Raw genomic sequence first — 72,089 nt, 5'->3', positions numbered from 1 at the left:
TTCCCCATAATTACGTTCACTACTGACACAAACATACCTCACTGCTAATTATGTAAGCAAGAGCGAAATGATCATAATTAGCTTATTTTCATGCTTGACATCAATATAAATGACCCCTTTTATACAGAACATAGCACATAATTATAAAAAAATTATTTTAAAAAATTGCATCTGTTTTAATATTTGCTTTAAGGTGCCACTCTACATTTTAATAAATTTGAATAAGGTTAGGATTTTAAAGAAAAGGAATCTTCCCGGCTTTCCTCACTGGTTTCACTGGCTATTTAAAAAAAGACCTTATATATCTTAGGTATAATTCAAAGAACCTTAATTCCCTATATTTTAGTGTATGATTGATGGTTGTAATATGGGATATAGAGTATACAGCTTGGCTTTACTCCAGATGTGCAGCTTTCAAAAACGTGCCAACTCCACTTGGTTATTTTCACTTCCTGAACATCAGAGGTAAATTGTATAAAAAAAAAACAGCCGATACATTGTTTTACATTTTATATATTTGGTGATTCATTCATTGCACTTTCAGACGCTTTTATTGTCTACTCTGGCAAAATTCATTTTCTTTATTTTGATTCCTGCTATAGATAGTGTACTTTAGACTAATTCAGGCTGATTTTTAGCACAAAGAAGCAGTCATTTCAGTTATCAGTGTGTTTAAATCATATATAATTTCGTAAAGTACAATATCCAAAAAACTATCATCCACATTACATTAATGTAGCATAGATGTATGCCGACATTCTCTCCACTGTGCACGTTTCAAATGCAATCATCTTCACCTTACAAATGTCACTCTATCAAAAGTACATAATAACTGGTGAGCACTCCCTTAAGGAGCATACAGGTATTATTATTGTATGATATAATTATGATTTTAGGTCGCAAGCTTCAAAAGAATCTTTCTGAATAATCCTCTTGCATTTCCCTCCACTGAACAGTATTTATGAGTGTCAGAGTTTCTAACAAGTCCAGCCCGCCCCCCCTCCATGATAAATAGTAAGCTATTTTAAGAATGCACATTACATTTTGTAAATTTACCAACCAAAGTTATGCTGAATGACAGGAACATGGATCTAGCCATAATTATTTCTGAGATATCAACAATGAATTTTACAGTTTGAAAAGTGTAAAATATATGCTTATTGTTTAATATGGAAGAATTCACTTTCTCGTCATTTAATTTTGATATCATTGCAAATAAATGAAAAGAAACATTTCCACTATATAGTTGTTCTACTTATTGCAATAGTCTGAAAGTTAAGATAACTATGTTCCTATATTGTAAGACTTCTATTTTCCCCATAATTAACTTCACTACTCACACAAATATACCTCATGGCAAATTATGTAAGCAAGAGGAAAATTATCATAATTAGCTTATTTTCATGCGTAACATCAAAATGAAAGTATTCTTTTACACAGAACATAATACACAAGGATAAGAAAATTTAAAACAAAAAATTGCATAGGTTTTTATATTTGCTTTAAGGTGGTGGTCTACAGTTTCATGATTTTAAATAGGGTTAGAATTTTAAAGAAAAAGAAATTACCCCGGCTTTCCTCACTTGTTGTACCGGTTATTTAAAAAAGACCTTGTATATTTTAGGTATAATTCAAAGAACCGTTAATTCCCTATATGTTGGTGTATGATTGATGGTTGTAATATGGGTTATAGAGTATACAGATTGGCCTTACTCCAGATATGCACCTAGCTCCACTTGGTCATTTTTACTTCCTGAACATCAGAAGTAAATTTTATAAAAGGAGCCCACAATTTTTGACATTTTATTTTGTTTGGTAATTCATTCATTGCACTTACAGAACCTTGTATTGTCTAGTCTGGCAAAATTCATTTTCCCTATTTTAATTCCTGCTATAGATAATGTACTTTAGACTAATTCAGGCTAATTTTTTAGCACAAGGGCGCAGTCATTTTAGTTAGCAGTGTGTTTAAATCATGTAAAATTTCCAAAAGTACAATATCCAAAGAAACAGCATCCACATTACATTAATGAAGCATAGAGGTATGTCAACATTATCTCCTTTGTGCATGTTTTAAATGCAAACAACGTCACCTTACATACGTCACTCTCAAAAGTACATACTAACTGATGACCGCTCCCTTAAAGAGAATATAGGTATTATTATTGTATGATTTAATTTCTGATCTTATGGCTGAAACATTTATGTCGCAAGCATCAAAACAATCATTTTGAATAATTCTCCTGCATTTCCACCCACAGAACAGTATTTATGAGTGTCAGAGTCTCTAACAAGGCCAGCCCCCCCCCCCCATGATAAAAAGTGAGCTATTTAAGATTGCACATTACATTTTGTAAACATAGCAACCAATGTTATGCTGAATGACAAGGAACATAAAACTAGCACGAATTATTTCTGATATATCAGCAATGAATTTGTGAGTTTGAAAAGGGAGTGAACACATCAGGTTCATAAAGGTCATAGGTCAAAGTGTAAAATATTTGCCTATTGTTTAATTTGTAAGAAACGAATTCACTTTCTCATCATTTAATTTTGTTTTTCATTGCAAATAAAAGAAAAGTAATATTTCCACTATATATTCTTTAACTTATAGCAATAGCTATTAAGTTAAGTTGACTCTATTCCTATATTCTAAGACTTCTAATTTCCCCATAATTAAGTTCACTACTCACACAAACATGCCATATGGCAAATTATGCAAGCAAGAGCAAATGATCATAATTTGCTTATTTTCATGCTTAACATCAATATGATTGGATTATTTTATTCAGAACATAATATATAATTATATGAAAATAAATGAAAGAAATTGCATACATTTTTATATTTGCTTTAATTTGGCCCTCTACAGTTTCATAATTTTGCAAAGGGTTAGGATTTTAAAGAAAAATACTTTATCCGCTTTTCCAAACTGGTTTATTGGCTATTTAAAAAAGACCTTGTATATCTTAGTTATAATTCAAAGAACCTTTAATTCCCTACAGTTTGGTTTATGATTGATGGTTGTAAAATGGGTTATAGAGTATACAGCTTGGATTTACTCCAGAGGTGAACCTTTAAAAAAAAATTGCTGGCTCAACTTCGTCAGTTTCACTTCCTGAACATCAGAGGAAAATTGTATAAAAAAGAGTCGATTACTTTTTTACATTTTCTATATTTGATAACTCATTCATTGCACTTTCAGAAGATTGTATTGTCTAGTTTGGCATAATTTATTCTCCCTATTTTAATTGCTGCTATAGATAGTGTACTTTAGACTAATTTAGGCTAGTGTAAGAATACACATTACATTTTGTAAATATACCAACCAAAGTTATGCTGAATGACAGGAACATGAAACTAGCCATAATTATTTCTGAGATATCAACGATGAATGTTACAGTTTGTAAAGGGAGGGAACACATCAGGTTCATAAAGTTCAAAGATCAAAATGTAAAATATTTGCATATTGTTTAATATGGAAGAAATGAATTCACTTTCTCATCATTTTTTAAATATTTATTTCATTGCAAATTAATGAAAAGAACCATATCTTTGTTTTACTTATTGCAACAGTTTTAAAGTCAAATTGACTTTATTACTATATTCTAAGACTTCTTATTTCCCCATAATTAAGGTCACTACTCACACAAACTTTCCTCAGTGCTAATTATGTGAGCAAGAGCAAAATGAACATAATTAGCTTATTTTCATGCTTAATATCAATATGAATGTACCATTTTATTTAGAAACATAATACTTAATTATATAAAAAATTAAAAATAATAATTCCATACATTTTTATATTTGCTTTAAGGTGCCGGTCTACAGTTTCATAGTTTTGCATACGGTTATGATTTTAAAAATAATTTCCCTGGCTTTCCTCACTGGTTATACTGGTTATTTAAGAAAGACCTTGTATATCTTAGGTATAATTCAAAGACCCTTTAATTCCCAATATTTTGGTGTATGATTGAGGATTGTAATATGGGTTATATAGAGTGTACAGCTTGGCCTCACTACATATGTGCACGTTTCAAAAAAGTGCTAGCTCCACTTGGTGGTTTTCATTTCCTGAACTTCAGAGGTAAATTGTATTTTAAAAAAGCCAATAACTTTTTTATATTTGATACATTTGGTAATTCATTCATTGCACTTTCAGAAGCCTGCATTGCCTAGTTTGGCAAAATTCATTTTCCCTATTCTAAGTCCTGATATAGATAGTGTGATTTCGACTTATTCAGGCTGACGTTTTAGCACACGGGAGCAGTCATTTTAGTTAGCAGTGTGTTTAAATCATGTATAATTTCCAAAAGTACAATATCCAAAGAAATATCATCCACATTACATTAATGTTGCATAGAGGTATGCCAACATTCTCTCCATTGTGCATGTTTTAAATGCAAACAACTTCACCTTAGATACGTCACTCTCTCAAAAGCACATAATAACTGGTGAGTGACCCCTTAAAGAGAATATAGGTATTATTATTGTGTGATTTAATTATGATTTTATTGCTAACAAGTCCAGCACACACACACACCATTGATAAAAAGTGATTGATGACTGGTATTGTCTAGACTGGGATGATTCATATTCCCTATTTTAATTGCTGCTAAATATAGTGTACTTTAGATTAATTTACGCTGATATTTTAGCACAAGGGAGCTGTCATTTTAGTTAATAGTGTGTTTAAATAATGTAAAATTTCCAAAAGTACAATATCCAAAGAAATATTTTCCACAATACATTAATGAGCATAGAGGTATGCCAACATTCTCTCAACTGCGTATGTTTTAAATGCAACCCACTTCACCTTACATACGCCTCTCCTTCAAAAGTACATATTAAGTGGTGAGCGTCCCTTCGTCTAAAGTATAGATTATGTTATTAAAATCACGATGGCCTGTGGACAGGTTATACATATAAGGAAAACTAAATTCCTATATAAACATTCCAATACTCTATGAAATCTTCGTGTAGCTTTTCTCGTTAATCTGTACTATGGCCCCGGGGGATATGGGGGAAGGAGATCATGTTTACCTCCCCCATAAAGGAGTGTACCGTTAAGCACGGGCTAGATCTTTGACCTGATCTCTCACTTCATGGACGAAGAAAAAGATCAGAGAGTCAGTTAAGCAAATTACCCACGCACATGGAATCATTAACAAACAATCCCACTCTCCTCTTTTTCTATAAAGAGGGAACAGGGAACCTGCATGTTAGGAAAGTATGGGGCACATACATCCTGGGTCTATGTCAGAAGGCGCTATGCGAAGTGAACAGGTCTGGGAAAGTTTCCAGAAAAACACATGCAGAATATGAACAGATAATACATAAACACGGGGATAAGAATCTAATATTCTCAACCATCCCTTCAATAATAGAAAATTACCCTTTCACTTCCGTCTACCCTTTTTTCTTCTTTCTTTTTTCTTATTCTTTTTAAATAAACCCATCTGGAACATTTATCTTTGGCGATAATAAAAACAAGGGTAGATGGTCCTGACTAGGAATAAAACCTAGCTCAGAGGAATTACCCTTTAAATAACACTAGGGCATAAATACCCTACATAATTCTCTCCAAAAATATTATGCGAAATTATTTTTATAAACATTACAGAAATACACACATACATAGATATTTGACCTGATCTCTCACCTCATGGAGGAAACAAAAAAGATCAGAGAGAGAGTTAAGTAAACCTCTCGAAATTACTGGGATACAACTTAATAAAAACACTTTACTTCTTTTGGCAAAGTTGGGGGGTATCTGTCTGGTGCCCGACTCCCCCCTCCCCGAAAATGTAAAAGATAGTTGATAAGTTGGCTATAATGTACCATTTATCAAAACACATCAGATGAAAATTTCCTGAGAGTTTGAAAAAATTAAATGATGTGGTTTTTTATTGTTGTTGTTGTTGTTGTTGTTGTAGGGTTTAACGCCATTTTTCAGCACACAGCTATACATGGCGGCCAGTATTAAATTGGAGGAAGAACCCAGGAAAACCCCCAAAAGAACCACCGACCCGCGAGGAGCTACTGGCAAGCTTTCTCACATACCCACACTGGCCGAATCCGAGACTCGAACCCACGCAGACAGAGGTGAGATGGCAGTGATCCGTAACGGAGAGCGCTTTAGACCACTCGATCACTCATGGCCCCCTGGCTTTTTTAAGAATAAAAGTTATGTTTCTCACTTGGCTTTCATTGAGACCAAAAAGACTCACATTAATTTGTTTATTATGTCATGATAAATATTTCGTTCAATTCATCGTTTAAAATGTTAACGGTACATTTTCTCGAGATGTAAACATGTGTTTCTATCTGATTGCTATGGAACTTGAATGGTTGCAATGGAAGCCACCAAAAACAAAATTTTCCTAAATATAATCCTGGAAAGTTTTACCAAATATGGCTTAATTTTAGATTTTAAAATATATTTTTGATCTGGTTGTTATGGGAATTAAGTTTATGTCACTCCTTCTGTTCATGCAGGTCAGATAATAAATAAATATCATATAATATTGTTTGTGTTATGTATCACTTTCTATGAAGTTACTAGAAGCTAAAACAACCCTCGTATTCTTGACCTAAATATGTTCATGTGAGGAATAAATATTTCATACTGCATGCATTATAGACCATCTAAGGTATCATAATATCACATCGTCAGAAACGTTCTATCTAAGTGAATGGCAGATGTGCGCGCTATGCGCGTTGCATAGTGCAATCATTACGGTGACCTTGAGCATTAATGTTGGATAGAATATTTGGTAATTTTTATCTGCTATGCGGAGAACAATTCAGCTGCGCGGAGATGTCTGAGCAGCTGCCCGGCCACGCGTGCGCCCAGCTTAGAGGGAATGTTGGTCGTTAGTAGTCTTAACTTTATATAAATGCACTGTAGATGTGGGCAGAAAACTAATATATATCATCTTTGTGGGAAGAACGCTATGTATAGTATTTCGTATTCAGTATTCAAAGGTCAAATCTGCCTACAATATGTATATATCTGCCCACTAAGTAAAATATTAATAGTGTTACCAAATAAGCATATATCCTGAATTTGAACATATATATAGTTATTATATGAGGAAAGACACTTATATATATATATATATATATATATATATATATATATATATATATATATATATATATATATATATATATAACTTTCGATTTGAAATGTATGTTAGTGACCAAGAGGAGAAACGTCCTAGCATATCTAAATGAATCACTTCATTTAGCAACAAAACTTTCACAAATTTCATTCTTAACTAATAAATCAACACATGAAAGGCTTGTACAACGATATGCGTGCATGTTTTGGTATTCAGTTGTAATGTGTCTGCTGTTACATGCAGTTCTAATGCATATCACACGGATCGTCCTATCGAAATGGAAGTGGAAGGGGCAGATTACTCACACACAACACAGTACCACTGAATGACGTGAGCTCATATTTCAATTACTCACGATGTGGCAGTTGAGAATTTTGTAATGCAAACAGGGAAGTAGGTAAGTGGCAGATTACTCACACACTACATAATACCATTGAATGAAGTGAGCTCATATTTCAATTACTGACGATGTGACAGTTAAGAATTTTGTAAAGTAAACAGGGGAGTAGGTAAGGTTATACGTTGTAAACATATGGAGTGCTTCACACATGAGAATGTTTCATAAATGTCAGGCTTTGACAAAGAGAATGAAAATCTCCTGATATTTTAACAGAGAAGTTTCATGTTCATAGTCATCATTGGAGCACTTGGTTTTAAACAGCAAATGCAAAATACTTACCTACATTAAGAGAACTTTCATGCTGTGTTTAAAGGAATTTTATGGCTATATTCTTTATCCTTTTCTGTGAGTTTAATCCGAATAGTGGATTTTGGGTCATTGAAACATTTAGGTAAGTCTCCATAGTTCTGATAAAAGAAAGAAGACGAAAAGCAATTTTGTATTTCGTGTTTTTATATCGATTGATTGATTGAGTGGTTGAATGTTAGTAAATGGCACATCAGAATATCAAATGATATTTAATTTCTTGACGACGGTAATAAAGTGCTTTGCCAGTCGATCTGCGCTTGGCTAAGCAGGATTCGGAAATGGACCCACTCAGTAATGGGTCGGTTGCTAGGCATTGCTAACTACAGTTTAAAGGCGTATTGTTAGAAAAGTTATATACAAATTATGATTTTCCGTCAAACAGATTGAACTAAAACTTCTGGCTGCTGCGCAGTCGGTATGCTTAGATATGTCGTATTGTAGACAAAGTTTCATTTATTTGTCATCAATGTAGCACTTGACACAAAAGTATTGTTTACTATGTATAATGTTGTACACTACCTGTAACTGTTAAAAGGGTATTTGTAAGAGAGCTCATGTAACGTGATGTGCGGATTGTGTTGAGGGTCATTATGTGCCAATCATATCGCACAGAGGCATGATTGTAATTATAAATACGGTCACCTCTAGCAAGTATATAGTACCACAACTAAATGGAAACCAATACGAATGATTGATATATGACCCCATAATGATATGGTGTGCATTTTCCGCACTTATTAGTACAATTTCAAACGTGTGTGTAGTACATCATTTGCTAATGGTTGTGATTCAACTATAGTTAGTGAAATGTATACAGGATCAGAGGAACTGTTATTTTCGTGATCCAGTGGATCCAAGAAAAGCAAAATAAAATCATTGTTTCAAACTGTGTAGACCCTGCATGAAAGAATAATCTAAGAAGCAATTCCTGTCATTGACACATTTATAATTTTACTATCTTGTAAGGCAGGCATAATTATTCATGTTAATGCCTCCAGAAAATATTCCTTTATGCAGAGAACATGATATTGTGATTATTATCCACTGACAAGAGTTTCCCTTATCTCGAAAGGATTTCTGGTTTGAAGTAAGCAGCGTATGAAGAAACTTTTTCAGATCTTATTGAGTCCAGAGCACCATACACATTTGGCTGCAAGACATACTACAAATTATTATGCAATTGAACTCTAATTACCAGTAAAGGACTATTAACTATCCCTCCAGAACAATTTGCTGGCTCAGTAAGACTAAAATAAACTGGTAAAATTTATGTAACAGTGGCATAGCTAAAGACACCGAAATACAAATAGAATGATCTTATCAATATACTTGAATAAATGAAACTAATATATACTGAATTTCCTATTTATAGAACTCATTTGAGGGACAGAAACTACTTGTTCGTCTACATGAAGGGGAGCAGCATACATAATTTCTTTAAAAACCAGAAATAAAAATATTTCTAAATATCATACAAGCTAACAATATGTAATGGTACATTGTATAGTGTTTCAAAAACTTGCATGTCAGAAACAAGACACAAGCAAACGTGAGTTTATCATAATGGGTTTTACAAATGAAGCTGGCTAAGTTACGCTTACAGCTCTGCACATAGCATAGTGCCCGATTTAGAAAGATAACATATTTCAAAGGTTATCCTTACTGGTTACTCTGATCATTTAAACAGACATTGCACATATCAGGTATTGTTAAAATAATTCTTAATTCCCTTTATTGGGTGAATATTTGATGGATGGAACTTGGGTTGTAGAGTATACGGCTTGGCATTACTTCCGATCTTCACCTATCAAAATGCTGATATCTAAACTTTGTCATTTTCGCTTTCTGCAATTAAATGAAACATTTCCAGTTTGGTGTAATACATTTTCACCCTCTTTATTACATAACTACTGCTTGGCTCTAAATTAACATAATCCGAGAGAGAGAGAGAGAGATATAGAGAGAGATAGATGGTGAGAGAGATAGAGAGAGAGAGAGATAGAGAGATAGAAAGAGAGATAGAGAGAGATAGAGAGATAGATTGATAGAGATAGATAGATAGAGAGGGATATAGATAGAGAGAAAGAGACAGAGAGATAGAAAGAGAGATAGTTAGATAGATAGAGAGATAGAGAGATATATATTATGTGCAACCTTACCAATTCATGCTACTATGACTTTAGCTGTATTATATATTATACTGTGAAATCAATCACACCAGGTAATAGCAGGTGAGATGGAGATCATAGAATATAAACCGAGTGGGTTTTGGACCAAATGAATAATGCAAACACAATGTGTGAAAGATGGAAATTTATGAAATGAATAAATAAATAGAAATATATGGCATATAAATACAATGATTCTCGCACGTTCTCAACATACGATTGATCCAATCACTCTACACAAACATTCACACATTGAAAATAAACCAAAAATATGAATTCAATATGAAATACAGATTCAAGAAACATCATGGACTGCAGGTATGTTTTAAATAATATTATGCACTATAAGAGAGAGTCACATAATCTTACGTATGGTACTTCGAATAGGATTCAAATAATCTCAAGGTATTCAAATGTGTTTCAAATAATGTTATACACTGTAAGTGAAATTCACATAATCTCCTGGAATACAACTAAGATTCAAAATAACCTCGTGTAAATAAAAATGTACCCAATTGAAACAACAATTGGTACACACATATGCTTCTTGACCCTTGTACAGTCGTACGATTCATAAAGTGATGAACCGCATAGTTTCACAGAGTCCTTGGGTTGGCCCACACTTTTATCGGCCGCTCGCACCCTTTACGGATCCACCACATGTACAGTCATACGTATACACACGTACAGACAGCATACAACCCCCTTGAATTAGCTACGTATACTTCCGTGGCTCCACCACATGTACAGACATACGTACATACATATCGACAGCACGCAGCCCTAAATACTCTGGAAACTCCAGACAGCTCTAAACAGCCTTAGACAGCTTCAGACAGCTCTAGTCTGCTCTATTCAGCTCTAATCAGCCCTAGTCAGCTATAATAAAACCAAACTGGTCATAATAATTGGTTCTGAAAAATCTGTAGATTTATGCTAATACATTAAACTCTATTAGTAACTTATAATTCAAAGTTCACAATTACACAATTATCTGCGTTGTAATAAATGCATCATTACACGATATGATATTACAAACTGATTAAGCTTCGCATATCAAATGAAATATAAATTTAACACTTATCCCTATGGTTAGAGAACAATGGAAGCGTACACTCCTTGACGAGATCCAAAACGACCAGTGTGTCGGTTAGGAATTGATCTTCCTTAAATCAAATGGAGAGTGTGTAATAGTCAAGGTAAAATACCTGTGCATATCAGGTTTGTAATGTCCCTCGTCGCAAGTAATTTCCGGCGAGGTACATGTTAGTACAGTCGCTTACCTTGAAAAAGCACTTATTCACCTTTGATAACGTTGTACGCATGTATAACGAAAAATAGTCAAATAGTTCTAAGGCAAAACCAATTTATTTTTGCCTAATTATGTGACAGTAATGGGGTGCCAAGGTCAACAGCAACAACAAAATATGGGTGTGTTTCCACTTTGTTTGTTTTAATCACACTACGTTTAAATTTATCATGGCCTTTTTAAAGCAACTTGCCAAGTTTTTCACCTCTGAACTATTTCCCAAAGATGACATTTTTGTTGGATTTTAGTTTTGGTATATGACTCTTTTTGAGCAATAATGAAAACAATTAATAAGAAAAAAATTACTACTGATCCTCATAATCCTGATCCATTTCATCCTATTATGAAGCTTAACCCTTGGTGGAGCATGAATATGCCTGAGTGACGTAGATGAACTGTTAATTGTTACTATTCTAAACATAGACAGAGTGAAAATCTTATATTTGCATTTGTGTTGTGTGTGCATTCAAAGGCACACATCTGAACGTTTCCGCACCATTTAGAAAGAAGAACATTTTGATTTAAGGTTTTGAATGAGCTATGGCGTGGTCTATTTGATGTTTGCGAATAAGATGTTATGAGGTAGCGGAAAAAAATTACATTTGACTCATTCAAGTAGATTTAACATGGCTTTGTGATATCTTTCTTGCTCCAAATTAGCATTGCACCTATCAGATTGATACAATGTTTAGTGTACCAAAATCAGGGACATTCTGATACCCTCAATCTGTTTTTTTCCCAATTACTCTGTCTCTTACACTACTTGCTAGCAATTCAGCAAACATTGTATACAAGTCCCTTATATCTTAACTTCCTATGACCGTAATTCAATTGTGTACCCTCTCATCTGGGGCTCCTAAGAGGGGTGAAGTAAAAGACACAACCACTGATAATACGTATATAATGTTATACGTGCAACCATGCAATGAGGATGCATAATCTATCAAGTTTAAGCAATGACCCCTGGGTCATAGTTTGTAAAGGAGTATGGTATCGGACTCAACGGGGCCGATACCTTTTTAAAAGATCTGCCTTATCAAATATTGGCCTTATCAATTGAAGTTTTCACTTAAAGGCTTCTTGAGAAGAATAGTTAGTTCTCAATGAAAATGGTGATTTGTTTTCAGTATAGGGATATTGATAATGCCCCATGAACCTTATTCTTCAATCATCGTAATAATTAATTGGTGGATTGACAATGTCTTGACAATCGCATGACAGCTGGATCAAAAATGTCGATTTTACAAAATTTTAAAATAAATATTTTTTATGCATTGCATGCTACTTCAGGGATACCCATGGCACTAGTCCATCCACTTGTCCAATATTGCCACCGTGACAGACATCTTAAAAATGTTATCACTGCTCCTCTTGACAGAAGGCGGGTTTCCATAAAAAACATTATCATGTCTAGTTTGTCATAAATGTGGGAGCAATCGTAGTTCCGTGGTTAGCCTACCAAACATGTCGACTCTCACAATATCATAAAGGAAAACAGGATCATATGAAAGGATGAATTTAATGAGTGAGTAGTTTAACCATTTAGAAGCCATTGAAAGTTAAAATCGTTACTTTGATTATAGTATACCTTTAGATTCAAACTACATCACTATCTCATGTTAGCATGCTCAGAAAACTTGCAAGTCCGTCTATAATGTTGAGTTACATGTACGTCTCACACTTTATGGATCGATAGTTCTCCATTGGCTATCTGTTCATCCACTATGTGTTGTTTCATACTGTCCTTAAACTTTTCGGAGGATTGCTATGAATCTATACACACACATTCACCCCGAGGTCTATTTGGGTCTAATGAAATGGTCCTCTTTGGATATCTAATATGGTTGCCGAGTGACCATCTTGTAAATCTTATCAATACTCTTCCTGTATGGATTGGCGTATCAGTATGGAATTTTCACTAAGAGATGACATTCGATATTTTAGTTTTCCCAAATGAAAATAGTGTTGATCTGATATCTAGAAAATAGTGTTATATTGAAATGAAGATTTCACCATCAGAATTCTTTGTGTTCAGTGGGTCCTAAATGAAAATGACGTCAACCCGGCTATCATGGTGACCATCTCAACTACCTTTTATCACTGCTCTTGAACGTATATACATATCAGCATGGGGTTTTCACCACAAGACTGCTTAAAATAATGTATATAATTGGTCGTAAATGAAAATAATTGCCCACGCCACACATGATATGACCACCCAACCAGTCATTTTGAGAATCTTTTAATTGATACTCCTTCTGAATGTAATATGATCTCGGTTCCTAAACATTCTTCGCCGCCAGTAAAATGATAGCCCATTTGTGGGTCTCTCAACTGGTTATAGACCAGAAGCATTTAGGGGATGGCTTGTATTTTATCTGTTGTCATCCATGCATTGTCTGAGTTATGGTAATGACCTGTTGTTTATCGTCTGTTGTCATCCATCCATCATGTATTATCAAAAGTTATCAGACGTTATCTAACAATGTTTAGTCCTAAATTAAAAGAAGCCCCACATGGTCTAATGCGCTCACCATTACACATCATTTACATATCTCACCTCTCTTCACATGGGTTCAGGTCTTGTCTTGACCAATGTGAGTACGTGCGAACACTTTCTAGTAGGCTTTCGTGCTCAATAAGACCGGTTACTTCCAACAAGTATACTTCCTGTCATGTATGTAAATCATCTGCTGAAAACCTGATTTAACACACCAAATTTAATCTAAGTTATAATGAAAAGGTGTCTTATAGGTCCATGGTGCATGAATTTACAGAATACTGATATCTCATATTTCCATGTGGGTTTTATCAAATATCATAACCAGTCTAATATAATATGGATGAGAGTTTTTGGAAGAAGCTCTCTGCATATAAAAGAAGTGATCTTGCAACTGAATATTTCCCATTTCATCGCTTTAAAAGTTGTTTAATATTATTTAGTTCTTAAATGAGTTTGATTATTAGCGAGATAAATTCATATTAGTGTATGCCTTTATTTGTAGAAACGAATTCGTTATCATAATATATTGAAATTTATACAATTCATCTGATATAAAGTTAGGAAGATAATTTAACTACGGTTGTGTTATTACAATTGTACATAAGCATTCATAGTCAGATGGGCAATACCTCCGCCTGTTCTTAAAGTGTAAAGTCACATTAGTACCCGCTTTTTTACCTTGAGGATTTTACTTGGGTAAGCGACATCATATATGGGCACCATCTTAACAGTCTTGCTACTCCTCCTGAATAACGGTCTTATCACTATGGTGTTTTCACTACGAAACGTTTGATCGTGTATAGTTGATCCTACAAAAATGGCTCTGATACAATATCCCTTATGGCTCTCATGGCAGCCAAGTTGAAAGGCTTATCATTATTCGAATGTCCATTTTGGCAACTATGGCAACTATCTTGAGCATCTTGCTAGTACTACTCCTCTTGAACTGAAAGTATATCAAAATGGATAGTTATAATTTATCTTCTTATGTCTATTTATTCTTAAATAATCAAGCTGATGATTTGACATTTAGTATGGCCATGCAAGTCATCTTGGCAATCGTGTTATGTCTATTCGTTCTAATTTGAAATTCAAACTGCCATGGGGTTTAACGGAATATTTATTACGACGAAGGCCTCAAACAAAAAGTGCTTTAATCTGATCTAAATTATGGCCACTGTAACATAAAAATATTTTTATTGCTACTCTTTTGTTGATGTATGGTGATATTAAAATGAGATTTGAAGTTGCAAAGACTTATTGTGATATCTGGTATAACCCTAATGATAATGGATCTGATGTGATCTGATATATAATATTTCCAACATGACAGCTGTCTTGAAAATAGTTTCACTAACTAGAAAGTCATATTGAATTTGGGGTTGTAATTAAGTGACTTCTTACGATGTTAAGTTGGTCCTAATCAAATATGGCACAAAATCTTGAAAATAAATTTCAAAATTTGTTTTTAATTTTATCAGCAAAGGTATGCTACTTCTACAGCTCCGTCAAGCAAAGTCAAAAGGCAGTGGCATACAAACCCCAACTTTGAGGAGTTTCAAAGTTTTGAAGGTCTCAGCAACATCAGAAGCACTACCATGGGCACTCTTTTATTATGGATTAGTATTAAATGTCCGGACAATGTTAGAAGGGTAAGGACCATGCAGTTTGATCCAGCCACAATTGTGTTTGAGGCTTGTCGTTTGATCCGGAACAGATTCAATCACGATGGTATCCCAACACCTCAGGGGAATTGTAAGTATCCTTTGTTTGGTTTCAAAGGTTTCATGTTCCACAGCTACCATTGCAGGTCTGAAGAAGTATCTCATTCAGCAGTTCAACAGCTTCAAGCAAATGAGATATTTCTATTATGCCGGATGTTTTTTTTTTTTGTTTTTTTTTTTGGTAATAATCTGAGAGTGGTTCATTGAATATCAAGGAAACATTTCGGGTTCCTTTTATATTTTTTGAACTTTCTAACTTCGACATTGAGATAATTTCCCTGCTGTTCTTCTGGAATATCAAAAGACAATGATATATGCCAAAGTCTTTCATTGTTTAAAAATATAAGTCTTTAACTACTTGCATCCATTATACACGCATATGAAATTGGCATCATGGGTACAAATTGTAGAAGGATTATTGGTCTGGTCTGTTCATATTTCAGTTTTTCATACATTCCTTTGTCTATCTATACACATTCCGCCACTCCCGTGTAGTCCTAAGCCTAAGATGTATGTTATATTTATTAACTTCATAAGGTGTCTACTCCACTACCTGTGCCTCTTCTTTTACATACAGTTTTGTAGAATATACAGATGTGTATGCATTGGTATCACTGGTGACCATGCCACTGTTGATATTTTCTTCGTATAGTTTAATTTATGTAGGTCTTAAAATCATATTGAACGCATTGGCTGTGTCATGCTGAGGAAATAGGAGCTAAGGTCTTTTTTCCATGAATGAATCTGAGGCAGTCGACCTGGAATAGTCTGGACGGTATATAACTTATGTCCGTTGGATTATGAGTGTGATGTAATACCAACTGAGCTCTCTTTGGTGGCCTGACTATCAAACAACTTATTAAGTCGTTTCATTAAGCTTCAGTGGTGAGACACTATTCCTTAAAAATTAGAGTTTTGTAACACATATGCAAAGCATTGTGATTATTGTTTCTTAATGACATTTTATCCTTAAAATCTAGTTTAGATGAAACCCATAATTCATTAATACTTAACTTGTGTTAAGTCCTGTATGATTTATCATCAATTATTTTACTGGTGACCTGGACATTTTCGCAAGTGAAGGTTCCAATATGATACCCCTATCCACACCATGGCTGATCAAACGGATATTTTAGTGCCTTTTCCTAGCAACTGGATTTCATGAGTTCCATCCATTCGTATATAAAGCCAACCATTCAACAGCAGTGCATTGCACATGGTTCGGAAATGATGGAGGCAATGCACTTAAACAGGATACTTTGTAAGTTTATCATCAATAGGTATGACTACGTACCAGAGAATGACATTATAGGTGTATTTGAGTGGAAGGTATTTGTGCAAACAAGGACCGCCAGTGGAAACTCGCTTAGTTATCAGTTCAGTCAAGCTGCGTGCTCCCCTTATCTCCATCATGTAGGAACAGTGCTCAGATTTAAACAACTTAATTTTGATTGGATGTGGTGATTTGCCGCTGCATGCACTAAAATTTACAGACACGAATCACAGAAATATCTACTCTATACCCATATGTGTAGAAAGGGTTATCCTATCAGAACCTTGGCTAGCGAAGATAGTGGCATGGATGACACAGTGGCAACCCATTTTTTTCATACGTCAGTCGTTCTGAGCTTTGAGCCAAGTTTTCGCATGTGTTATAGTTAGTGACTGATTACTGAAGGTAATTGTGTTTACTTCAGGTTCCTAAGCTTCTCTCGGTCACAGCGTCCCTCTTGTTATGCTAACATCTCAGGTAAAATTTCTTTGCGTTATTGTCTGAACTTGCACAGTGCATACCTGACAACCCATGAGATAGATGAAATATGTCTGTGTCAGGGTTGTGGCTGTTCAGATGTTGCTGCATACGAAGTGAAGGGAAAATCAGAATATGGATGGGTAGAAAAGGTATATGTTTAAGTGAGGTGGCAATATGGAACATTATAGATTGATTAATTGATTTTTGTTTTATTAACATTAACATATGAAAGGTTGTGTTTTGCGAATGCAATTGAAATAATTTAGTTCGTTTTAAGACACACCATGTTAATATTTGCATCATGGACATGGGATCATTCAAATACCGCCCCTCTTGTCTAGCGTCTGACATATTAACCTCTGAACCAGTAGGATTCTTGGGAAATTCGACTAGAAAATCAAATAAAACAAATGCACCATTTGGCTTTTATTGAATCAAGAACTCATTTACACCTACCCACATATATTTATTACTTATATTCAGAATACTTTTATAGTTGAAGGACATCTATTGCCAGTGATTTCGTTATGCAAGGTCATTTTAACCTTTAAGCTCTGTTCACCCTTTCTCAGAAGACTTGCACTGGAGTCAATGGAAATTTCAAATGTAACTAGTCTAATTTGCTAGATTGTTTCAATGATCCCCAATCTCATGTTCCTGTTATTATTAAGATCTTATCATGCTACTCTTGGTTTGAAATAAATTCTGATACTTATTATCATCCTGCAATGGTGTTATGTTCAATTACAACCCACCCTATAACATTGTTCATTTTCTTATGTCTATAATAATTTATCATAATTAGGTATTTAGTTGTGAAACTATATGTCTAATATACTTCATTATAAGTCAGTCTTGCTATAAGGTGGTCTACTCTTCTGCTTCCATCGACAGCATTATAATGAGGGAGTGCAAGTATAAATGACTCGTATGAATGGAAATCCTGTTGCGCAATTATATACAATAAAATCCCTTGCGATAATTTCCCATAGAATCCACTGCATAGAGTGTGTGCCTCTATTTACAATCGACCTAAGTACCATTCCAATAGACCTCTTTGTTTCCATTATTTTCATCGTTTCGTTTTACTGGTCATAGACAAAAAGAGCATTTGGTATAGTCTGTTTGTCCGTTGTTTGTCTTGCCGTTAGCACAATACTATTTGGAATATCCTCATGAAACTGTGTACGCACTTTATCCCATAGTATGTTTCGTCATAAATGAAAATGGTGCTGTTTGAACTTCCAATCTAGCCACCATAGGTGCCATCTTGAAGATTTTCTATAGCAACTCCTCCTGAATGAACAGGCATACAAAAATGGAGATGTTACTAAACATTTCTTACGATGTCTAGTTGGTCCTAAATGAAAATGATTCCGATTTGATGTCCACTACGGAAAACATTGCAACCATCATGGAAGTATTGTCATTGCTCCTCAGCCTGAATTATATCAACGTGAGGTTTTCACTTAAAGACTTCTCATGATGCCTAGTTGTCCTTAAATAAAAACGAGGTCAGTCTGATGTCAAATGTGGGCCACCTTGACAGCCATCTCAAACACCTAATAACAACCCAATCTGAGCATAACAGTCACAGCGACATAGCATTTTTACCAGAATACGTCGTATGATGTCCAGCTAGTTTAAATAAAAACGATGCTGGCCTGACATCCAATGACCACACAGTGGCCATCTTGAAAACCTTATTAGCACTAATACTGAATGGGTCGTCGTATCAATATGAGGCTTTCATAAAGACTTCTTATGATATCTCGTAGGCTTTAAGCGACAAGAATGCCAATCTCGCCTTCAGTATGGCGAACACAACGCCTATCTTGAAAATCATGATATTGTTACTTTTTGGGAATAGAAAGTCATGTCTTGAAAAGGTGGATGTCTAAATGTACCTGTGGTTTTCACTAATACACTTCGTACAATACCTAGTAGATCCTAAATGAAAATAGTGCCAGTCAGACATTCAATATGTTTGATATGACAGCTGTCTTAAAAAAATAATTTCTTCACTTTTCTATCTGAATTGATATCATCATGACATGAGAGTTTTACAAACAGATTTATAATAATGTATGCTTTGTCCTAAATGAGAATGATGCCAAACAGACATCTAACATGAACACCACAGCAGCTAATTTAAAAAGATCTTGGTATGACTGAAGAATATCGGAGATGGCTTTAACACTCAAACACTTTAAAGAATGAAACGGTCATTAATTGCTATAATTTCTTTTAGCCCAGGATATAGTCAGTCCTTTGAAAAGAGCCTCTCAATACAAACACTTTTGTGTCAGTTTCATTCCAAGTGAATGGTTTTTATAATCATACTCATGTAACATTTTAGTCTAGGTCATTTGGACATTATTTAATACAGTCATCCCTTATGAGCTTAAATATTTAGGCAAGTGACATATTTATGTTTCACCTCTGTCATATTGTTAATCTGATCTTTAAATATTCAGCCGTTCTCAAATGTAACTCATTTAGCTTCCCAGCACGCATTTGAATGAAGCAGGTTAAAATTACTAAGAGGTATTTTGGAGTTTCCAACTGATATCTTCAGATTAACATCAGAAAAAACATTTACATTGATGAGAAATATATAAAATATTAAAAACTAAAATAAAAATTAATCAGTCACAAATATGTTACAAAAGTTGTGTTTTTGTTTAGGCAAATGACCAAAGTAGTACATGCTTCAGAAATTTAAAAAGAAAACTATGGTAAGGCTCACTCAAGTGAATTAAAAAAGGGGTCGTTATTATTTAGATGGTCTTGCCAATGGGGTCTACTGAAATAAGAATCGCTTTTTATTAGCATGTTGGTCATAAAACATCACTACTCAATAGCCAAGGTTCTACTGTGCATGTATTTATGAATGAACTTCTTGTCTCAGACATATTTGAAATAGTGTACATCCAATGAACATACCAATACAGACTGCTTGGAAACCAAATTTCCTACAGATGGCATCTTTTCTTTACTTGCCCACTTAAGAATTCAGACTTTCAAATAACAATCATGATTTTGACCTCTGAACAACCATCATTTTTTATGTACACTATTCATTTCTCTTTTGGGGAATTTGTATGCTTAGATGAACTTGAAAAGTCTGAATCACTCACTGATTGCCGTAAAGGTGATATGTTTTGTGGCAGTTGCTGATGGCTGGATTTTGGACAGACCCAATTCTGTACGGCGTAGATTTGGTGATTTTGGTACTGATCTAAATCCACTTCACATTTAAGCTACTATGGGGAAATGGGGTGGGGCGCGCTCCAACTGTAATCAATGTCCTATTAGAGCAACATTTTATCTCAGTCTCCAATGAAGTGGTTTCAGGATAGCACAGGGCCTAATTATGTTCAGATGACATACTTATACAAGTCTCTTGAAAAATAAAGAGCTACTCCAAGTATTTAGCATAAATACACGGAAACCAACCATGTCATTGAAATCAGCTTTTTGCTAGCTGACTCTTACGACTTGGAACAATGATATGTGTGCTCCTTTATCGAGTCTTGTTTGCTTATTCTAAACTTAAACTGCAAGCTTGACGTGCAAATTTGTAATTGCAGTTTGTATGCAAGCATGTGTTAATTAAAATTAAAAGTGATTTTCACATTCATTTGTAACTGAGAATTAATAACTTGAGACCAAATGTAAATATACCCAATATTTTCATTTTTCGTAATTAACGTTTTGCATTTGAGGATGAGATGTAAATTCGGACTTGAATATATATTACTTAAGCTTTAAGAAAAACAAATTCAAATACCGTTTTAGTATGATATTGACAGCATTGCTCGGTGGTGCTAATTTTTAGGGCCCCATATCAAAATGGGATTTTTGTTTAAAAAGCTTGCAACATCCATTCTACGAGATGGCCACTCACCCCTCTTATCGTAAGCCTAAAGTCACAGACGTAGAAAATGCCCATAGATGTCTTGGTACAATTGGTTTATTTGCTTATCCTATCTAAACCGGTTTTTTTAATCTTTGGATGAATCTCTATGAAGTTTAAAACATTCCAATCCATGATAAGCACACTTCCCACTTTGACCTTATTGTTATAGGAACAATTATAGAATATATGCCACCTTTTTCGGCTTTAAAATTATTCATTTAACTACATTTCCTGAACAGCTTAATATATTTTGTTCATACTTGTAATGAATCATTATGAATCATTATGGAGCTATGATGCTTCGTTTCATGACATTTATACTTTTCTCTTTGACCTTGGAGTCAAGGTTTCATACACAAGATCTTTCCATTACGAATCCGGTCAAAGATTTAATCTGCTTCTCTTCGTAAACTGTAAGAGGAGTTTTTTTATTTTTTAAATGAATCATTGCGAATCTAAGACAATTCATATGTGACAGGCACACTTGCCTCTTTGATCTTGTGGTGGAGGTCACACTCATACAATATATGTTTTAGGTTTTGGTTAATGTTTTAAAATTTGCATTGAATTTCCAAAACCCCTCGATGGATAGTTCATGCCTCCGATAAATCACAATTTAATTCTTTCTGTAACAAGCTCGCTAAGCCATTTTATCTTGTTTGCATGGTCTAAATTTGTATGGCAGCATATGTTATCATGGGATCATTATGCAGGCCTTAATCATCATGCAACATTTAGTTGGTCATAAATGATAATGGTGTCAATCTGACATGTATCTTGTGAGTGTGTTCGCTCTCGCTTAGCAAGATATTTTTGTTACCAGATTTATTATGTTATATTTTCTCAGTACTATCATTGAAGGTTTCAGTACAAAGTAGTTTGAAAAGAAAATTGACTTAATTGTATAATGGAAATTATGTATGATTAGTAGTCGAGTCCCTTCTATACACCTTATTATTCAGTTCACATTAGTGAAAAGCAAAACATAAGTGTCACCTTTCCACCAGCGATGTGTATGTTGTAATTACCAATTTAATATCAGCAATTGCATGCCTGTCGCAATTCCGTAAACGTATTTTGTCATGTTGAAAACATCATAATTCGATGTGAATACATGCAACCAATGAGTGGAAAATCGTCAATATGTTATAGTCCACTTTTTTACATCGCATTGCCTTGAGCAGTACGCAGGCTGGTTTTCAAGGACGCCAGTATAATTGACATGTGTTCAGTCTCTCACCGTGCAAAATATACAATATTGTTAATGCGGTCTTCCTTGAGCAAATATTATCTTTATATTACATGTATTCTCTCCATATACTCTTTAACATGCCGGTGAAAAATGTCCAGTTTCAAACTCTGGTTCCTTGGGGACCCTCTTAGTATACCACGTTGTATCCCACCGTTCAGGGGTTTGAATTTACATTTTAACCAAACTGGTTACGGATAGGTCTTGTGTGCTAAGGCATAACACAACAGTAGTCCTAACTCAAAAAAAGAAATATCAACTACTTTAATTCAATAGTTGATTAAAGACCAGTTTAGAGTTTTTAATTACAAAAGACAAGACATTCCTCATTTGCGAATCACTGTTTATCTTGCGCACATACGCTGAGGTGTGTATAGTAAGCACTAAATACAAGCAGGTGTGTTTCACATATGAAATAATACAAATTGTTAGTAATGTGCCAGGGAAAAATGTCAGGGCAGTCGTTGTGAAAGTATGGTCACAAGTAAGCCCTTGGGACGCTTACATACACATTTTCAAAGTACACACGTAAAAATCAAACATTTTGCACAATAGGGATTATAAAATCAAAATCTATCCAATTGCAGATGTATTTACATACATTTGACGAAACACCGGTACCCTCATTCATCTGGAGTTGGAGGTTTTCTTTCAGAACCCAAGAATCCTCCTGTAAGAGGAAAAGCTCTTCCGTTCGGTATAGCACTCCCGGGTGGGACCAGATTCTTCTGAGACATATAAGTCCCCTCCTGTAAAAGAGAATGAATCATTCGAGTAGATCCCTCATAAACGGAGGAGTACTGAGATGGTGTGTTTTGCGATGAAGGCAGTGCAGTGCCTATCTCAGGATAGCATGTTATTACCTCTCACAAGAAGGAAGAACACCGTTGGTATTAGGAAAGCGAGTCCCACCCTTCCGAAAGGGAGTAGCGGCACCGAAACTTGAGTGATGAAGAACTAGAGCCTTACATACCAATGTATCCTGACTAGAGAGTGATAGGTAAAAAAAACAACTAATGGTCATTGCCTGGTTACCAGTCCTGTCACCGGTCACTATCTCGCAATTGATCACTGTTCAGCGTACGGATTGCTGATTTTACACCACTTATTGGCATGTAGACATTGCCCAGGAAGAGGTTTCTCCTCCCCCTACCTTACCATCACACCCGGTACAGGATTTGGCATTTTGCATAGTGGGTACAGACTAAGGAATTGTCCAGATCAATATATCCACATCCTCTACTATCAAAATGAATCCGTACGGGAAGTTGGGCCATCAGTGGTCCTCTGAAACTCTCCAATTGGACATAGTTCCGTCTGAAGTGCATTATTCATCAGGACTTTTGGTACGCCCTCCCATAAAACAATTGAAGCTATTAAGCTGAATGTCCGGCTTCCGGTCACCATAGCTTCCCATGCTGACGTCTATGCTGTATGCTGCAGGAGGAAGCTATGAACTCTCCTACGTGTCAGTGGAGTTTTCATCTCTTTTTGGAAACTTGGTTAAGCATCGCGAAGAACGGGTGGGTTCTTTCTATTCTAAGCCAGGATTACTAACTTGAGTTTTGGGAAGATCCCTTTATCTTGGAAATCCACCGTCATTTAACTTGTCCAGTCTGGTGAAATTAAGGGCAGATTACACATTCTTTTGTAGATAGGACATTTGAGAGAGTCATGAGTCTCACTCCCTCATAACAGCCAATAGATGTTACACATTCAAGGTTAACTCATTTCAAGCAATATATCCTTCAGAAGATTTGAGATGTGTTGCCAGTCGGAAACAATCTGTTCCTCTTCACCTCCCGTTGATGGTTTCATTTTTATTCTTTGTTCTAGATTTTCTGTATTAGCTATCAAGGGCTATAGAGTTGCCATTTCTAACATGCATGAATTCACTCAAGTCTCAAAGGTCAGGTCAGATTCACACCTTGTTGATCTCATTAAGTATTCTGAATTGCAGGCACCTATCTATCTCTGCCATACACAGGTGGAATGTATCTTCTGTTTATGATCTTTAGAACCGCTGTTAACCATAGGGTGCTTCTTTCGTTCACGACCTCACTCAAGACAATTTTAACTCGATTTGGCGTCTGCATGAAGATGCAATAAGGTTTGTATATCGTCTCTTGACACTGGCTGTATTGGGGTTAATGTCAGTTATGAAACCATTTCTCTTTTCTGCTAAGTGTGACTTTAAGACATAAATCAGTTACCTTACGTAGTTCCATTACCCTTAGAGATTCCCAGAATTAGTCGATTCTGTTCTGAAGACGATTCAGAAAGGGTTGTCAATTTAGTTACTGTACTTCATTTCTCTTTTCAAAATTCTCAAAAAGGAAATGGAAGAGTAAGAAACATATTTTCCTTACTCTAGAGGACTCCGTTAATATTGTGGCGTGCATGTCTGATTGTCACTACAATCAAAAGAGCTAATCAGTCCCTTTCCCACAGAGACCTTGGTGAAATTAAATCTCCATGATATTCTAGCCGTCATAGCCTCATGGGCCTTTTGTCCACGGAGGATGTCATGAAGGTTGTATTCTGTGTTCTTCTTCTTCTATTTTCACTTGTTTGCTAAACAAACCATAAGCACTTTTCCCTCTTAGAGCTATAGTTGCGGAACACCAGGACATCATAAGTAGATCTCTCCATTTAATGGTGAGTATATTTATTTTTGCACGGTTATTGATCGGCATAATATATCAGCATAATAACCTTGATTCTCCTCCTGCTCTAATTATTATACTTTGTAGATATGTTGCACATATAAGATCCATTTGATCCACTGATTCAACTGGTCAAAGGTCAGTACCAATGTAAGGGAAAGAAGAAAAATTGTTTCTGTAAAGCAACTCAAGCTCTCGAAAACTTCAGTTGCCACAATTTGATGGCTTGTACTTGGCCTGAGGAAGAATCCAATTGGTTTGAGGATGAAAGGGTATAACAAAACAAAAAAGATTTTTACACAGAAACTTGAGTTCCATCTCATAAATAGCCAGAAACCTTTGACGAACAATTGCATTTAGATTGGGGACTAAACCTGTTGAGTTTGCACTAGAAACTTCATATCTCAGATACTGACTGAACAAATCACAGTTATTTCCACTTAAAAAATCATTTTCACTTCACATGCGTCATCACACTTTCTGATGGCATGCACTTTCGGTACGGAAGAAACCTATTAATTTGGTAATGAAATCGTCAGATGTCACGATTCCACTGAAAGAAAACAATGCATTGATACTTGAAGCATATTGATATCAACCTGCAGTTATATTAAACATAGATTTCAATCTAATGTTAATATTCCATACATTTATTTTAAACCTAGTTTCAAACAGTTTTTATTTAGTAAGTTTTTGTATTTGTATCGCTCTTTCATAAAACACCTTTCTGAATATTAATGTTCCTCACGTAACAATTTGTTGACGCTATATATCCTTACAGTTATGTTATGCCGTAATGTTTATAATCAATCAATCAATCATTAACTAATGTGTACGTTTTCTTTTACTTTCCAGTGAATGAATTTGGACTTTTCTTATCAGATGATGACCCCAATACGGGTGTCTGGCTGAATCCTGGCCTCACACTGGAATACTACTTACTACGCCGATTGGTAAATATACATTTTTGATAATTCGTTTGCATCGGTAACAATATTCAGCTGATTAAAATTCGCTATTGACAGTATTTATTACACTTGTAAAACCAAGGCAGCTATAGTCTGCGGGGAGGGGGAAGGGCAAATATGTCATAGTCTACTAGCGCAAATCGAAATGCTAATACATTATTTGTTCCGGCCCAAGTTGTATCAGCTGATATCTTCATAGAGGTACTAATTAATAAATAACAGCTATATGTTTAATGTGTTTATGCTCATGGAAAGTTAACTGCATATTTTGCACATTTCTCTGATATTGCAAACCATTTTTGTAATTCATTTGTTTGAAAAAAAAGACTGTTTCATGCAATAGTTATGATAACATTATGTTCTTAACTATTTTCAGAATAGTATTTATACAGCAAACAGAAAAATAGACTAACCATATCCTGACTTTAATTGAATAAACCAGTCATCGCATCATATATTATGTCATTCTCAGGTGACATGATGGTATTACGTCACATGCATCCCAAAAATGACAATACAATTTCTAATATATAACCGAAAGCATTAGATAAATGTTTTTCTCTTTGATACAATGCACAAGTATCCAAATTTGACAGGGTCAAGTCATGATATTTCCTGTTGTAAGACTGATTTCAGGGAAGAAGGTTACACATATGTCATGGCCTTATTTAACATATTTTCAAGGAATTTAAATGTTGTTGTTGAAGTGAACTATTAGTTTGTGATGCAATAATTCTTACAGATATAATCCTATTAAATAATTTAAACCAATGTGAGAGAGACATAGATGCATACATTACTTAAGCATGAATAATATTAAAACAATTGATATAAATGGTAGAACATATTGCATCGATAAAGAGTATAGGTAGTTCGAAAGATATATATATATATATATATATATATATATATATATATATATATATATATATATATATATACACTTGCACAAAAGTTCGATCCCACTGAAAAATCACGCATTTGTGCTAATGTCAAATTTAACTGTATGAAAAGAAATCTTCATTCTATAATACACATGTGTGTGAAACTCTATGCAATTTTTTGTATTTAATCAGTGGAACAAAGACAATATACCCAAACTGCATAATGCACAGCGTGTCATTGTGTATGCAGTTTCTTAGGATATAATTAGAACAAATAACATGGACCCAAAGTGCAAAATGTGCCTGCAGATTAAGGTCTATGCATCTTCTTAGGAGTTATTAGTTCACTAAACAATAACGACTGGGATCTAATATAACATAGTGTGACAGTAGTTCAGGATCTGTGTTGTTTGGAGTTGACTCTGATGAAGATTAGCGCATACACAGTGCTTCTATAGTGCAGTTGATGTCTGTTTCTGTAATCCTCAAATGAACAAGAACCTCGGTATATCTTTCACAATGGTTTTTGAGTCAAAGCAAACATATAGAAAGCAACATAGATACTTTGTGCTAACGTGGCTGTTAAATGTTATGTGAAGTACTTAAATTGTATATGGTGAACAAGTTTGAGAGGTAACATTTTATGCCGATATGTGTAATCAGAGAATGACAGTGGCAACGAGATTTAAAACAAATTAACACTGTATAGGCAAGGAGGCAGATTCCAAACCGCATGAGATTGTAGTTACCCACCTTATTAAGGTTTTGCCAGTACTTTCCTATTTCACTAACATCAACGAGTGGGCATCGCCGCGGTAGATAGTTTGTGTCTGCAGGAATTACAATGTGAATGATCCATTTGTTAGTTATCTCCCCTCCATTAATTGAACTTGTGGTAGATATGATTGCACAATTTCTTCTGCATTAAAGATAACACTATAATGACTTGCAAGTTTGAGTGAAATCTTACAATCAATAATAAAATGTTTCTTTAAAGCAAAACAATGGGCGTAGTGATTCTAGATAAGTCTGGCTTCTGATCAAATGAACCAGGCTGAAATGTCCCAAAACGGTGAATTAAAATCACTGACATCTAACAACAGGTAGTATATTCAGAAGCACTCTTGTTTCTATAACTTGTAAATTTGAGAATGGAATAGGAACAAGTAATAAGTATGTATCTGCTTGCAACGGCATACCGGAAATAAAACAAGTATGCCGCCACATTTGAAAGAGGCACAATCCTTATATAGACACATCTTAAAGATTAAAAAATCATCAAGTTGATATTATAGATCGATAATGCATTGTATTTTAGGTTCCGTTTCATGAATCATGTCTTTTCCTAATAGCAATGAGCACATAATGTAGATCCTAATTGTCTACACATTATACAGCGACATAATTGGGCCCAAATTGTACACAGATGTTTGTTATACATTAGCTAAGGTTACAATGTCAGTGTAACAGTTCACTCAAGATACAACGATATTTGAGATAAATAGTAAAATAATGATTAATATCGGACCCATGTGTTAAATATCATGCACTTCACACATTGTCAGTCATAGCTTGTGCGCAGATTTTTTGATCGATTGATTGAGGATATATTCATAGATTAATCATGCAAATTGATTTTCTATTGTCAGGACCTGGTGGAATACAGGAAGAGGGTGAGGAGCGTGAAAGTTCGTACAATGGATGATACAGTCCGTAAGTTCCAGGTGGATGAGACAACCACTGTAGGACAACTTATGCTGACTATCTGCTCACAGATAGGTACTAGTATTCACCATTTTCGTCATGCATTATGTATCTTATTACTTACCTTTATAGTCATGCGTTGTGCTTCGCATATGGAATCAACAAATATAATTAATTTTCATCTTACCTTCTTCAGTTTCATCTTCTCTGAGTGAATTAAATTGATCTTGACTTTTAAACTCTTTTTGGGGAGTTTCACTCCAGGTGATTTTCAAGTTTTCCTTTATATTAATAAGCTTGGTCTAAAATATTACTTTACCTCTGATGTTCTCATTCTTCTTCCAGGGTATATGCTCCACTGCTTATCATCTTATACAGATCGCTGGTTGATATACTGTCATCCTGTTTTGTTAATGTTTTGACGGATATGCTGACAGATTTTACAGCAGACAACACACTTCACAAATTACATTCATGTTCTCTTCAAGCTTAAATTGCATTTGGCCCAATGTAAAGTATTTTAATTGTTTTTTTATTGTCATTTCCAGTTATCAAGCTTGCTCACGAATTAATGACAAAACTGTTTACGTTTCGGGTCAAGAGGTCAACGTTCGTAATTAGTTACATTTAAGTTGGGATTTTTGTACATGAAATCCCACATCACACCTGAGAGTTGGGTTTCATTTTATTGGTACAAGTCAGCGCACTTAGAATGCAGTGATAGGCACTCTGGGCTTTGGAACAAGCATTTTGTCCTAGTATGAACTTTACATCAAGGACGTTTTAAAATGAGTGTTTAAAATCTGATCAACCGAGAAACCCGAAATGGCTGATAGCCAGCGTAATACATTTTTAAATGAAGGTTGTATTCGGAAATAATAGGTTATAACAATAATGATGAAGTCAATTTGTTTAAATGTATAAAAGGTATCAGATGATTGGAGTTTGGAGACAATTAATAGAGATACCAGCAAGTGATTTTGAAACCTAAAATGGTGGAGTCCGGTAGCAACATTCCTTGCACCGATATTTCGAAATAAAATTTAGTAACGGGGGGCTAATTAATACACAGACAACTTAAAAGCAGAATGCAATTTTGATCTTTTTATTCAATGTATTTATTTGACATAATACCCCTGTCTAAACAGGCATGCCATAACAATGATGTACTTTAAACCCTAACACAGCATTAAGAGACAAATACGAAATGTGGCATTTTGTAGCCAGTAAAGGGTTGATTCACGAAAGAGAAATTAATTAGTTCGTACCATCATCTCTGAATATGGCTTGCACATATATTTCATCGCTACTCCTCTTAAATGAATGGTCATATCAGCATGTGTTTCTTCAACAGAAATACGCGTAATGAGGTTTAGCATTCCCTAAATAAAAATGATACACATGTCAAGGCCAGTGGGGCTGCCATGACAGTCATCTTGAAATCTTATTGCGACTCCTCCTGAAGAGTTGCTCAGAAGTCTTGTTTTCACCAGAAAGCTTCAAACGATATCTAGTTGGTCTTACTTGAATATTCTGCTGATGTGATATGCAGTATGGCCGCCACATAGCAGTCATCATCTGCACGTGCTATACCTATTACACCATAATGAAGGGTCGTTTCAACATATGGATGTCATTAGAATACCTCGTATAATATCTACTCGCATTCAAATCAAATTGGTGTCAATCTGACGTCCAATGTTACTGCAAAGCAACTATCTATAACACATCTTTTCATTGCTAATCTTACTGAAAGGTAAGGCATACTGACGTGAGGTAATCGTCAGAAGACTTCTTAATGTGTCTACTTAGTCTTAAAGATAAACAAAAAAAATGGTACTTATCTGGAATCAAATGTGGTTGCCGCAGTGACCAGCTTAAACACCATGTTCAGACTACTTCTGAACCGATGAATATTCATATCATCATGAGGTTTTCACTCCCAAAGTGATGGCTATATCATATATATTTCCACCAATACGCTTTTGTGTGAAACCTAGGTAGTCCTATATGAAACTGGTGCCAATTGTACAGCTAATATAGCCGCTATGTCGGCTGTCGTGAATTTCTTTTTGTTGTCACTACTCCAGAATAGATGATTATTATGATATGGGGTTTCACCTAAACACTTCTAAAGTACCAACTTTTTCCTAAATAAAATCAATTTGACATCCAGTTTGTCTCCCACACCAGATTATTTGATAAGCTTGTTATGTCTGATGAATACCAGATTTTGGATTCAATATGCAGCAGTTAAAAGGAGAAAAGGTAGTGCCGTGCATTCCTAGAGATTCTCTCTGCAGATTAGACCATCAGCCCCTTCAATGAGGTCTTAGATTACACCAGGGTCTCAAACGCAAAACACCCTGAGTGCCTCACGAGGCCATTTTCGATAGCCCAAGGGCTGCACCACCATTGTGACGCCAATCATTTTGCGAACCGCGTGTTTTTTTACCCCTGGATTACATCTTCACATGGAATTACATTTAGTTTTTTTCAGACATTTTCCGTATTTTGATCTTGTGTGGAGGCATACTGTAACATTTGTGGTGACATATTTCAGGAATAACAAACTATGAAGAGTACTTGCTAATCTTGGAAATGTCTGATGATAAATAAGAGAAGATGCTGACAACGAAGAGGCTAAATTCGATTGCTAAAGACCAGAAGAAACTGGAGGAGATGAGAAAGAAACTTCACACAGAAGATGACAGTGAGATTTAGATTGAAAGGTTAATTGTTATGATCATAGTAAATTGGTACCTTCTTTTAAAAAGCAATAAACAAAAAGCAGCTGTGTATATTATCGTGTTATGTATACCCGATTAGTATTGATACTTCATCAGATCCATTACAACAAATATCGACACTGGTTAGCATTAACACTTCATCTGATCCCATACAACACATACGGATATTGTTTCGTATTGATAATGCATCTGATCCTGCACGACACATGTGGATTAGAAACGAACAGTGCTTTATTTTGAATTAACTTTGTTCAGTACAAAACTAGAAAAATTAATTATGATAAAAATTAATTAACGCTTTAGTTTCGACTTATTTCTCAATGTTGTTCCTCAAATTGAGGTTTTGCATTATATTCCTTGTGATGTTCGGAAACGTTTGGGATATTTTTTAGAGGTGGATATAATACAATGGATGAAAACTACCTTTTAATTTTAAAATTCTACATCTGTCTGTCCATTTATTCTTGAAAGCTTGCTGAGAACTGCCCAAGTTTTACGAAAACCTCAGTTTGTCCTCAGAGTTAAAATTAGATTCAATAGGGGAACAACTATGTCATAATAACAGGGCCAAGAACTTTTGCAAAATGCCTGAAGCAGGAGAAAATAACTGGTAAAAATAAAATACACTACATTTTAATGCAGTTCTGCGATTATGTTTTATTTCCTGTCATTTTTATGTACCTGCAACTTTACCAGAAATGGTAATTTTACTTTCGAGCTGAGAACAACTATGTTTAAATTCTTGCCTTTTAATATGGTAAATATTAGTATAAGAACTTGAGAATCTCGCACACTATCATCTATTCTGCAGCAAACTGGTTGGATCATTCCAAGATTGTACGAGAGCAGGGTGTGGATGAAGAGAACACCGTATTACTCAGGAGAAGGTTCTTTTTCTCTGATACAACTGTGGATGCCCGGGATCCAATTCAGTTGAACTTACTCTTCTCTCAGGTAAATGGTTATTAAGCTTCCCTCTGAAGATTTGTTTGATACCTGTAATGATATGATTATTGAGAAATTTAGTCTTTGTGAATACACAGCTATAACACTAGAGCAACAAGTAAATAAAATACCTGTTGAAGGAAAATTTTAATTTTAATCCTACAAACTTTATAAGAGCTTAAGAATTGTATCTTCGGTGTCAAATGTTGTAGTTTCATGTAAAGATTTTGACATTCCTGTTTGTTACATCAGACGGCTCGGGTATGATCACAAATGATGCTGATCTTGCATCAGATATGGATGTTGTTTCTAGTGTCGAAAAACCTTTAAAACATTCTAGAAATTCATTCAACTTAATTTGGCCAAACCCAACAGAAAGACTCATGCTTGCAAGGCTTTCAGGTTTGTTCACATAATGTCAAAGCTCAACTAAAGACAGTGCCTTTAAATAAATGAAGACTTTTCAAAAGATGCTCAACGGAGTTCCACATTAAGAATCATGGCATAAGAAGTTGTCGGTGCAAATTATGTTGATTCCAATCAGAAACTGATTAGTAACAATAGAAAAATAATATCTACAACCACTCAACTGCACCTGACAAACCTGAACATAAAAGATCCAGTCTGAAGATATTTCCTTTCTTAGACATAATTTTAATCTGTCATCTTAAATTTACCTTCATTAATAGAAACAGATACCCCTTTAAATGGTTTCTTTTCTAAACCCATAAAATATAATTTGACTAATTCAGCATATATTATCATGACATGAAGGCCCTTCAAGTTGATATAAAAAATGCCACTCTACCACCAACTTTGGCTGCCATTACAAATAATTGAAACACTTTTAAACAACGTATTTAATATCTACTCAACCAAATCTTGATACACGTTGACAGAGGGCATCCTGATATAAAAACCATCCAATATTAGACCGACAATACTGATATAATCAAGATATAAAAATAGGGAAAGCTTGAAACAATCATTTTAAAATAAAATATGCCATCAACAGCATCGTAACAAACTAGAGTGCATGGCCGGATGTACCTGCCTTTGGCTATCAGCTTCATCTCAGCTGAGTGATCTTGGATATGTGTAAACGGAATGCAATGTTTACCAATTACGTTTGTGTTTAAATTTAGTTAGTATTACAAATTGTATAGCCTTTTCAATAGATTTCATATCTTCAGATGATGTCCTGTAACTGGCATAGCTCAAGCACCATTTAGCAGATTCTGATGCAGTTTGGCTAAAAGATCCAACATTGATTTAATGACCAATATGTGTTATCTAGTGTCTTATGTATTGTCAAGTCTCTCTTTAATAGGTCCTTAACAACTTCTTGTCATCACATGGGATGTAGCTCCTACCGTCTCATTAACTCCATTTTGGATTTACCATATCCTTTGAAAATTACCTTCACCTCTTCAGATGCAACTTGTAACTGGCATCAGCATATCTTAATGCAACTTGGCTCAAAAACAACAACATCGGCTCAGTGAGCAAGGTTTGCTACATATAGATTGTATCATGTCAGCTTCATTTAAGACAGAGTTATGGCCCTTGACAACTTTTAAACTTCACATGGATGTAGCTTCTATCCATCATACCTCAAGACACCATTCAACCTATTCAGATGCGATTTTGCTTAAATGTTGTCTCAATGAACTAGATGTGCATTTTCCAGATTTTGTCTTGTCAGCTCTTTTTTGCACACACGCTTGGTTGTTGTGATCGGTTCAACGTCACTTTTCAGCACGTGATATGACACACATAGCAACCTGTTATTTGCTGGAGTAAGAATCCCGGAAAACATCGGAAACAACCATCTACCCACATGAAGATACTAGCAAGCTTTCTCACATACCCATGTTGAACCATTACACATAAAAATGCATTTTCATTGGTTGTGTAATGTTCGCTCCGTGTTGGCTTCGTGTTGGCTAGAGTTCTGGCCCTTAACAATTAACTTAACATTGGATGTTGTATGTAACCAGTACAGCAAATTAATTATTTAACATATCCTAATACAATTTGGTTATTTGTATTGTATCATTTATATGTTACTTATAGCTGAAATAAATCAAGAACCATTCAACATATTCTGATGAAATATCTTAAGTGAATTGTCTCCTTTGTCATGATTTGCTTTTAATAGATTTTGTCGACCGCTCCGGTGGCCTAGTGGTTAGAGCGTCCGCCTCGGATGCGGGAGGTTGTAGGTTCGATCCCCGGCCGAGTCATATCAAAGATTTACAAAAACGGTACTAACAGCTGCCTCGCTTGGCGCTCAGCATTAAGAGGTTAGTGTTAGGACTGGTCGGCCCGGTGTCAGGATAATGTGACTGGGTGGGACATCATGCTACATGTCTGTGGCATGATGCCCCAGTGCTAGACATCACTATAAACTGCCACATTGCAGACATCGTAGCGATATGACTGAAAAATTGTTAAAGCTACGTTAAAAATCCAAATCACATCACACATCACATATAGATTTTGTCTCACTGACAACATTTTGCACTTTATATCTTTACGTTGTTGTTGATTATAATCAGCACCATCCACCGGAATAGAATTGTGGTCTCCATATCTCTGCATGAAATATTTCTCTTGTATTGATCAGACCCTGTAGGAGGTGGAATTCAAACATTCCATGTGATCATTCAAAGAATGAGTATCCTCCAATGGCAATCACCCGACCTTTGATTTCAAACTCAAACTCAAAATCCTTGTTAAAACTTTTCAGAGCCATTTGTAGTAATTGCGTCCTTGGCAATACAGTCGTCAATAACAAACCTAAAATGGCACATAATTATTAAGAACCTGTCTTCAGATTATGTGTAAAGTCATGATTTTTCTGTCCATTACAACTTTGGCTTTAATTAAATGCAGAAAATATATATTTACATAAGAATTAATCCCACAAGCCTGTTTTATATATTAAAGGGTTAATTGTATCAGACAAGAGATTCCCCTGTGGTGCTGGAGTTGTAGAATAGGCCCAACGTGTTCTCGCTGCATGTAGTAAGAGGCAACATATTGATGACAACCTCTTCGCCCTAGGTTGCGAACCGTGTCGAGGGAGGAAAGGATCCTGGTAGCTGAGCAAAACGGCTTTCCGATGTAACACACTTAATGAATTATACATTTTACTAGACGGAGAGATGAGGATGACCACGTCGAACTGGATGGTCACAACCAGCTATAGGAGGATTTTCTTAATTTGTTTTCTCACTTTTTCTTTAACATTATCCTCGCATCTATTTGGATATCACCAAGGCCCCTGCAGTCTACTCAATTTTCTTTCTTCTGTTGTCGGTCTCATAAGAATTCCTACATTGTGGTAGCTCAACGGGTCAATTGGGACGTATATTTACTTCAGGAATATACCATCCACGTATTCCTGACATTTCATAATTATCCCTTTGTTAGACTTCGTGGTGGTCGGGTGAGCACGAGTGATGAATGTAAAACAAAACAGAATGGAAAATAAAAAAATCAACTAAAGCGAACCAAATGTCTCTCCGACTGGGATGATGAACCACGTTGCGCGGAGTGATTCCCACGCTTTTTGACCATACAAAAATGATGCATAACAAACGCTTGCCATCCTTTCAAATTTGTAGTAAAAATACACGCCATTTGGGTTCCTTGGCACAACAAAATCGTGCAACCATATAATCGGATTGCTGCATATGGAATGATAAAGACAAGGGCAATTTAAACATATTCTGAAAATAAATATTTTCTTTGATATTCTTTGATATTCTAGTAACCTGGTTTACTCATATATCACTCAGTTTTACAAAGGGCGTGATTCGCTGTCTAGACCTGGCTGGGATCAATGATAAAGAAATCATTGAAGGGAAGACAAAACAAGGTGTCACTGCCACCATAGAATTGTATAAACCGGAACGGCATTTTGCAGGAAAATAACTCCATTATACTTACCTTCGACACACCAAAAACAGCTAAAGTAGTTAATTTTATATTATTAAAAGTCAAGGTCGAGATATACATCCCCTACCAACTTCGATGTTTCAAGTGTCAGATGTACGGTCACCACGAAGACGGATGTAACAAAAGCCCAACATGGGGCCGATGCAGTTATCTTTCTCATCGGGAACCCCAGTGCAGTGCCACTCCGTATTGCATCAACTGCCGAAACGAGCACCAAGGACTATAAAACCTGAAACACGAGAAGGAAATTCAAAGGATAAAATACATTTCCAATATCAGAACAGATTGTTCAAATTAGATTTTTGTGATTACGTGTCTGATTATTGGAATTCGGTGCAATAGAGATATTACTTAGCCCGAAATAATTAGCCAAATTACAAGGAGCTAACTTCACGGAGTAAAGTGTTAGTGAATTTCCATGATGCCATGATTCACTAGTTGCGGATTCAAACCCAAATCGAATGAATAGTTATGGAACAATTAAGTCCCTACTAAAATCTAGTGGTGTACATTGATGGTGTGACTGTAATGGCAGTACTGTCAGTAGGAAACCGGTAAATTACACAATTAAATCAATAAGAAGGGTCTCGGCATATACCGTTTATTACGCCATGGTGGCAAATGTAGTACAGTTATAATGTCGAAAAGAGCCTGGAAGCCATAGTTTGACTGGCCTAAGGTGGCGTAATTAAAATAGTTCCCTGTGTTAAGGGACAGTTGCATAGTTTCTGCTGCGAGAACTGCTGGTGGTACGGAAAATTTACGAGAGGCCCTGCGGGTGTGCGGTTGGTGGATATTTGGCATGCTGTTAGATATGTGGTCTTGCATTGATCAGAGTAAAATGTATGTATAGAATAAGCACGTCGGACTTTCCAATTTACAACTGATGTTGTATAGAAGTCTTTGGAAATTTGGGGTAAACCTATGACTTCTGGAGGGAATCGCGCCAGGGTTTGACACTGCTCGGTCAAGTAAAGACCTATGGCATGTAACAAGAAATATATATATATATATATATATATATATATATATATATATATATATATATATATATATATAGATAGATAGATAGATAGATAGATATATATATATCCATATATATATATATATATATATATATATATATATATATATATATATATATATAGATATATATATATAGATAGATAGATAGATAGATAGATAGATATATATATATATATATATATATATATATATATATATATATATATATATATATATATATATATATATATATATATAGATAGATAGATAGATAGATAGATAGATACATAGATAGATACATGTGTGTGTGTGTATAAATCACATTAGACTGAGGTGTTGCTATCCTTTTAGACTGTAGATGCCATACTGAATGGAACCCACCCAGTATCAGAAGAGAAAGCTATTGAGTTAGCTAGTTTACAGTGTCAGATCCAATTTGGAGATTACAATAAGCAGACACACAAACGAGGATTTCTGGAGTAAGTGAAAATACAAACTCAATTGTTTGTATCGAAGCTGTTTTATTTTTTAGTAAGTGTTTTGTAATATTATAATACTCTTTATTTGTCTTTCATTTAAACACACGGTGTGAATTCACTTTAATTGCTATGTGGAATAAGTTTCATATTTTTGGCACTTTCTGTTTTGAATTAAAGATAATCATAAAGGTTCTGAAATTTTTAGTAATTTTAACATTTTTTCCTATGTCATTTCCTCCGAGTCTGATGCAGAATCAATTTCCTTCCAAATATAGTTTGTATTAATAATAATATTAACAAAATGTTACGGTGTTCCTTTGGAATAGATCCTTGTGTTTTTTATGTTACTTTTGTATGTCAAAAAGGCATCCCATTTGTAAGAAAATGTTTAGACCTTATTGTAATTTGTTTCCTTGGATATTGTTCCACTGATAGTAATAGTTGACACAAGAGTATAACATGCTTTTAAATGGAAATCAAAACATGAATTGCTCATCAGATGTTTATAATTGTAATATTCATATATCAGTAAAAAGAAAAACAATAAATTGAATAGTATCGAGATTATTTAGAGGAGTATTATTGTGTGTAAAAAGGACCAAGAACAGCAATACCACTGGAATTGTATCCTGTCATCTGGGCATCTCCAACTATTAGTTTCCAACACCCATTATTTCAATATTTTATTAATGAAATAGTGGCAAACAGATACAGTCCTTTAGCTTATCGATGCGATTAACGATGCACAGTTTATGATATGAAGCATTATCGATACACATATCACATTGGATGGTCTTGTCGACTTTAGAAGGTCTGTCATTTGTGGGGTATTGGTTGATATTGGTTATATTTCTACTCAACGGTTTACATACGGGCATGGGTGTATCATCTACATCCTTGCCAAGATATACAGAGAAATTCCAAACATACTACCCGATTTGTGTATATCATTTAAGCCATTTTCATTTGATCCGTTACAAATCTTTTGGACACTACGCATTTTGTTTTGCAATAAATCAATTGTATTATTACCACTACTCTGTTCATCTATATTTGGAAGTCAGTATATTGCTAATGACCAACAATTATATCCTACATAATGTGCTTTATGAAGATGTCAAAACAATTGCCCTGGACACAGGCACGCGTTTCAAACAGTGAAGAAGGAAACTGTTCAAAATAAACACTCAACTTCTACAAATTATCAATGTTACTATAACTTGTGCGGTTTGGAATCCGTCTCTTGCAGAGTCTGTTCTAATGTTTGTTTCAATCCTGTCGGAAAACTCAATCGCTGATTGCATATGTCATCGTTAAACGAGACATAACAAATGTAGTCCTCATGTATGATTTAGGTACCTTACAGATCATTTAATATCAACTTTTGTGTGACGAATCTATTTGGGTCCGTATTCAAATGGAACTAGTTTGGATGCCAAAACTTGCAGTTGGTCCAAGTTAGCTCTGAACGCGGTTATTGTTGCATTTTGGAATTGAATAAGCAATAACTATCAGTCAGAATTAAATATAACACATTTCTCGGCATGTCACACCAGAGGTGTAGCCAATAAAACCGGTGCAAGTGTTCGAAATAATTAAATGATACGCTGAGAACAAATCTGGATTGTCTTTTTTTAACTGATACATACATACATACATACATACATGCATACATACATACATACATACATACATACATGCATACATACATAGATACATACATACATACATACACAGGAAAATAGTAGGTGTAGTCAATATATTTTCTGTTTTAATGACAGAACTAAGTGTACGTTCCTCTCCCGATGTCTCAAATGAATTCTCAGTTTAAAGAATGAACAAGAAAATGAAAATTAATTATTCATCGCGGTTGAAATTTAATGTCACTTGTTTGGGGGAATTATTGTTTTGTAACGATTCTACACCACTTGAATTAATATGGATATCTAGGGGTCAAAAGTATCGATGCACTGATCTATCGATTAATCTTTTCTTTCGTAATAAGCAGTCATGGCAGAAAGATGTGATACGTGTCTTTGATATTTTTTGGCACGTTAGGTAAGGATTAACCCAATCAAATTCAGGCACATAGGTAAAAGGCAAAGGTAACATTGACTAAAAGAAGACAAATGAAATGCATTCCTTACAATAACTTCACTACTCCATCACGTACAGTTCCCAAGTTTTGTCGATGGAATTGTGGTAAAGAAGAGCTCGATAATTTTAGAATCAAACCTTCAAAGTTCAACGTCATTCGAACTAAAATAAGGCTAACGTTTCCGCAGATTTACTTGCGTTATCCATCGTCTGTGGTTACCAAACATTGGGAATGGCTTGCACACAGAGATAAGAAGATATCTTTTGATTTTGGAGTTTAAAGGTCAACGTTAGAGCTTACTGATAAAATGTTTAATTTTAAAAGAAAGAACCATTTCTGAAATAGATAACTCATCCAAACTTTTTTGATGGCTTGCACTTTGAATAATGAAGAAGGATGTTGATTTTCTGGTTCAAATATCAAAGGTCAAGGTCAACTCGAAATACGAAAAAGTATTTATACACAATAGAAAACATTAGTTATAAATCATAGACATGGCCATCACTTCGAGGAGTGCTTGCACTGAAAGAAGGGAAGTATACTGTTTAGGTTATGGTTGCATTGTCAAAGTCAAAGTCACTGTGACCAAGAAATAGTCTACACAAAACATAATAATTACATATTGTATCTATATTGGTATATTGGACTGCGAATATTGTTACATTTCCACCGCACGTGCATCGACATATTGTGGGTCTTGTCATCCCCTGCAACTCTCAAAAATGCCTACTCTTTTGAACAGAATGCATAGTAAATATCTGTTCATCCTAATCTTTTCACAGAGTGGAGTTATTATAATTCTAGATATGAGATCTCAAAGCGGTCGTTATCTTGGAAAATTCTCAGAATTTATGTTTGTAAAATTTGTTTCCAAACTTGAATTCTGATTGTCATACACATAGGAGAAATCCCATTATTAGGTCTCCTTACATATAATAGAGTCACAAGAGAAGACAGAGTTAAGAAGACAAAAATTAAACTATAGGCAAGACAGTCTTATTTAGTTCAGATTTGTCCACATGTCACGTTTCCAAATCGTTATCCACAAAAAGAGATTTAAGGGACATTGCAGTTATATTAAACTTTGAGTTCTTGTCTTGTAATATTACTTTGAATATTCTACAGATTTTACCAATATATTGCAATATACTTTGAACTACACTGTCCTGTATCATAATATAAGACAGACGGCTGGGGCTCGCAACTCTGATATATACCTGAGAGGAGCCGAATTCTCATCTCTGGTAACTGATATCCTAGTTATTGACAGCTGCATTATATGTGAATCATAAACTGGTAAAAACTACTTTCTGTTTTGCTAGGATTATGTTCTACCAGATAATGAGACATAGACAAATGCTATTGTAATTTCGTCATTGACAATCTAATTTGAAAATTACTTTCAAAGTTTTCATTTTTTCAGACTTAAAGAGTTTCTTCCCAAAGAATATTCCAGGGTTAAAGGCATAGAGAAAAAGATCTTAATGGCAAGTACATCACACCTTTGCAGGACTGATTTTATCTTCGTGAATTACGCGCTATTACTGATATAAGCATCGTTCCAAGCGAATCCAAATCACATTAGAAACATGAAAATCCATCACTTTTTTAATTTTGCATCATACACTACTTTGACATAATTTTGATACATCAAGTTCCAGAATATTCTACTTCTTGAATAAACTAAGATTCATTTACAAAAGGGTAAGATCCATCATTGGTACAGTTGTATAATTGTTTACATTACACTGTTTGTATTACTTTATATGTCCAGTCTGGTATCAGTTTGTGGATTCGTGTTACTGATTTTGTACTTTTCTGTATTGATTCATAGACCGTTTGTCTGGTTGTTTACAGGAACACAAGAAATGGATCGGATTTACAGAAATGGACGCCAAAGTGAAATATACACAGATGTGCCAAGATTTAAAAACATACGGCATTACCTTCTTACTTAGTTAAAGTAAGTGTATTGACTTCACTACGAGTAATAATGAATAACCAAATCTTTATATAGCTTTAAAAAGCTTTTCATCTATATGGCATGTCGTAAAGGGTCATACATCTATCGCTGTATGACATTAATCTTAACACATTTCATTTTTCTCTGTCTGTAAACATTATTTGGTTTCCACAGCATAACATTTCAATTGTTGTGCTCTTGTTCAAAAAAAAACTTGCTATACATATCAAGGAAATTGTGTACATTTACCTCTTGACACTTTAAAATGTTTATTTTCTGTTTTACTGTTGAAACTGATTTTCGCGTTATTAGTATATACAACGGAGAGTGTTTCAAAGCATAGGCTATTAGCATACGCTGTACTACAATAGAGTGCTGTACAATTGTTGTAAAATATGGTTTGCTGACATCATCACTGTGGAGTATATGTCATCATTATCTCTACATTTCCTTTTCTTTTTGGAAGTCAGTGGGGAGGGTTGTTGTCATTTGCAAATGTAATATTATTTACAGAGTGCAGCAACTATGAACCAAAGAATTCCTTGAGTAAATAATGTTTTACTTTAATTTGAAACATGTTTTTGAGAGACTATTGAATTTAATATTATAAGAGTGATATGGGTATGGAATGTTTTCAAAACACATATGGTAAACGTTTGAGGCATATTGTTTTTTCTTTCTTTTCTAATTTGTAATTCATTTGTTTAACACCATTTACCTTACAATGCTATTATGACAGATAACTCTACCTAATATTTTCTTTCTGAAGGAAAAGATGAAGGGGAAGAGTAAACTTGTCCCACGGCTTTTAGGTATTAAGAAGGAAAGTGTAGTACGAGTGGATGAAAAAACCAAAGAGGTATGTTTTAGGTATTAACAAGGAAAGTGTAGTGCGAGTGGATGAAAACACAAAAGAGGTATCTTTTCGGTATTAATAAGGAAAGTGTAGTGCGAGTGGATGAAAACACCAAAGAGGTATCTTTTAGGTATTAATAAGGAAAGTGTAGTGCGAGTGGATGAAAACACCAAAAAGGTATCTTTTAGGTATTAATAAGGAAGTGTAGTGTGAGTGGATGAAAACACCAAAGAGGTAGGTATCAGTATCATGCTAAAGGTGTTTTGGCTTGGAGTCCTTTCAGTCAAGAAAACAGCGTGTACTCGTTCTTAAATGGTTAACACGCTTCCGCAAAATTGGCAAAAATATGGAAGAAAAACATAACGTTTTAATTTTTTAAATATTGATCAAAGTCAGGGAAAAACGAATTGGTATATGGATGATTTGGTGCTTGTCTTAGCAAATGGGGATAGTTACTCCAAGCACTTGAGAACTCGGACTGCTCAAGTAGAATGGTGGCCCCATTTACAGTTCCAAATGAATATTCCTACTAGTCTAGAAGGAATGAATGCTGTCTAGGGTGACATAGTGCCAACATGTCACAGGCTTAGCTGCGACATATGATCTCGACCGATACGTTTAAGAGAAATATGATAAATATTATCTTTAACAGTTCCCTTTTAGATACGCAAAATTAAAGAAAATGTGTTATGACATATCTCTACATAGTACATTGTCTTCCTTGTTCAGTATATTTTTCAATAGTGACCATTGACATCACTTCCTCCACAACTCACCTAAGGCAACATTTGGAATTAGACCTTGTTAAATACTTATAAATAGGTCAACTGCTGGGCTAATTTTCAATACCAAAGCATTTAACAATGATGGCACTACATTTACAATCCTTCGTTAGATTACACTGAAATTAGATTTAGATCACCAACCTAATGGTGAGGATTTTTTAAAAATAATTTAAAGCTATTGTATCAAAATCTTGAAATCTCTTTGCAGAAACACTTTCTTCATACTAATATATGTAGTAAAAATCTGATTAGTCACATAAAATGTATGTGAATTTTGCTAATTAGATCTATTTCAAAGTGTGTGGTTTAGTAGATAGTCATCTCTAATTAAGATGTCATGGGATAGTGCCAAAAATATAAACAGTTATGTTTGTTGCTGATTATATTCGCTACGAATCATTCATGAACTTATAAACCGTCAATTTCACTAAAGAGAAGCCTGGTAAACACCAGAAAAAAAACATAGTTTCAAAAACTAAGTGGCAGCTAAATAGTTAAACTGAACTAGAATTAATGAAAAGGTTTCCTTTAGAACTTTAAATATATATTCACAAAGAGCAAAATAATAAAACGGATGGGCATTATGGCATTTTTTTGTCATTGGCCTACTGGGATTTGCATGACTCAGATAGAAGTAAATGACTATTCGCTATAGTAGTTATCTCCCTTCGTCTGAAAGTATTTTACTGAGACTCTTGAAACATTAGTAAAATATGCTTTGTAAAGGAAATCCCAAAAAGTTCCTCCTTGAATGTTTAAGGTAATATGGTTTTTCTAATGAAATATAACGAAATAAAATCAAATTACAACGTCAAAGATAATATAAAGCGATTTTTACATTCGTATCAAGGACCATAAGTAACAATATTACTGGACATATATTCTACCATAAGCTGATCAGTTCGTTTCATCTTCAAGCCATATATTTTATCAGTACTTCGTCTCAGTCAATGTTAATAGAAACATATAGATTCAAGCTAAACCGTTTGTAATTCTCTTATCAATGTCACGTCTTGTTATATCACATCAATCACATCTTGTGTGTGTGTGTGTTCAATACCTTTTAAAGAAATTAATTGGTTCAAAACAAATTTGTTATGTGCTTGAATATTACGAGTGACCTAGGCCTGTATTTAAATTTTCAGACTTGACTTGGAACTTGACTGGGGCATCGGTGTTATATAAGCACCTATCAATTTTGTTTGCTTTTCAGATTTTAACGACTTGGCCCATCAGTATGGTCAAACGTTGGGCAGCCTCTCCAAACAGCTTTAGCTTGGTAAGTCACGATTGTTGATACTTTTGTCTTTTGATGTATTGCAAAAACAATGCATTTGGAGATGCTTTGGTGAGCACATATTAGATGAAAGTGAGACACAGCAGTGGTTATTTCTGACAGTAGTTGCATTAGCATCAACATTGTGTCATGTGTTTGTTTCAATGTTTGAATTTGTTTATAATTTTAAACTCTTTTATGGATTCATATCATATTTTGGATCTTGAGGTCACGGTCACAGTCATAGGAAATATTTATTAAGATTTTTTTTAAGTTTATCATATATAAATATATGCATCTGTGTGATTTTCGTCATGGGTTCCATGAGGTTAGACCGTTATTTCCAGAATCGTTTTATCACGACGTGTTTTATAATGGGAGAAAGTCCATATATTGAATTAATGAGTATGAAGCGTAGATAGTTCATAATGTTGTGTGCTTACTTAGCCTTTTGACCGGGAAGTAAATTATGCGTTATACAACAATTATCTGAAATGAGCGTGACCTGCAGGCTATATACCTGTTTTGCAACCTGTATTATGTCCATTATTCAGATATCTTTCTCCTGTTTCTAATAGTTATCCATTGGAATTTATAATCGATCTGTGCTATAAATGGAATTTAGAATAACAGAATCTAATACAGTCTGTATATTAAACACTCGAAAAACACAACACATTACTGCTGTAAATGTTGTCAGGTTGAATTGTCATAAAGGAGGATAAACTATCCAGCTATTTTTACTTTGGCATAAATTAAATGCAATCACTACATGTTTTTTATTCTTAGCTACAAGGGTTATAGATCAGACTAGCGTCAAACACAGCCTTTTATCCAGCGTCCGACATCTTGCGTCCAACTTTTCTTACCATTCACAAGTTTGGTATTCCAAGTGTTCCTGCACTATGCAAAGAATTACCACCTAAATTTAAAAACATTCCAAAGTCTAGTCGGTCCAACATAAAAATGGAGCCCCTCAGAAATCCAAGCCGCCATAGCAGTCATTTTAAAAATCGTTTCTCTACCACTCCTAAATCGATGATCATATCAAAGTGGGATTTTCACCGAAAGATTGTGATTACTAATTGGCAAAACGAACATTGTACCAATATCATGTACAATATGGCAGCCATATTGCTCACTCTGAAAATCATGTTTTTGCTACTTCTCCTTAAAAAAATGGTTGTATTCACATAGACTTAAACAAAACCCCTTTTGCATTATATCCTTGATCCAATATTCAAATGATGCTAACTAAACCTCCAAATGACAACCATCCTGTCCATCATTTACAATTAAATATTACCACGTTTCCTCTTGAAGTGGATCTGGTTTTGATCTAGGGTATTTAATAAAGTACCTCGTAGAGTATGCACATTTAAATGAACATATAAATCATGCTAGTGTTAAGAGTATATATATATATATATATATATATATATATATATATATATATATATATATATATATATATATATATATATATATATATATATATATATATATATATATATATATATATATAAAGATTGACATATTTTTTATGCTGAAGTTTCTAAAGACTGTCAATGATCAGTTCAGTACTCAGATATTAAAATAAATCAAAGGATGTAAAGCCACATCTTTCCTCTCAATGCCTACAATTAGTTTGGAGCAAGCAGAGCAAAAGCCCTTTCGGTGGATTCTAGCATAAGATGTTTAATAATTTCAGGACTTTGGTCACCATGCAGATGCATATTATTCAGTGCAGACGCAGGTGGGGAACAGATGGCTGCTCTCGTTGCAGGATACATTAGCATGATTCTCCGCAAGGTTAGCATTGCCCATTTGCACTATATTTTAGTAGTATCTCCTTTTTATACGACCCATACCTTGCCTTCCAAACACAGACGTGTGGAGGGACGAACCTGTGTCCGCTTGTCTGTTGTTCATGACACTTTTCTTTACTTAATCTCTCCTGAACCATTTGAAATAGTTTCATGAAACTTGATGTTTTTTTTTAGACTAATGGATTTATTTATGTCCTACAAAATAGATCTGCCTCGTGAGCATTTGCAGACTTGTTTCCATTTTTATAACAAAATCTCTGTTCATCTATCTATCCATTTATCTTCCTTCATTTCATATCTCCTGCACTGTTTGATATATCTTCGTGAAATTTAGTACATATTTAACTGTTTGAGATATCTTCATGAGAAGTGGCATACATTGTGTTGTTGGAAATAGCTTCATTAAACTTTTTCTCATGTCAGATTGAGCTTTATCAGAGTAGGACTTTTAGTTGTATTACAAATTGTGTCCACCATCTGTCTATCCATTACAATGGCTGAAATGTCCTAGTCAGTTTCAGACGTATTCATGAAACTTGATATGCATTTGGATCATGACAAAATGTATGTTCCGTACAAACTTCCTTTTCTCCAACATAGTACATTTTGATTTGCCTAATCCTAATTATTCCTGCCTAACACCTGCATTTTCATTATTTATTCCACAAAAGCAATGCTTATTTACTGTTTGTAGAGTGCACTTTTAATTATTGGCATTTGCTTAAACTTGTTTATTTTTTAACCTCTCTACTTTCTTAGTTTTTGATCCATTTAATTGTGGAAATTTGTTCATGCATGGTACACACTTTTTATTTATTTACTTGTTTTGTTTATTTTCATTTCCCTGCTTATTTTCTTAACGTTCACTTAGTCAATGACAAGGCCATTACTGCAGAAATGTAACTACGATATTTGGTAAGTTTCTGTCTGTTGTTTTACTGGAACTAGTGTCAAAAGGGGTTGTCATCATCAAACATTTCTGGGTGTCTCTATTTCAAATACGTCATATAAATAAAACCTGGATCTAGCTCAGGTACTGCAGGTACTCCACTACTATAACATGTTATGCCATCCTTCTCAGCATATTGAATATATTGGTTATCTGTGGAATAGATTTCTTATAAACAGAGAAACTACAAAGCAGCTGTGATGCGAGAGCCATTTCGCCAGCAAAATAAAAGCTTCTTCATCTTTACCGAAACCCTCCTTCAGTTCATATTTTCAAATTAAGTGCAAACATTGACTTACAAATGTGTAGTATATGACAGAGATGAGATATTCCTTGTGTTTAAGATGCCTTTCTTTGCTATTTGTTAAGACTCAACTGAGTCTAGTTGATAGTTTGAACCATACAATGTTTGAATGGTTAAGGACTCTTCTTTTAAATAAGTCTTTAAATGATCCGGAATTATATTCTCAATCCATCAGTCTTTTCAAGCGCAAAACACTTTTGAAGCACTGAAGGTAGTTTAATAAATCAAATTATAGCTTGTGTATAGATGGTGTGACACACAACATATCAATGAGTTCTGCCTCAATGTGAAGGTCATATTAACTGAAACCTTTGTCTGGAATATAATGTTGTAACTACTTCAGATATTTGTAATAAAACGTTAACTAATTGCACATCATGAATAGCTTAACTATCATACAACATAACAACGTCCACTGTCTCAAGGTCAACGCCATGGTAAGGGAAAGTGTACACCAGTGACCTCTATCCATGTATTGATACAGCTCTTGAACAAACAAAGGAATTGTAATGAAGCTTAAGCCTGTTATACACTTTGATTTTACAACACCCGCAGTATCATTTATACCCCGACCTCAAAGCCAAGGTAGCAACGAGGAAAAAATAATTCAGTGGATTGTTTCTTTATCTAGGGTGGACACTTTTTAACCCCTACATATATTTTAATGCCACTTTATCTACGTTTCACACATTGTAATGCAGTTGTCAGGTCTCAAGCTCAGAGGTAAATAAGGTCATTTTAGGGAAAAGGTTAAGAGATGAGCATATCATGTGATATTTTGCAGCACTCTCGTTCTGCATTGGGGGAATGGAAAGCAGTTGTAACCTGGTACTTCATTATCAATTTCGAAAGAATTTATGTTGAGCAATGCAGTGACTACAGCGAACAGCATTGATAAAGTATATTTTGAACATAAGGATTAGAGGAGGAAACTGCATAATGTTTAATATGCATATGTCCATTAAAGTTGAATGGTTTGCTGACACATTTATTATGTGTGTGTTATTTGGATTTTAACGTAGCTTTGACAATTTTTCAGTCATATCGCTACGATGTCTGCAGTGTGACAGTTTATAGTGATGTTTAGCACTGGGGCATCATACCGCAAACATGTAGCATGATGTCCCACCCAGTCACATTATCCTGACTCCTGGCCGTCCAATCCTAACACTAACCTCTTAACTCTGATCGCCAAGAGAGGCAACTATTAGTACCATTTTTGTAAGTCGTTGGTATGACTCGGCCGGGTATCGAACCTTAGACCACATTTAATGTATGTTACATTGTTTGATAATTGGTTGTACAAAACATTGTGGGTTACAATACTTAGAATCTGTTATTTGAAATATTTTCTTCTTTTCCTTTTCAATCCATCTCAGAATGTTGAACAATAACAAACACTAATTATATTCAATTATGGAAAATCATAACTGAATGCATGGTTGTTTATCATTTGAACACAATTTACTCTCCTTCTTATATTAATGATTCAAAGTCCATTGCGTAGTCTCGTATTTGCTGGTACAACAAATGCTGGGTTCACGTGGTTCACATATATAAATTCATTATTCATAACCAAATAGAGTATCTAGTGCTGATCCGTTTGTATTCGTGTCTGTCTTATTCTTCTTTATAGCAAAAGTCGAAGGATCACTTGGGTATTGATAGAGATGACGAAGCACCAATATATGAGGAGATTGTTTTCCCAGCAAAGTAAGTCTTCATATTAGTGGTTCTCTAAACTGACATCTTCCTTTTTTGTAGTTAATAGCCAAGTCCAGGTAAAGTGAAGCTTTAAAATGTTATGTATTGGAGCGTCTAACGTCAGGTGTTCGTTACGTGAGCCTAGTATTATGCACTGTTGAAGTGACTCGGGGCTTTATTAAGTGAGGTTAATGTTGTACATTGTTAGAGTATCTCGGGACTTCATTAAGTATTTGTAGTTTATAGATTAGTAGTATATATCAGCTTCATTAAATAAGACTAGTGTTTTACACTGCTACAAAATCATGTGGCAACATTAATAATGGCTAGTGTTATATACTGCTATAGTATTTCAGGCATTGTTAATGAGCCTGGCCTCATCTACGAGAGTTCAGAATGGCAGACAAATAGTTCGATAGAACTGGTATAGTTTTGATTTACTTTGAAAAGTAGCCTTCGGGTATTAACAAATAAATAGTACTTACCAGCAAATTGAATATTAGGGTAATACGCCGAGTAAACAGTTTCAAATGTTTGTCACGGTATTAGGGACTAACAAATTTCTGAGTAAATCTAATTGCATATCAAAACTCTAGCAAGCTGTTCTGCAAGGAAATTATAATTTGCATGCATTGATTTGGCAAGGTATTTCTCCCCTGTAACCTTGTTATCATACAGAACACATACTAACAACGCCTATAGCGGAAATGTTTGCATGAACCCATACCTACAACACCAAATTGATCTACTGAAATACGTTCACGTGATCCTATTTGAAAAGTCTACAATGTATCTTGAAAACATATCTATATTTGCTATTATTAGCCTTGAAATTATAGTCAACCGTTAATGCAGAACAGTCTTAAAATAGAACAAATAGTTTTTTCGGTTCAAAACAATACCATTTTTCAGTTTTTAAATTCAAGAATCAAAATATATTTTAAAACATTTCAAAATTGAGAAAACAAACTTTTGGAAATGCATGGCTCGAAATTATCGTTAGTCAACTAGCCCGCGACTAACACATTTCCTTTGGGCCATATACTTTTTATGGTTTTAATAGTCTAATTGTCACTAAAAAGAGACGTCAACAGTCCGCTTTTATTTCCGCTCTCATACATAGTTTTACTGTAATCAAATTGGTCAGCCGATATACAGGTTCTGTTGGAGCTAATCACGTAAATCACCACGAAAATCACTCCCCTAAAAACTTAGAACATTGTACATTTTCAGACTGTATTTAGAATCGATGTCGTATAATCCGTACTGGTTTTATATGAAGCAGTTTTATGTCAAAGACGGTTAGTCTGATTTTTTCCTACCCCATTTTAAATATATTTTCATTTATGCTTGGGTTATGTGGTCAAAGCACATTGCTTATTTAGAATTTAGAATGTACGGTAACCACCCGGTGTCGACATACGATAACCGCGTCCAACTGAGCCACCCAATTAACTGTAACAATTTTACATCAAGCCCTACCCACACGAAATCAATAGGAACATGGTTAATCTACTAAAACTTGCATGCAAGACATTCAAGACAACATTACCAACTTCTCGATCGACAATGAACTCTGGGTTCACACTACAACATAAATGTCACAATACCTAAAATGGGATTTGAAAAGTCGTAGATTCCCCAGATGGAAAGATTGAAAAACAAACTTATGAACATGTCAAACTATCATTGTAATGACGTAAACGGAGATCTGATCGTGATCGTCAGGGGGACTTCAGTTAATACTTTCACGAATGAGGATTATCTCCCTTTAGATTCTCATCGTGTTACCTGTATTGGAAGAAATACAAAAGACGAAACGACCATGATAGTCATTGGATCTGTGTTCATTTGTCTCACCAACCAATGTAAACCTCAATTGACCATCGTACGATTCTGTTCTCTGTAGCTCATAATTATTTGTAAACGATTGCCGTGCCAGCGAATTCCACCCCGCTTTGTTTGTATATCTTTGTGCAGGCACTTACGTTTCCAGCATAGGTTTGCATGAATTACAATCTATCAAGTGGAGATTTTTAAAAGACAACTCGTTTTTGACAGATTATAGATATGTGTTTTGATCAGATGAGTGACTGGTCCTTTTAGAGAAGGGACAAAAGAATTTCCTTCTCAAGGAATAAGACCTCACAAAACATGTAATCTCAAGTCGAAAAGATGTTCAAGATTATAACGCCTTTCTTGTGGAACACGAACATCAGCAACACCATGTCGTCTGCATACATCGTCTTTTGGGTTACTATCTCGTTTTGTAGTTATACCTATGAAGATGATCGGTGTATTTGAGCACTGAAACTAGTTTTTCAATTTTCCTTCAAAAGAGCTGAATACTTAATACCTCCAGCCGAATTGTCTTTTTATAAGCAATACTTCTTTTTTTAATTTTTCGATCATCGCGTCCTCTCACATTATGTTATGATGTCAACATCCATGCTTGGTTTTAGTTCTAGCATAGAATCACCTACAATAATTTAACATATTTGCAGATTATAATAGTTATGTTTGCTCTATTTTCTTGGTTTTAAAGGCGCTTTTAAAAAGTCTTTTAGCAAATTAATTTATTCATTGAAAATGCACTATTTTGTTAACTCCACTAACCAAAATATAGCTTCATTTAAAAATAGCATACCAATTCGTTTTGATATGAACATGTATGGAAGAGTCTTGATCTACAACTCAGAAAACATTCTCCATACTGATCATTCTGATCTTACATACTGAAATAAAGCTTTCAAACATATAATATTTCCTTCTTATTAGTATTAAGCAATCTCCTAAATGAAACATGCACTCTTATGATTTTTTTAAATATATCTGCTGAAGAAGCACTTCCAAACATGTTCCTATTTTAGACGATTTAAGTGTGGACTTACCCTGTGGTCATTCTTTTACAATATTGTCAATGCAAGAACAGTAAATAATATGGAAAATAGTATAACCGATACATCGCAAGTAACCCTTTGAGGTCGTAGCATCTTTGCACTTAACCTAAATGCTGTTGCATCTAGAGTAAGCCCTAACAAAGCAGCACTAGTTAACCACAGTAAGATTGATTCAACTATTTATGAAAGAGTTGAAATAAAATATGCGTACAAAACAATTGTCATAAATGTGTTTTATTTGTCACATTTTAGGAAGATTTTACCATTTACTATGAAAATGTTCATTCCGTCATGCTAATTCTTTTATACACAAGGTCATATCCACCAGTAACTTGTTAAATTAAGGAGAGATACGTTATCCTGGATTTCCTCCAACACAACAAGAGACCCGACGAGTTGCCGTCCTGACATTAATTAGTCAGATCAGGCATTGCTTGCCATAATAACTGTTGACTATGCAGAATGTGAATGTTGACCCAAAGTGGATAGCTAGGCCTGGTTCTCTCTGGGAAGTCCATTATAGTGGATCAGGCAGACATGGTATATATCATGACCATTCGCTATGAATATCGATAGCAAGTAAAGTAAGAACATATCGCCATCCACTAAGCAACTTACTTTCCATTACATCCATCTCGAGCGTACGTCACTTAACTATTCCCTTCCCCAACCAGATACATCCCATTCCTATTGCTTTAAGCAAACGGCACAACAACAGGTATATATACACCGAGAGCTGTAGATGTACACGTGCAAACATGCTGCTCAAATCATTGGAACGATTTTCCTTGGCACAAATCAGGACTGTTGTTGAGCAGTCCTCTTTATGCTCTCCACCGTAGCATGCGAACGGGATATTAATAGTTCCTTAGAGGTCGTATATCTAATGACACGACAATGGTGACGCAACCGACCATCAGTGTCCGGTAAGCTTGCATCCGAATGGACTCTACATTAGCAACACAACGTCTTCGATGTACCCAAAATTAAAGTAGTGACTCCTATGTCATATTCAGGGGATGAGAGGGGCAGGATGTCCGAGTGACGATGGAATGAGACGTGCAGAATGTTGTATTTGCCACAGTCTTATAGTCCCTAAGTTCAGTATCCGGATTTACCCTAGCACATGACCTTAAGTGACAAATCTGCCAAATAAAAACATGTTTGAAGATATGTGCTGCCATCTGTATATTATCTGAGGAATGTTGAGAGAAACATGGTATCCTTCAAAGGCTGTCTGTACTCAGCTGCATTCCAAACCACTGGTACCACGACACGTGAACAGCAAAACCGGTTTTATGAGACTGTTGCTTCCATATTGAGATTTCTGAAAAAGAATCATTGGTTAGAGAAGGCCTGTTTAGCACTTGATTATTCAAGAAGGCAGAATCAGTATTGAACGGCACCGTAGTCTCACGTTGGCCTCGATGTTAAATTTAAGGGGTTGTACAGCTACCTCAAGATTGATTGAGGGGTTGTACCGTAACCTTGAGGCTAGACGGTCCCTTATAAAAAAAAACTTTGAGACTAGACAGTCCCACATTACTACATTTTCCGTTTGAGGCTACGGTTCAACCCCTCAATCAATCTTGAAGTAACGGTACAACCACCTAAATTTAACATTGAGGCCTACGCGAAGCTACGGAGCCTCATATTACTATTGACAATCATAAATAATATCATAACGGCTATCTAGTGCAACATAGGAAAGATTCTAGACTTTCGGATGCGCATTAAGGCATATTATATTCAGTCCTACGTAGAAAGGAATGGCATGAAGAACTTCTATTATGCTTTGATGACAATTTACAGGCCACATTCATCAGAAATGTCTCTAACACTGGTTGCTGATAGCACAGCACTGATCACTGACAAAACAATGATACTTTGAAGATGGGCAGAATAACAACATCTTCTATCAACAGTTATATATCAGTGAGGGGCGATTGAATTGGACACTATGACATTATTTGCTGATCCTCCAATTGATCTGCTGTCAAATAGAAAATAACACGGAATATACGTCTGCAAAGGCTTGCACATGGTACCGGCCTAACTGGACTCTACCAGACAATTATAACTCAATGATCTTTACGCCAAGAGTACGTGGATTCTACCAAAGTCCATTTGTTTAAGAAGAAAGAAAGCAAACAGTCATGCAACAACCATCGTTGTCCATAATAGTCGGACAAAACTCACCTAAATGTGAGGGAAACTTCTTGTGAACCACATCAATCCATGGTCAGTGGCTTCATAAAAAAAGAAAGACAACAGATAAAAGACTACATATATGGTATTTGCAGTTCATGCACTCAAAAAGAAATGAACAGAATTGCAGCCTGTGCGCGACATTCGCTGACCGTACAGAAAGAAGTAACAGCCACAGTCACCCTTTGGAAGATGGTGTAAAATTGTGTTACCCTAACAATTTCATCGTAGCATGATTGTTCGTATCATCAACGAGAACGAGTCACCTAGACCGTTTCCAGTCACTATTGAAATCAAGCAAAACTCTGCGTTAGCCCAAACCATATCAGCCTCATGTTCTCTGCTATACTGTTTGATTATTTCCGTGCCTATGACGCTGATATCAATATGGGATACAAGCTTTAGGACAAGCTCTTCAATCTGAAGAGAATACACGAGATAACAATGTTACAGGAAATGATTGTTTGTGACCTATTTGGTGACTACTGCTCCCTGAATGACAAATTAGAGTATGACATGGAACAGAGTACGTATCATTTCTCGTCAGCTTGTGACATCAATCTCGAGAGGCCAGGGATATGCGCCAACCCGCAATACGATTGCCTTACAGACAGCCTAACCCAAAAGTAAATGGAACAAACCTGTCTTGCAATGGATATTACATTCACCTATCTCGGAAGCACGCTGTCAGATCCATTCAACATTGATGGTGAAAATAACACGAGAGTTGCTAAAGCAAGAGGGGCCCTTATCAGACAATCTACAAATATATGTAGAGACATCAGTCTGAAGACAAAACTTAAGGTCGATTCAGGCTTTTAGCCATTTTAAACTAGTTATTTTTTAAAAATACTGTCCGTGGATCAAGTATGTTATTAAGAAGAAAATCTTTTCAAAGATATGTACTTTGCCGACACGAAGAATAGATGTCTGCATTGACAAATTTCACAAAACAAAATATACAACCATGGCTGACCTTATAAAAAGATTTAGGCAAGATGTCGGCATTTGTAACTCCAGATAGACTTTGTCAATATAATGTTGAGCCGTTTTTGGTATGAACATTATCTATCAACATCCTAGCGTTTAATGAACAGGATAGCATTTGGTCTAGACAATTACTACCATCATATAGGTGACGTTATCATCTACAACTATACCTGAAAAGATCACATGGAATCCAGTCGTAAATTCGTTTAGCTATTCAGTATTTCAAGCGTGACAATCACTATAGGTACAAACGATTTTTACGTGCTTTTGCTACAAATTTAGAACATTCTGTTAGAAACGGTCAAGTTAAACCAAGCTACGGTCAATGCTATCGCTGATTTCAGTGTGCCTCATTGTACAGAAAGCAAGTGATACTATTTAGTTGATATCATTTGAAATTGTGCTCATTTGTTTCCATAACTGATGAACCCCTGACCAATTTCTTTATTACGAAATCTATGTCCCATAGTTCTCAAAAATGTCAATAGAGTTACTTTAGCGGCGTAACCTTTCTTTTCAGAACATCCTGTAGCGGCATCTATGAAAAGCTTCAGCTTTATGAAAATCAACAAAACAATATGTACAGTTCTTTAAGACCAGAGAACATCACTGCGGTATGCAATATATCTACCATATGATTGACTCGGTAATCTAAGATGCATGTTCCGTACCCATTATCTTATGAAACAACCATATTGAATCGGTCAACTAACAACCACGTTCTTTACCAATATCGTATTAAAAAAAAACAGTGTATCTAATTTCTTTGAGATCTGACAAATGAACAAGTATGTCGACCTATTTTTGCCATTTTACCACTCACGCGATTATATTTTGATGTTGATTGTGCATTTGTGTGTGTGTGTGTAATTTGGCTTTTTAACGTAGCTTTAACATTTTTTCATTCATATCGCTACAACGTCTGCAGTGTGGCAGTTTATAGTGATGTCTAGCACTGAGACATCATGCCGCAGACATGTAGCATTACGTCCCACCCAGTCACAATATCCTGATACCAATTGGCAACTAGTCCTACCACTAACCTCTTATTGCTGAGCGCCAAACGAGACAGCTGTTAGTGCGTCAGGCGAGGCAGCTCTTAGTACCATTTTTACAGTCTTTGGTATGACTCGGCCGGTGATGAGACCAACGACCTAACGCATGTGAGGTGGAAACTCTAACTACTAGGCCACCGATCGGCTTAATGTAGATAATTGTTTCATACACGTAATAACTGATGGTACAAATAAGGTAAAGATGCTAGATAACAGAAGATTCTTATAACTTTGTTATAGAACTGTCTTTGTGCTATTTCCTATTATTAATAGTGGCTAGGTGAATTTCTGCTTGAATAAAGATCTGCATAATCTACGTCATCTCATTTGTAATTATGTCTAGAAACAACGTTTTAGATTAGATTTCGTTCTCATTTTTCATACTTCCTAAGACTCATGAAATTTAAAATGTGATTAAAATGTTGTATGATTTTGATAATGATAAAGGAACTTAGCAATATAATACAGCCTACCGCTATGAAAGTAATGAATGAAATATGTGTTTAACATAAAAACAGCAGATATTCATAACTACTCAAGTCCTTAACCTAGCCTATAAGGTCTTTAACATTAGTATACAATATGTGAATCAAATCGTGTCCCATCTAGGTTTGATATATACAAAATAAATCTCCAATGAACTTGTAAAATTAATGTATGAGAACATAATTTGTTTGATACAGGTGAAAACCGATCAGAAACTCCAATAGCCTTTATTTGTACTTAGCTATATTTAGTAATTCGTGACTTGCTCAGAATAGTGTTTTACTGCTAGTATGTCTTCATACACTCTCCTCAGAAAATGATATACAACTCTATTTAGAAAATAGTCAGAATTAATTTTAGTAAAAATGTAGCCTTGAACATGGTATTGAACTTCATACAATCCACGGTCTCAAAACTATCCAAAGGTAATCTAAACTTTAATTTAAATTATACAGCTAAATCGATCATATTGAAAGTGAAGTCAATAATGTCGATATAGTACTGCCCTCCGCTTGAGTTCTTCGCCTGATTTGACTTTTTAATAAATGTGTATTCGTCGATGTTTCGTATAAAAAGTACAAACTCTCAATGCAGAACACAACTTATAGCAGTCATTCGTCATAAATGTTTTAAATTTAACAGGTGTTCTACATTGTGAAAGGCCAACTAATTTGATTTGACCACAGAAATACTGAAATTTTAACAGTCCACACGATCTTCTAGCCAATAAAAATTATCCATTCAAATGTCATGATAAAATTCTACATATACATGTACAAAATTGTTCCAGTAAAACGATTTCAAAGTATCGTTTGTAAACTTAAATTCATAAATACTACTTGCATTGGAGAATTAGCTTTGTAAATATATATTTTGATACAAATATAACACTTTATTCAGTTATATTTCCTTATATTTCCATGCATAAATAGTACACGGCATGTGGTAATTCGATGTCGAAATGTATCCAGACTTTCTCGGCATATAGAAAGAGTATAATGATTTTAAATGCAATATATATTATAGGTTTGGACCTACACTAACTTTATTCTTTTTTTAATATATTCTTTCTAGGTGCGAGACTGTTCGTTGGGAAAGCTTCTACCGGTACACCGAGTTTATGGAAGTCTTTACAGCGAACCGCTAAATTGTTCAGAAAGTTTGTTCTAATTTTAATCACGTACTATTTAGGATGTATGTGTTTCACCCAGTACAGATATGTTTATTTAATGAAAATGTTAGCAACAATGTAAAAAGGAAACAAATAAGTGGTCTCAACAGTTACCAGGTCAGCTGACCACAATAGTACCTACAAACGATCCTTACATTCCGTTATAGTAGAATGGGAAACTTTGTTTAATATATCATATGAAAACAGAATGACATTGTTTTGTATTAAAGAAAGAGACGGTAGTCCTAAAATGATATCTACAAAATGTTATATGAGACATGGATGATGCATGATTATTGAGGACATTAAACTAAATTAATTGTTTACTTGCTATAATGAACAGGATCAAAACCAGCTGTTGAAACTTTATCTTAGACTAAAAAACATTTTATTGATTCACGTTGCAGCACATCTTCTATCAGAACACACACATTTTTCTTTATTTATGTGTGGAACTTTTGGCAGACATGAGGTCGGGAGTTCGAAACCTTTTGTGTTTTTATGTTCAAACTTATGTTAGGCCTGCTCATCCAAAGTTTTATTCTTTATAATTTTACTTCCCTACTTATTACGGACAATTGAACTAGCATAGTGATATAAACAAAACCTTTAAGGACGTATCTTGTGTGCCTATAGAGTTCAATCTTGTGCGTCGTTTGCCAAATGCTATTGTAATGATAATACAATATCATTCTATAACTTATATATAGTTACATTGCTTAAATAATTATTTTTTTCTTCAGTTACTACGATTCAGCAAACTGCCTGGCCAGGCCGTTTTGAATATTATTTGGTACATACCTATATGGACCCAATTGTTTTAGCCACGCCCAAGTATACTAATTTTCTGTACATATACTCAATGAATGAGAACTATATTTAGAATAAAGGATCACTCAAACTCAGACTTCTTACGTTAACATTTTAATAATGAACCAAATACTTGACATTTTTTATATAACTGGGATATCTTTGCTAATGCTACAATGCTACACTTTAAAAGAATAATAAATATCATCTGCTGACATATCTTGATGTGAAAACATAACGACATCGAGCTAAATTCATCAATGTATAGATGTTATAATATATGATATGAACTCTGTATACCGTTACAAAATAGAAATTTGAAATTTGTCTTGTAAAACAGATTTTATTTATACACTTTAATTTAAGAATTGTTTTTATTGCGAAACAAATTGGACTCGCATCCAACACATTCTGGCTTCTAACATCATTCAACCGATCCCAGTTTTATATTGACGTCAGCCGGTGTGAATTACTATGATTTGCAGTAAATATATCAATGTGATTTACTGTCATGTATTATTACTGCTTAAAGACTGAAATTTAATACATCATTAAATAAAAGAATATTATCAAATTATGAGCCTATTTAACTATTATACTGTTGATTTTAATTAAAAGGATTATATGTTTAGTTTGTTTTTTATTAATTCAAGGAAGTATGAACCGATTAAACCTACTTGTGTATGATCCGCTTTCAATTATTATCACATATATATCTAGTAATTACGACATCCATCTTCAAACAGTTTTAAGTGCCAGACTGATTCTTGGAACTGAGCTTATTTATGCTCATTAGTCTCTCATAGGTACTAGAGGATGTCAATATTGCTGAGGAAAACAAATTCAAGTAGAATTTCATTTAATTAAATAAGTTGAGAGTATAAATTATTGGCAGGTGCTACTGTTATTGCACCTGTATTATGATATATAGTTATTATTAGTGTACATAACTTAAAAAATCTGCTTAATGCCCCAATCCATTTTAACTTGATTTCAGAATTTAAAAAACACTATAAATAATTTAATTCATATATACATAAGCTATAAGAAAGCCTCATGCATTTATATCCTGAAAATGTTCATTCTGTTGAACGACACAGTTATTACTCTTCAAACGTTTGTTCGGTTGCCATCAGTATAGTGCAAATCGTTTAGTTATTATGCACATTGCTATTGTCAGTAAGATATCATTTCATGGTTATTTATTTATCATAACATCTTGTCTTCCATGGCTGTATTATGGAATGGTGGCTCTAAATTACCAGTTAAATATATTAACAGTATAGGTGCACCAACACGTCATTTTCATACATCCTATTATAAGTTTTATATACATCGTTGAAGTAGTTTTATATTGTTTTTACTGGTTTCAATTAGACCTATTCTACTACTACTACTACTACTACTACTACTAATAATAATAATAATAATAATAATAATAATAATAATAATAATAATAATAATAATAATGAGAAGAAGAAGAGGAAAAGCAGCAACAACCACATCAACAACTGCATACAATTTAAAAACTATGCCATGCTGTGTTTCGTGAGTTTAAATCAATACAGAATAGTTGAAAAAAATCATGATGTAAGTTAAAAAATATATTTACTCTTCCGGATGTTATTCTTTTTGTTGTATCCTTCCAATTTAATTGCAAACAGTTTACATTACAAATATAGTGCGGGTTTTCTCCAAGTAAAACAGAAATAAAGAGAACATTTCTTTGTAATTTGCATTCCTGATATCCGCGAGTACTTTGTCAGAACATGTGCAGGCTAAACTAGTGCCGAGAGGAAGCACGTTTGTAACAATATACAAATTGCTAAAATCTTCACGAATATAAACACTTCAATATAAAAGTAACCTCTTCTCTCAAAGAGCAAAATACAAACGTATAGTATGCTAAAGATCTTTAATAGCTATATAACAGCAACAAATAGAGCCCTTAATTATAACATTTGTTATTAAACATTCATATGGTAGGTCCTAGATTACATACATATCACACACACACACACACACACACACACACACACACACACACACACACATACATATATATATATATATATATATATATATATATATATATATATATATATATATATATATATATATATATATATATATATATATATATATATATATATATATATATATATATATATATATATATATCTATATCTATATATATATCTATATATATATATATATATATATATATATATATATATATATATATATATATATATATATATATATATATATATACACACACACACAGCAAATCATAATATTCTTACCGCTACCACGTTTTCAATTGAATAATTCGTCCATTTTTCTCGTCATTCGCTCACTCCCCTTTTTTATATTGTTTTAGTAGTTCTTCCTGGTTTTATTAGTGTAATGGTCATTACTCGCATTACAAAAACAATGAAATATCTGGGCCGTTCAACAACTCACAATATAAAGGAACTCCTTCCTATGTAAGTCAGTATCAACGGGTTTACAGCATCGTTAAACTGAAGTTCGATTAAATATGATTTTGCAAACGTTTGCAATTTCAACTATTTTTGTTTTAATTGTTCGACTTCTTTGTATTTTTGCTTTTAACAAGAACTCAGTGAGAGACAAAAGCGCTAACAATGGCCTAAAATTAGTTTTCTACTGTTCGTTTTGTACTGTTCGTACACCTTCAAGTTGATTGGAAGAAGGCGTATTTCCTAATAGATTCCCAGGACGATAATGACTGTAGCAAGACGACTTCCTTCCCGTTCTCAAAATTTAATGTTTTCTGTATGTCCAGTTTACCGCCCTTATTATGGTATACATTTTGTCTTGCTAGTTCATTATTATGCAAATTCCTTTCATAATATTTCTGAACATTTTCTGTGTAATCACTTCATTATTTGTATCAGTTTATCTTCCAAATGTCAAACAATATTATTACATACTTGTATAAACTTATTACTTAGTGTACTTTGTATTCTTATGATATGCTTTGCATAGATATATGACAAAATCATGCTATTGATTTACATCTGTAATATTCGCTAATATGACATAATATTATTCTCCATTAAATTGTGTCACCCAAACATGATTGTGCCGTATCTATTATGAAGATGACACTGACAAGCACATGCACACACACACATATACACAAATATATATATATATATATATATATATATATATATATATATATATATATATATATATATATATATATATATATATATATATATATATATATGTGTGTGTGTGTGTGTGTGTGTGTGTGTGTGTGTGTGTGTGTAGGAGAGAGAGAGAGAAAAATAGAGAGAAAGAGAGACAGACAAACAGAGACAGATTATTACATTACACTTCAGCATATGTTTTTCTTTAACTTATATATTTCGCTTTGTGTTTGAAATAACTGTATCAAAATCTAGACGACTGGCTAACTGGAAAGCCCTTGTTGAAATGTTTTTAGTTGCTAATATACGAGTGTACAACCTTTTTTTGAAATATATCGTTATTTCCTCACATAAACGTTATCTGATTTATTGACAATTGAAAATTGTCTCCAATAATTGTTTTCTCGATAAACTAATTTGCAAAATTATTATTTCTATGACAACTTATGTATCATTTAAAATATAAGAATGTTATATATCCATAACGTCAAATTAAATACTCAAAATCATGCTATAGACCGGCCTTCCATGGAATATTTAATTAAAAATGTGGCAAACTTGTTTCAACAACACCAACTTCTTTTGTGATTTGTATTGTTTTGCATTTTATATGATGTTTCTTGTATATTTTCTTCTTATGTTACCAATAAACGTCAGAACTGGGAAAGATAGAATGAGATGGAAATGTAGTTTCTACTATTTAGAATGAAATACATTCACTTCATCCCAACTGAGCTTATTTGATGTTAAACGTGCTATTTTATTTCCTGCCTTTGTTTCAGATCCAGTTTCATTTTGTCACTTCCTTCTTGTAACAATATCAGTGACTAAACCGCATGATGTAGTAAATGCATTGTCTTAAACAATATAATTTAGTCAAGAATGTAATCAACTGGTTGGTTGTTTTGAGGTTTTTTTTTTCTTCATTTGCTGCTGATATGTATCCACACTCATTGCAGCCCATCCTTCTTTGCTGGCAACGCTGTAACATGAGTATCCCCTCTTCCATACCTTGATCCGTACGTGTGTGGGTTGGACCATCCGTCAGTTTGTGTCCGGATTCTTTACTCGATTAAAGAAAAGCTATTTATAAAGAAATAATATACTTGTTTGCATACATACATTAACTGATCAGATTTGTATTCATTTTTGCAAACTTTTTAAATATATTTGTAGAATTAATACGTTTTAATTTTCCAGCTTTCCTTTGAACTATTTTAATATATATGTATTTTCATAATATTATAATAATTACCAATGGCTGAACAAAGAAACTAAGACTGCTATAAATAATGCACGTGTTCTATGTACATTCTATTCAGCCTGACATTAAAAAGCGAGTTTATACGTGCGTGAACAAATTGTTGGAGTCATATATTACGAGTCTATAGTCTTCAAGTAAGTAACAGAAAAGAATCAAAACCAACAAACTTTATACAATTCAACCAATAATGTGTTTGCTTTAATAAAACTTGAAAATAAAAAAAGAACTTATTGCATTGCGGATCGAATCCCAAAAATAATACCAGAATTAAAGTCACAAGTCCTAATAATAAAAGTTCTGAATAAACTTCAGTGGAAAAAATTAAATCCAACGCGGAACGTCTTGATGTGCCTGTGGTCGGCTCTATCATTGTGTTGTACCAACATTCCTTTCTTGAATCACAATAATATAATTCCAGGTTAGAATTCACTATAAATCCCATAGAATGTCTTTTTCCAGGAATATTTTTTATGTGAGTACTCTGTATTTCCAAAGAAAAATCACTTGAACGAAATAATTTAAATGATTAACTTCAAGCTCAAATGCACTACTAGACAAAGCAAAAATACGGTTTGATTCTGCAAGATCTTAAAGTAAGAATGAATAATTGTCCAGTAACAAGCTTGCATAGTACTCTGCATGACCTCAGGTCACAATTAATATTTTCAAATAAAAACTAATACCTAATGGGCAATTTCAATTTGCAAGGTTCTAAATATCTACAATATAAAAATATCAGTTATAATTAGAAGGTATGTTACTAAAATTATAATATATAACATAAATATGTCAAGTACGCCAGGGGAATGCCAGTAACCAATATCTAGACCCAAACAAACAAACATGTTTACTTCTATTAATAATAGTCATAGTTTTAAGCCCATAAAAACAGAGAATATTTTAGCTTTGTATTAGATATTTAAAGAATAACAAAATCAATAAGTCAGGTCAAGTATAACATAAACTTCATTATGGACAAGGTGAAGCGCAACATACAATATTACATTACAATATCATACAATGATATTTAAAAAAACTGACAAACAATGCAGATATTATATACGACAACTGAAAAACGTATCATAAAAAATATCTCTGAGCTTATTGTCATTCTCAACATTTATAAGTTATGGCACGAAACCATATATGTGACAACGTTTATATGGATTCGTGTATTCAATTTTTCATTGTTATTTGAGAAGGAAATATATTTATTTAGTTATTTATATATTTTGTTCCTGAAAAACTCATAATTGGTCAGCTAATTAATTTGCTAATTGTAATGGAGTGAAATTGTTCCGTCTGCAAAAGCATTATAAACGTATTACGTCTGAAAAATATTGATGTACTATACGTGCAAAAAGCTAGGGTTACTGACGATGAATTAAGCCATGTATAACCTGTTAGTCACAATATTCGTTGCCTTTTGGGTCAAGACCATGTATGTATATTTATATCAAAATATATTTCGGATATGTAACTTTCTCTTTCTTGCATCACTTTTGTTTGTTACTATTGAGCCCACACTATGATTCCTTTGTGTATCCAGACAGTATCACTCGCTTTTAACTTGTGTGTGTGTGTGTGTGTCGTTCGCTTTTAACTTGTGTGTGTGTGTGTGTGTGTGTGTGTGTGTGTGTGTGTGTGTGTGTGTGTGTGTGTGTGTGTGTGTGATTTTTATCTGACTTATATGACTAAGGTTTCTTTGCTGCACATATCAAATGCTCGTAATTGCTCCTTGGTGGAGATTGCATTCTCTCTCTCTCTCTCTCTCTCTCTCTCTTGAAAGACATAATGTTGGCATGGCAGTGACAAACTGAAATCACTTGAAATCTCACTTGAAATCTCTCTCTCTCTCTCTCTCTCTCTCTCTCTCTCTCTCTCTCTCTCTCTCTCTGATTATTGATTAACCTCACCAACATTACCAGCACGGATATATTTTAATAACGTAATAAATATTCTCGGCCATCAAGCATACAAACGTGCAATTAATGAAACGTAAACAATGAAGTTTGCAGGAAATAAAACAGTGGTCCTAACCCTTACTGGGTGAGCAAACTGGCTAGGAAGATGTCTGTCTGCTTTTGCAAAATATAAAGTATTGTTTGAGTATAGTTTTTTAATCTACTGATTTAGAAGAATACAGAATAGTTAATCTACCGAAATTATATAAGCTTATTATGAGGTATACAAACGTCTCTTTGGTATAAGCATTTACGAGGTTTGCATGAAATAAATAAGTGTTCTGAACTCTTACCAGGACTCCTGACTTAATGGTTCCTACCAAATACTTCTTCTCCATAACATTTGTCTTCCTGGATATCAGTACAGTAAGTCTGAAATAGTAGAATGTGATATTTTTAATAAATGATCCGGAAACAATATTATAATATTTCACGTTAAAAGTAGAGGAGGTAGTTCTCAAATGATACGTACAAAATGTTATATGAGTCACGAAGGACGCATGATTGTTAGAGACACCAGAATAAATTTACCATGTTCGTCTCATACTATAAAGAGCAGGAATGTGTTCTGAAGAAGTTAAAACTGAGGAAACATGCAACAGTCACTTTAAAATTACGCACAATGACATTCATTTGAATCTTACTTATGTCAATCAACAACATGTGTTTCATTTCCTTAGTTGCTTTCTTATGATGCATGGTTTTAACATTGTTTGCATTGTGTGATTTACTTGATTTTACAATTATTTTTTTATTTGTCTATGTAAATAGCAAAGTTCCTCTCGTAATGATCTTCTTGTACATCTCTAATTATTCCCTTTTAAGATTTCGGATTTTTCGTCTCTGTTTTTGAAAGAGGAGGAAAGATTAATAGCGTGCGATCGATTAATTTGTACCTGTCTCGTTTTGGTATTAGTTTACATGAACGTGTGTGTCACTGAATTAGGCAAAAAAATAACTTGGTTTTGCCTTAGAACTATTTGACTATTTCTCGTTGTACATGCGTTATCTAGGGTGAATACGTGTTTCTCCAGGTAAGCCCCTGTATTAACATGTACCTCGCCGGAAATTACTAGCGACAAAGGGACATTAATAACATGATATGCACGGGTATTTTACCCTGACTTTTGCTCACTCTCCTATGGATTTAAGTAAGATTGATTTCTAAATCGACACTGGTCGTTTTGGATCACGTCAAGGAGTGTACGCTCTCCATTTTTCTCCAGCCATAGGGGTAAGTGTTAAATTTACATTTCATTTGATATGCGAAGGTTATTTGGTTGGTAATGTCTTATCGCGAAATAATGCATTTATTACAACGCAGATTTGAACTTTGAATTACAAGTCACTATTAGAGCTTAAAGTATTATTATATATCTAGAGATTTTACAGAAACTATTATGATGACCAATTTGGTTTTACTGTAGCTGATTGTGACTGTCGCTGTGATTGTGACTGTCACTGTGATTGTGACTGTTAATATGACTAGAGCTGACTAGAGCTGTCTGAAGCTGTTTGAAGCTGTCTGAAGCTGTCTAAAGTTGCTTAGAGCTGTCTGGAGTTTCCAGAGTATTTAAGGCTGCGTGCTGTCGATACGTATGTATGTAAGTATGTTTGTGCCACGGACGTAGACGTAGCAAATTCAAAAGGGTGTTGTGTGCTGTCTGTACGTGTATATACGTATGACTGTACATAAAGGGTGCGAGCGGCCGATAAGAGTGTGGGCCAACCCAAGGAATCGTGCGACTGTACAAGGGGTCTAGAAGCATATGTTTGGTTCAATTATTGTTCCAATTGCATTTTTATGTTCATAAGATTATTTTGAATCTTAGTTGTGTCCATAGTTGTGTCCATAAGATTATTTTGAATTTTAGTTGTGTTCATAATATTATTTTGAAGCTTAATCGGAGTTCATATTTGAGATTATGTAAATCTCTTATAGTATAGAATACTGTTTGATGAGTATCTGCAGTCCATGATGTTTCTTGGATCTGTACTTCATATTGATTTCATATTTTTGTTTATTTTCAATGTGTGAATGTTGTGTAGAGTGATTTGAGTCAATCGTATGTTGACAGCGTGATAAAGTCATTGTATTTTTACGTCATATATATTTCTTTATTCATTCATTTCATAAATTTCCATCTTTCTCACATTGTGTTTGTCTTATTCATTTAGACCAAAGACCCACTCGGTTTCTATTCTGCGACAGTGTGGGCACACCTTTAACCGCAGTTGCCATATACTTAGCAAACTTTACTGACCTCTTAGGTTCTTTAGCTTTAACGATGGAGTTTGATTTGCAAGCTGGCTTAGATTTAAATGTGGAACTTGATGAGTACTCTCGCTTAGCTTTTACTCTAAACGAAACAAATCTCAAAACACATACTTTATTATCTAATTTAAAGTTCATTAATGACTTTTTAATCCCTGAAGTAAAAACGTGTAAGCAGTGATTTAAAAAAAAAATTGGTACGTAGGATTCCTTTGCTTCAGCTCTCCAGCTTAATAGTTTGGGATTTGTTTTTTTATGGTTTCTTTTGATAAAAATAATTATTGATCTCAATTGTGCAAGAAATGTGTTTTTGTATTGTTTATAATATAATGAAATACATGTTTTATTCTTCCAATTAGTGCTTCTTAGAAGTTAAATGTCATCTCCATTCCTGCCTTTGTATGGGATCCATTCTTTTATTTTGCGCATCATTTCAGTAACGGTTTCAGTATAGTAACAAACATAATATACTAAATGCATTTTTTAATTGACCTTGTGTGATAATTCTTTACTACTACCGTAGACTTTATTGTAGATTGGAATCAATTGGCATTCTAATATTCACAGCATCCAGGTCCGTCACTCGCTGCTTCAGACAGGGGCTTTTAAGTACAACCTTTCAATACTTTGATCCGAACTTGCTTAAATTCGTCAAACTGTCTATCTGTATATGTGCCCGGCATATTGTTAACGCTATATCCATTCAGTCAATTATACGTTTCAAAACTTAATTCATATTCAAGTAAAGTCAAAGAACTGATTCCACAAGATGAGAATATACTTTGAATTTTGGACATCCTATCATATGTGTGAGTTATCATTCGTTTACCAACATTCTGTGGAATATTTATCAACACCACATGCATAGACATGACAACCTTTGGAACATGAACTGTTTAAATTAAACAGACTAAATGGCTCATCTTGGTTGGTCTGTCAGCGTATCAGTTTTAACGGTTTTTCTTTCTCATCCTCTCGATTTCTCTCTGCCTTGGATGCAGATGATGTTAGATATGAGTCAATCATGTCTTCTTTTAGATCGTTAGCGTAAACATTAGCTAACACTTTTTGGACAGCGCTGGAGAAGATAGGAGACAAAATCGCACAAACCTAATATCCATCACACCATCTACACTATTCGAAATCCATACACAGTATCCGAATTCCCTTTACCTCATCATGATGGAATGGCGTCATTGTGTGAGAGCATATGTATGTATCCATGCTAAAATCAATTATAGCCAATTACTGTTCTTTGGTATCTTCATTTTTGAAAATCACAATGACATTTTGCAACACAATTCAATTTTCTTCTTCTTCCGCTCTCTGTCTCTTCTAACGATATTCTTCTTCCTCAATGTCACTTTCTTCTGCGGTCTGAGTTTGTGATGGGAAGGGATTCTTCATTTTCTGAAGACCTCTCCTTCTTCCTCCTCTTGCGGGGATAAACAGATGGAGTGTGACATTGTATCTAGCGAGCGGACATAAGTCTATTTGGCCTATTGGCTGTGATGCCCTTTGCTAACGAAAACCTTCAGTTGCATTTGTTCTCGAATTTGTTGTTTTAATTGACTTTAAAAAAATGACACGTCTCTGACAGATATGCGATAGCATGTGGCCTCAATATGGTAATGTATGATATTGTCTAGACCCAAGAGAGCACTGGTAATAGTCTAAAACATAATGTATTCGACAAGTTAAGAATATGTTTCCTAAACAACTGTTTAAGTTACCATAAGTGTATTTTCAATTACTGTGACTCTCATGTTAATATGTGCAAATCACGTTCATTCGTTTGCTTGTTTGAAGGTTTGATTTTTGACTTAGTGAACTCGTTCACATCGTTAACTTTATGATCTCTACTTTCAAATTGACAAAACAGGTTGTTTATTGCATCCATAAACAAATCTAAAAAATCAAACGCTAAAGATCCTACTACATGAGCGTACATTGTTTGTTTACAAAGTATTTCCTAATATGCAGTACCAGTTTTAGATACACGTGGATGAATTCTTGTTGTATGGAACATTACTGCACGATTCTGATAACGTAAAGTTACCAGAGAAACAAAATGCGTATATAATAACGTATAATGTTAGTTACCAAGCCATATCGATATTGACGGTAATAAAATACCGCTACTAAGATTCCACTAACTCTACACCCATCTAATTTGAAAACTATTTACACGAATTTTAAACTTATTTACTACGTGGAAGTCATCATGGTTTTGTGCTGTCAATGACAAGCTCCACATGATCAAACCAACCTTAGAATGAATTGTAGGGATAGGTCAGTCGTTGCAAGAATTCGAACTGGTCATACTAATACAACTTGTGAAGCACTTTTTGATAGATTATACACCCTATCTTTACTACAATGTTCAACATATAAAGAAACTGTATTATTCCCTTAATTTGTCTTGTATTTCTTGAAGGAAGCTAATATTTATTTAAAAAGATAGTTTGTGTGTAATCGTATTTCCTTTGAGTATTTTAACCAGCATTTGTGTTCTTAATCACCCTAATTTATCTGTTATTCTCTATTTATCCTTTATGCACACCATTCACATCCCCATTTGACCGGGAACATTCATATAATTTCGCCACATCATTGTTGTATTTATGTACCTTTATAGCTCGTTGGTAACAACCCTTATGATACATACACTTTTTCTCTTATAACTTTTCAAACAGCCTTATGGTGTTAATGTGCTGTACAATCCTCAAAGAGTCAATTAAGTAATCTTCAAAGCGAGGCATTTGATGCACCATCTAACATGTTGAAATTTAAAAACACATAACGAACAAACACTATCCGAAGATTTAAACACTTTTTATCAACAGAATTTAAATATATTTAATGGAAAGCCATTTAAACTGAACAAATCGTGGAAGTTAAAAATTAAAATTAGCCACATTATGAAAAAATATTATGATGTTGAATGTCTTAAAAAACCCAAATCAGCAATATTTTACTTACCTGGATAGAGAGTATATAGGCATTGTATGCTTTGAATTTTGTTGTTGTTGTTGTTGGGCTTAACGCCATTTTTCAGCACGATAGGCTATACATGGCGGCCAGTATTAATGGTGGAGGAAGAAGCCGGAAAACCCCGGAAAGAACCACCGACCCACGAGAAGCTACTGGCAGGCTTTCTAACATGCCCACATTGGTTGAATCTTAGACTCGAACCGCCGCAGACAGAGGTGAGATGGCAGTGATCCGTAACGAAGAGCGCTTTAGACCACTCGGCCACTCGGGGCCCCTTTGAATTTTGTACAAAAAAAACTAGAAAAAGACAATAATCAAGCGGTCTTTTCATGTACAAACTACTAATATTATTTAGAAAATAAGTTTAAAACATTCCAGTAAATGAGATAATTTTTGGCCATCTGCTCTTCGATTTAACCATCTGGATGATATTGGGTACAATCGATGTCAGGCATCTTGTTTTTCAGTAATTTGAGCTCCTGCATTCACTTGTGTGCTTCCCACATGCATCATCTAGAACTCTTGTTTGTAACCCAGAGGCCGCATGTGGACCAATTCTCCACATTGTGCGAACATATAGGCAGTCTTATTTTAAAGAAGAATTTGAATTCATATTCAAAATTTGGATTACGGAACTGTTTTTGCCTACGACCTAAAGCATAATACGTCTTTTGGACCAATAACGATTGGACGGGTCTAATCTAGGATTTGCTTTGTACTAAATTCATGCGGAGTGAAAATTTTAAAAAACATATTGAGTAATAATCTCAGTTCAAATCTAAAGGAAAACGTGAAAAACTTTGACAACCTCTTCAGTTCTTATGTTTACTTTAGCTGATTTAAAACTTGAAATAATGTCCCAAATTTTGAATCACGACTTTGTAAAACATGTTTTGGACCACTCATCTGCCTGGATAAAAGGACATTGTTGAAGCCAGTCAAACAGTGCTTTCTTTAGAGTCTGATTGTCAACTGGAGTACCTAACACTGGTGGAGTTCAGTTCGGACTTTCACTATTATCAGTTTTGCATGTAATCTTGCGTCAGATTTATTTAATAAAACAAGGAAATACAGTCCATGTCATGCTCAATATTTTTGCTAACTGAGTAACTGCCAAGACCCCGCAATGAATATGCACGTGTTCTTCCTAAGTTAACGAGGGTGAAAATTGTCCAAGTAATTATCGGCCGTCATG

The 72,089-nt window shown here is 34.4% G+C and overlaps 2 protein-coding genes across 4 annotated transcripts; both read left to right on the top strand.

Moving 5' to 3' along the window:
- The first annotated feature begins 15,318 nt into the window (after positions 1 to 15,318).
- On the top strand, positions 15,319 to 58,548 carry LOC149793975 (talin-2-like). Of its 3 annotated transcripts, none has more exons than XM_089966489.1 (13): positions 25,874 to 26,083; positions 28,632 to 28,761; positions 31,250 to 31,399; positions 32,248 to 32,390; positions 37,704 to 37,831; positions 41,353 to 41,416; positions 41,787 to 41,892; positions 42,662 to 42,751; positions 44,747 to 44,812; positions 46,521 to 46,621; positions 49,528 to 49,604; positions 56,214 to 56,307; positions 58,309 to 58,548. In XM_089966489.1, exons 3-7 carry the CDS (start codon positions 31,312 to 31,314, stop codon positions 41,889 to 41,891), a joined length of 528 nt encoding a protein of 175 aa, XP_089822615.1. In that variant the 5' UTR covers positions 25,874 to 26,083; positions 28,632 to 28,761; positions 31,250 to 31,311; the 3' UTR covers position 41,892; positions 42,662 to 42,751; positions 44,747 to 44,812; positions 46,521 to 46,621; positions 49,528 to 49,604; positions 56,214 to 56,307; positions 58,309 to 58,548. The 3 variants fall into 3 exon arrangements, with proteins under 3 accessions (XP_089822616.1, XP_089822615.1, XP_089822614.1); XM_089966488.1 differs by having other exon boundaries at positions 56,214 to 56,339; XM_089966490.1 differs by lacking the exons at positions 37,704 to 37,831; positions 41,353 to 41,416; positions 41,787 to 41,892; ... (4 more) ...; positions 56,214 to 56,307; positions 58,309 to 58,548 and adding an exon at positions 15,319 to 15,571 and having other exon boundaries at positions 25,986 to 26,083; positions 32,248 to 32,375.
- Positions 42,668 to 58,381, top strand: LOC149793976 (talin-1-like). The gene is made up of 4 exons (XM_089969076.1): positions 42,668 to 42,751; positions 44,747 to 44,812; positions 49,528 to 49,604; positions 58,309 to 58,381. Exons 1-4 carry the CDS (start codon positions 42,668 to 42,670, stop codon positions 58,379 to 58,381), a joined length of 300 nt encoding a protein of 99 aa, XP_089825202.1.
- Positions 58,549 to 72,089: the final 13,541 nt, after the last annotated feature.

This window comes from Sinohyriopsis cumingii, chromosome 8, assembly GCF_028554795.1.
Source record: "Sinohyriopsis cumingii isolate HCF-2022 chromosome 8, ASM2855479v2, whole genome shotgun sequence".
NCBI lineage: Eukaryota > Metazoa > Mollusca > Bivalvia > Unionida > Unionidae > Sinohyriopsis > Sinohyriopsis cumingii.
Note: the sequence above shows the minus strand (reverse complement) of the source record. Positions and strands in the feature narration are given on the sequence as shown.

What these genes read in the sequence shown, in the direction of transcription:
- LOC149793975 (XM_089966489.1), top strand. Translation starts at nt 31,312, where the DNA reads ATGCTGACAACGAAGAGGCTAAATTCGATTGCTAAAGACCAGAAGAAA. An exon ending in CACAAACGAGGATTTCTGGA is followed by an intron (nt 37,832 to 41,352) that starts GTAAGTGAAAAT and finishes TCATTTTTTCAG; the next exon opens with ACTTAAAGAGTTTCTTCCCA. An exon ending in TAGAGAAAAAGATCTTAATG is followed by an intron (nt 41,417 to 41,786) that starts GCAAGTACATCA and finishes GGTTGTTTACAG; the next exon opens with GAACACAAGAAATGGATCGG.
- LOC149793976 (XM_089969076.1), top strand. Translation starts at nt 42,668, where the DNA reads ATGAAGGGGAAGAGTAAACTTGTCCCACGGCTTTTAGGTATTAAGAAG. An exon ending in TGGATGAAAAAACCAAAGAG is followed by an intron (nt 42,752 to 44,746) that starts GTATGTTTTAGG and finishes TTTGCTTTTCAG; the next exon opens with ATTTTAACGACTTGGCCCAT. An exon ending in CTCCAAACAGCTTTAGCTTG is followed by an intron (nt 44,813 to 49,527) that starts GTAAGTCACGAT and finishes TCTTCTTTATAG; the next exon opens with CAAAAGTCGAAGGATCACTT.